This window comes from Adiantum capillus-veneris, chromosome 24 (genome assembly GCF_014529385.1).
Source record: "Adiantum capillus-veneris isolate H3 chromosome 24, ASM1452938v2, whole genome shotgun sequence".
Lineage (NCBI taxonomy): Eukaryota > Viridiplantae > Streptophyta > Polypodiopsida > Polypodiales > Pteridaceae > Adiantum > Adiantum capillus-veneris.
The window spans coordinates 2,511,525-2,583,613 of NC_140954.1; the positions used below are offsets into that span (position 1 = coordinate 2,511,525).

Here is a 72,089-nt window from a genome sequence, read left to right on the forward strand (position 1 = left end):
CATGAATATCATTGAGTTGGAGAGCATCATTGAACAGCGTTTTGCCAAGTTTTCCATTCCATAGTCGATCGCTCATACCAATCCTGGAGCTCATCAATAATCTTGAAGTATGTAAGGCGATCAATTGGTTCTTGATGTTGAGGATAAAGTGCTGGAAAAAATCTTGGTAGCTCTATCTCCCTTGCTGGAAAGGCATACAAGAGAACTGAAGAATAAGGCACGAATTCTAAAAAATTGAGAACAGCCTGGTTCTCTTGCTGCATCATCTTTCTGGTGATTCTCACTAGCTGAAACAATTTGGGGAGAGCAATTGCATGTTCTCCGACTGACATTCTAGTCTGAGGTCCTTTACTAGTGGCTATCTGATCCTCAAGAATGGACCTTACTCTCTGATCCAAGACCCCTCTAGCAATTTGCATCTGCACCAAAACCTCCTTTAACTGTTCCCTAACATCCTTCATACATTTTTAAGTTGGTTTGTTTCCCAACAGAAGTTCTAATTCAAGAGCGAGAGAGCGACAATCTGCAGTAGAGTGTCTTTGCAAATGTGGGTTGGTCACTCTCTCTTCAGCATTAATTATCCATTCAGGAACCCTTTCCAGTAACTGGACTGTGCTGGGATGCGCAAGTAAACGGCAAGTTTCTTGATCATGAAAAGCCACTGATTTGCAATGCTCCACCATTTCCCTGGTCCCAACATACAGCCTTTGAAACCGTTCCAGATCAGACAGGAGATCATCATCCTCCAGATATTGTCTGGTTATGGAAGCCTCCTGATGTCTCAATTGCCTGTTCCAGGTGATAATCTGTAAGGAATGCTGCTGATCAGCCACTGGTCCCTCATCTCTAACTTTGATTTTCCCTTTAACCTCCCTACTGAGCTGGGACTGATTTGTTGGGACTGATTCTCAGTATGACTGGGATGTTGTTCTTCTGACTGCTGATTACCCAACTACTGCCCTCCATTCTGGCCTTCATGCTATCCTGGCTAGTTTGGTTGTGACTAACCTCCTTCAGTTGGCCCAATGCCACCAATACCAAGTCCTGGAGGTGGAGATGGAGGTGGGGCATCATCATCATCATTAGTATGCCCTTCTTCTTGGTCATCCTCCTCCTTATCAGCTCCTTCGTCCTTATCTTCTTCTTCCTTATTTTCTTCTGCTTCATACAGGGAATTTTGCTGCTCAATATAATCCAGTATTTCTTGATTCATCAGTGCATTATTATACTCAGCCACTTTGTCCTGCAAATCACTCTTCATAGTCTCCATCAAAGACTTCAAATTTTCCAAATCAAAGACAACATTGCCTGTTGGATTTAAAATTTCAGCCAAGCTGTTATAAATGTATCAGCAGTGAGGGAAGCCTTCAAAGCTGTATGGAGAATAAACAAGGAGTTGAAGTCAACTCTCTTCATTTGAAGCATTGTCTCAGCCCTATCTGCAGCTCTCTGCGCTTCATTCCTTTCTTCCTTGATGATTAGCATATCAGATTCTGCCTTAGCTAGCTTTTTGTTTAATATCTCAATAACCCTATCTGAATGAGCTTCAAGTAGCCAATGGCGTGTATTCTGCTCATCTCGTGCTGTCTGGAGCTTCTGAATCTGGTCTTCAGCTTCCTTTAAGTCAGCTTTAGCCTTTTTCAGTTCATCTTCTGACCCTGCAACATCCAACATTTGTCCCATACAGTGGACAATAGTATTCCAAGAAGACTGGATGAGGACTGAACATCCGTCCTTTACTGTAGCTGGGTCAGAATCAGTAGGCTCATATACTATCACTAGAGCCATATAGGGTAAGGATGCATAATCAGATTTCTGTAGAAGAAGACGCCCTTTCAGTGGATGGGTCTGCATCTGCTGCAACCTGTCCTTCTTTACCAGATGCAAAGTTTCTTCATTATTTGGAATAGAGACACTCCCCGATAAAGTTGAAGAAGCTGGACCTTTGCCTTTTTCCACTTGTCCTTTGTCTTTGTCCACAGCCGTCTGCTCTGCTACCTTCTCAGAAATTGCTGCTTTTGCCTGATCTTTGCCAGAACCAGTAGCGACTATACTATGTCCTACTGACTGGTTAAGCACAGTATTCTGAGTAGGTTGCTTCTCAGTTTGGCTCACTATATCCTTTTCAGTATTTACAATCTTGACTTGGCTCTCTATCTTCTTCAGAAACGCACTGCTCTTCGTCAGTGTAGTCTTTGGCTTCTTCGAACTGCCAGCCTAGTCTTTGGTGGCTTTCCTTTTCAGACCAGTTGGAGTGGTCTGACTGTCCGTCGCTTCGTCATCTGAGGACAGATCAATATTCTTGGGTTCTGAAACTGGCTTCTCACTCCAAGCCGATTTTACCTATCCATGAACCTTTGGAGCAGTGGCCCAATACAAGAATTGCCAAACATACCAAGCTTTAAAAACATTCTGGGATTTTAACTTGGCAGTTTGCTGAAGCACATTGTGTGACAGGATTTGACAAAGGTTAATAGAGACCTTTGAATCCAATGTCTTGGCCAACAGCATAGCAAAGACTTTCTCAGATACATATGTTGGATTATTTTTAAGGCTTACTACTTCGGCCACAAACCTGTAATAAGCAGTAAAAGCTTCCAGTTCTACTTCTGGAATCCCTTGACCACTGGCCTTGTGCTCGCGCTTAGCCGCTTCATCCTCCTTTAGGACTATACTTATCTGTTGTGGGGTCGCCACAGACGGCTTGGGCTCATTGGGCATTCGGAATGCAAAAGCTATGTCTTCTGGTGTAGCCGACACCTTTTGACCATTCACTATGGCACTGCCATCTTCAGCATCGAAAGAATCAAGAACCTGCTTTATGATGTCTGCGTCGAAAGCGATTCTTGTGGCTTGCAGAACAACTGTAGATCCCATAGTTGTAGCAACGCCATTGCTTGGTCGGTGAATACATAGCGCTGAATCTTACTGTACGGAATGATGGGAAGGCTTGCCTTTGCAGCAGTAACGATGGCTTGGGTTTCCTCAAGAGATTCCTGCATCTTGTCTAAGCGTTTCCTTCTACCCATACACTGTACACTGTGAAGATGACAAAACAGGCGAAGGAGAAGAAGACTTACTTGATGCGTCAAAGCCGTACCCAGGTGTTGCTGGCAAAGCTAGTCGACAGTCAATTGTGTCCTCAGAAGACGAGGTCTGCGACTGTAGCGAAGATACTTCAGAGCTTGGCGATGGCGAATGAATAACGGAAGAAAATCGTCGCGCAAGGGATTTGTGAGGAAAAATGGAGACTCTCCTGACTGTTATACGTGTTCGCGCCATAAAAGCTCCACCACTCGCCACTCCTAGACTTGTGTGTGTCGTTGCTGTTGTGGCAGAAAATATTAAGCTCAAAAGCAGATTCCGAGTTTAAAATTCGAGGGAAAAATTAGAAAAAAGATATAGAAAATTAGGAGAGCTTAGAAAATCCTTAAGGAAGCTTTTAAAAAGACTATCATATCTATGTAGGCAAAAAAGAAATCACTAGGTCAAGAATTTACCAATTAAAACTACAAATTTAACCTTGATTGTTAAGATTGAATACAAAGGTTAAGTCTAGCTTTTTGATAATTTAACTAATGATTAGACGTCCTTTTTTATAAGGATAATAAGTTATGGCACTTGAAAGAACCGGAGCAAATCCTACAGCTGATGATGAGGACGGAGCTCCAAAACGAACTAGAGCGTCGCACCACGACGTAGCCGAGCCTAGTAATAGACTTAATGATGAGAGTGTACAGGCCCCGGTACTACAACAAATGCAAGATCAGTCCTAGGTGGGTCCTCGTTATAATTAAGTTTAGTTGATTCAAGATCTTTAATTATTAACATTGCATACGTAAAGAGGGAGTAAGAAATTAGGAAAAGTAAAACTCGATAAAACGGAAGACATCTCCAAGAAACCAACGTGCATTTGTTTGTAAATATTTAGGAATGAATCGTTTGGATTAAAACTGGTTGAATTAGGAAAGATATGATTGATCACCCTTAAGAAAGCTTGTCTTAAGACACCTCCGACTTCCCATGAACGATGAGGTTCTACTCCGTATCATGTCTTGATGTTTCTACCTAAGTTAAGATACCGTTTTTATCCTAGGGGACCCACCCAGTTGTATGGGCAACTGGTTTGGTGTATAGGCACCCCGAACCTTGGGTGGGGGTTTATCCACCCCGGATTGTGAACAAGGAATGGGTGCCGTTTTTCACCCTTAGGTTGTCTTGAAACAAGAAGAGTACTGGTCATGGTTATTATGGTCAATGTTTTGATTGACAGTTACCCTGTCTTAAGTTTAAAGATGTATGTTTGCTAAAAGAATGCTTTCCAATACTATCTTTAATACTTGATTGAAGGAATGACTGTGACGGAAAGTTAAAAGAAACCATTATTTTAAATGTTAAAACAATGTGATAGTAATTAGAAAACAAAAGAATCATGTGTGAGTGCGGGGTGGTAATTGGGGATTGACTAAGGTTGTCAATCATGGACGGGTGGACCTGATTAGTTAGGTAATTATCCATCCCTGCGCACTAAGAACGTTTAGAAAACTTTCTCACTTGGAAGAGGAGTCCAGCAACGGTTGTGCCTTCATATCTGTTAAGGGGAAAAAAGCGTTGGTTGAGGATACCTTAGCCCAACTTGTGGAAGTTATAGGGCCAGAATAGTTTTGGACTTTTAATATGTTGTTCCCTTTTTGCTGCGAGACAAAACTAGGTCTTCTTCTAGAGCTATAGACCCAAGCCATTGTCAACGGTAAAGGTCTATTCCTTGGATTTTTCTTGTTTAGAGACTCTGATTTTTATTAGGTCTAGAGACCTGTCAAGGACTCCATCCCAATTTTTGGTATTGGTGGGTTGGGGATCTCACAAGTGGTATCAGAGCATGTGTTAATTAAAGTCTTAGACCTAGGGAAAAGTTTAAGTGCTAGGTTGAAATAAGTGATCTTTGACAAATTCAATTAAAGAGATATTTATTTGAAAAGAGGGTGACTCAAAAGAAAGAGAGAGAACTATCCTCATCCTTGCAGGAAGATTTCCATTAGGCCGACTGCAAATTCATGGATTTCAACATTAGGTTTATGAGGGCTTGCCTATCCCGACACTATTCAATACGAAAAAGAGTGATGAAATGGCTAGACATGAGATTTTCTCCTCCCACTTGGAGAATCAGGTGGTCAGGATCTGGTGGAATTTTCTTCATTGATGCGGGAGAGTTAGAAGGTTTAGAACTAAATATGAAGAGACTCAAATGGACCAAATATCTTCAAGTGATTGAAGTATACTTTTTCATTGGGACGGAGAATCCACAGGAAACCCTTGTAATAGATGATGTCCAAGTATCACAAAATCAGTGGGTGTTTGATCAAGTGTCTAAAGTAATCTACCCAGGTAGATTTAGACCCGGTAGGCCCAAGTTTTAGAGGACCAAAAGATGTTGTATATTTTGATCCTTTATCTGATCCACCTAAAGTCCACAAGATTCTAGTATAGGATTGTCGTCACCCTTGTACATAGTAGGATCTTCATGGTTTGTATTAGCTCTTGTACATACTATGGTCCTCATGGGTATGCTATAAGCAATTTTGTTTATGGTTTGGCAATTGTCTTCATCTTGTGTGCAAAATTTTTTAGTATGAGATAAGTTAAAAGTATAAGTAAAAGAGATTTCATCTGATACTAAATTCCACTAATTCAATCTCAGGGAAATACTCATGAAAATAGCTAGGACTCTCTCTAGAAGAGTACTACACGAAATTTGTGTCCTTACGATGCTATGCTCTTCAGATGACAATGGAGCAGTAGATTGCTCGCTTCTGCCAAGCACTCAACAAACCCTTGAGTACACATCTTGAAGCCATGAGGCCTATATCAATTCAAGACGCCCTTCTCAGGGCCAAGCCTCTTGCAGCTGAAGGAACCAACTCTACAAGGAACTATAATGGATTTAATAACTTTAGGGGAAGAGCCAGGGGAACTTTCAACCAAGGATATCAACAACGTGGAGTAGTTGCAGCAGTGAATTTGGAGCAGACCTTCCCAAACGTTAGGTGCTATGGACGCAATCAAATGGGGCACTATAAGAATAACTATTGTGAAGAGAAAAATGCTTGAACTACTGCTAGAGCCATTCCTCAAAATCAAGGAGATAATCTAAGAGGAGGTAGAAATGGAGAACGAGGTAGAGGAAGAGCAAAAGGAGCCAGATTTTATGCAATCATAGGAGAACCAACCTTAATGAATGAGCAAGATGAAAGAGCCACTAGCTTGGCCACAATTAGCAATCCTAGAGGTCAGCAACAATAGGCAGTTTTGTAAACCCTATAAATCGATAATGTAAAACTTTGAGTTACTTATATATTATAATGGTATATATTATTTTCTTTCTCACAATTACTTAAGGAATCTAAAGTTAAATTAGCATTCAATCAAGAAATCAAGGGTTGATCTAGTAAATGGGAAAGAGGTTCTCAGACAAGAATTTGAACCTTGAGAATGAGATAGTTATCAAGAAACCAACTCTTTTGTGCACACGATAGCTCTCCTTGAAAAATGACCTAGATATAGGAGTATTAATGTATGAAACTAATAGGAAGCCAAAAAGAACTCTTGGTATGATACTTCTTAAAACCCTTTACATATTGTTGGTTAACCAGGTTAGAGCACAGAGGGGGTACTTCTGGTGCAATAGTAGAAGCTTGTGTCGAATGCAGATTGCTCAGGATGGCAAGAACATGCCGAGCGCATTCAGATTGGCAAAGCTGAATACATGATACTTCTCAAACGTTGATTGCTCTAAATGGTCAGTTAGACCGATCATGTTCATGTTGACAAGGTGGATATATGGATCTTTTATGGAATGGATTTAACCTGGTTTTTTGAAATGATACAATTGGTTTATAAAGGTTTTTAAGATGGTCTCAACACTCATAGCTTCTTGGGAAAAATTGAATAGCAAGTAATTAGTAAGGAATTATAGAAAACCCAACTAGATTGTATCCTTGAAACTAGAAAGAACTCTTAGAGTAATCTCAGTATCACTTAGTAAAGTGGAAAGATTATCCCCCCCGAAGATGTCACTTGGAAAGATGAAACCTCTCTTTTTAAAAAGACTTTCCCAATTTCTGTTGAGATGAGGCCATCTCAAATTCTTAAGTTGGGGTGATTGTAAGGTCTCCACCTTTCTAGCTGCACAGGAATCTACTTAAAGCTTTAGGGAAAAGCATTGGACATACAAACAGATAAAGCAATATCTCAAAAGCAGTTAAAAATGGTATTTTTGGAATCTTAACCACAGCAAACCCAGTGCTAAAAATTTTCAGGATTGAGTTCGAACCAAAACTGACCCTGCTAGTCCCTCCGAAAGATTCAATGTAAATTAAATTGCCAAGCAAAATTGAATCGTTGTAGTAATCATTTAAGCATAGACTTTTACTAAGGCCTCCCAGATATTTACCAATTAAGCAAAAATAGGTCAAAACTTAGCAGATTTGATTTTTAATGCTAGCAGGTGATGGGAGGTATCATCACTGACCTGCCAAGGACAATAAAAGCAGCAAAGGGCGCTAGGAGAGTTGTAGGGCTGCCTTGGGATACAAGCTACTGCCCTTTCCAACCTGTGAGTGCCCAGAAACCTATAAATATGTCCCCCTTGCTTCACAATTTCGGACACGCTCAAACTCTCGACAGATTTTTCTTGCAAATAAGAGAATACCTCACAAAAATTACTTAGAGAGCAAAGACTCTTTGTAATTCGTTGAGATAATTAGTTTAATTTTAGTTAATTAAGAAAATAGCTTAAATTTTAACTAATTCTTTTAATTAAATTATTAATTATCTCCTATTATTAACTACTCTCTAAATTATCATTAGACTGTTGATCACTAATTTCTTAAGCTTGATCAGTAATCTAATTAATTAATTACTGTATATTAAGCTGAAAATGATTAATTTTGAATTGATTTATGAAAAAATAGTTTTTAAGCCTAAATAATTATAGTATAATTTTTAGAGCTTGGTTATGTTGTTTAGAAGCCAAGAAAATTATAGTATAATTTTTAGAGCTTGGTTATGTTGTTTAGAAGCAAGAAAATTAGATCTTAATTTTTTGAGTAATCTACCTAATTAATTAGGCAGAAATTTATTGTTTTTTAAGCATAAATTAAAGAGGAAAATTAGCAAATCACTTAGATAATTATACAATAAATATTATAGCTAGAAATCATTGTTAGAAAACCAAGATAATTAGGCCATGAATAGAAAATTAGTTTAGCTAATTAATTAGGTTAAAATTATCTTTTTTTAGCATAAATTGAAGGGGAAAATTAGTTAAATCACTTAAATAATTATACAATAATTATCATAGCTAAAATCATTGTTAGAAAGATGAGATAATTAGGTCATGAATAGAAAGTTAGCTTAGCTAATAAATTAGATCAAAACTGTCTGTGTTTAGACATAAATTGAAGGGTGAAATTAACTAAATCACTTAAATAATTATACAATAATTATCATAGCTAAAAATAACTGTTAGAAAGCCAATATAATTAGGCCATGAGAAAAAAATTAGTTTAGCTAATTAATTAAACTAAAGTTACCTATTTTTAAGCATAAATTAAAAGGAGAAATTAATAAATCATGCTAGATAATTAAATTCTATTTATTAGTGTTAGATTACATGATAAAGAAACCGTGATAATTATCTTAAGATTAGAAAATTAATCTAAGTATTTATCTAAGTCAAATTATATTAATTCTAGCTACAATTAAAAGGAAAAACTAATAAATCGTGTTAGATAACTAGATGCTATTTATTAGAGTAGATTGCATGATAAAAAAGATGTGATAACTATTTTAAGGTTAAAAATTAATCAAAATATTTATCTAAGTAAAATTATATTAATTCTAACTAAAAATTAAAGAAAAAAATAGTAAATCATATTAGATAATTAAATGTTATTTATCAGAGTTAAATTGTATGATAAAAAAGCCATGATAATTATCTTAAGGCTAAAAAATCAATATAGAGATTTATCTAAGTCAAATTATACTAATTCTAGCTGAAAAGTAAAGAGAGAAATTAGTAGATCATGTAAGATAACTAAATGCTATTTATTTAGAGTCATCTTACATATTAAACAAGCTATGAGATTTATCTTAAGGTTAGAAAATTAATATAGCTATTTATCTAAGTCAAATTAAACTACTTCTAGCTGAAAATTAAAGAGGAAAACTATTAAATCATGTTAAATAATTATGTGGTATTTATCAGAGTTATTTTATATGATAAAAAAAACCATGATAATTATCTTAAGATGAGAAAATTAATAAAGTTATATATCTAAGTCAAATCAAATTAATTCTAGCTAAAAGTTAAAGAGAAATTAGTAAATCATGTTAGATAATTAGGTGCTATTTATTAGAGTTATTTTACATGATAAAGAAGCGATGATAATTATCTTAAGGTTAGAAAACTAATGTAGCTATTTATCTAAATCAAATTAAACTAATTCTAGTTAAAAAGTAAAGAAAAAAATTAATAAATCATGTTAGATAATTATCTGCTATTTATCACACATATTTTACATGATAAAGAAGCCGTGATAAATATTTTAAGGTTAGAAGATTAATATAGTTATTTATCTAAGTCAAATTAGACTAATTCAAGTTGAAAATTGAAAACAAAACTTGGATAGTTAAGTTGAAAAATTAAAAGATAATTACCAGAGATCAAAAATATCATTATCTACTTGTGATAATTAAACCATAGTGAAATAGTCGGTTTAAAAAATTATAATTGACCAAAAGTCCTATTTTTAGTAAAAGATTAATTAAAATAAATAGACTTTGCGCTCAAAAGTTTCTAAAAAAATTATAGTAAATGTAAATTAGTGATATAAAGTTGAGAAAATGAAATATTTAAGAGAGTATAAATGGAATAAATATTAAGCTCAAAATAAGCACATTCCAAGTTTAAAATACGATGAAAAAATTAACAAAAAGATATAGAAAATTAGAAGAGCTTAGAAAATCCTTAGGGAAGCTTTGGAAAAGGCTATCATAACTATATAGGCAAATAGAAAATTACTAAGTCAAGAATTTATCAGTTAAGACTACAAATTTAACCTTGATTTGGTTAAGATTGAATACAAAGGTTAAGTTTAGCTTTCGGATAATTTATCTAATGATTAGACGTCCTTTTTTATAAGGATAAGAAGTTATGGCACTTAAAAGAACCCGAGTAAATCTTACATCTGATGATAAGAAGGGAGCTCCAAAAAGAGCTAGAACGTCGCACGACGACGAAGCCAAGCCTAGTAATAGGTCTAATGATGAAAGTGTATGGGCCCTGGTACTACAACAAATGCCAGATCACTCCCAGGTGGGTCCTCGTTATAATTAAGTTTAGTTAATTGCATACATAAAGAGGGAGTAAGAATTAGGAAAAGTAAAACTGGATAAAATGGAAAACATCTCCAAGAAACCAACGTGCATTTGTTTGTAAATTAGGAATGAATCGTTTGGATTAAAACTGGTTGAATTAGGAAAGGTATGATTGATCATCCTTAAGACAGTTTGTCTCAAGACACCTCTAACTCCCCTCAAATAAAGTGCCAACAAATAGTCTAAACTCTCGAAAAATCCTGTCCATCATCCGGTTAAATGTCGGAGGAGCATTGGTTAGGTCAAAAGGAATCACCAAAAACTCAAATAACCCAAAAGTCGTCGAAAGGTTGTCTTATAGACTTCTCCCGGCGCGATTCGGATCTGATGATATCCACTTGTCAAGTCGATCCTGCTAAAGCACGAGGATCCTCGAAGTCGTTCAAGTATATCATCGATTCTAGGAATCAAAAATCTGTTCTTGATGGTGATTTTGTTGAGAGCTCTATAATCGATGCACATTCTCCAAGATCCGTCTTTCTTCAAAACCAACAACACTGGAGAGCAGTATGGTGAAGTACTAGGCTGGACAAGACCCTTTTCCAAGAGGTCTTTCACTTGGTTCATAATTTCTTCGTTCTAGGCTCGGCTCACACGGTAAGGTGGCCGGTTCGATGGTGTACTTCCAGGTATCATATCAATAATATGATCTTCAGGACGAGCGGGTGGTAACTCGCCTGGCAGGCCAAAATCTTGGCGTTCTTTATCAAGGCCAAAACATATTCGATCTTCAATCATCATTCAATTATTTCCAGAAAATCGAGTAAAGAAATCGAATTTCATCAAGTACAATCTTTGTGCCCTTCATTTGTCAATGTCACTTTCTCGGCCCGATAGCCAACCACGGCGTTGTTATTGTGGTACCAAGGGATTTCGAGCGGGACGTCACAACCTTCCAAGGGAATTACGTAGAAATCCTCGTGTCCTAAACACCCCTGTTGTTGCAAACGAAGTTTACCAATGATCGGTGTAATAAAAACATTCCATCCGGGTGCCACTAGAACTACCTCCGCCTGTGGCCTCAGCCTATCGGACGTAATTCCAAATCGAGCCGCTAGTTCAAGTGAAAAGAAGTTGGTCTTGTCTCCTTCATCAAAGAAAATAAGGGCTTCCAGATCTTTCACTTTGCCCTAAATGCGGTAAATTTTTGTACTTTCATTCATCTGATTCGGTTCGAGCCCCACACAATGTGGTACCATCATTTGCATTTCCTGCCACGTTCTTCAGCTGCTTTCGAACTCTCTGGCCTTTCTATCCTGTTCTTTTGGTGCCTGCCTTTTTCTTGCCCTTTCCGAAGCTTTGCTTTTTGCTTCGAGTTTTCCCTTTCCTGTCTTCTTCGCTCGAGTCAGAAGAGCTAGAAGAACTGTCAGAAGAAGAAGAAGAAGAAGAACTAGATACTTCTTCAAATCTGACACGCTTCTTCTGTTTTTTTTGCCGAGGCAAAAGCAAATTAATGACCCAGATAACCCGGGAGGTCCGTTCCTTTCTTCTGCTTTTTGTCGTGCTTTTTGGCTTTGTTGGTTGCATCAAAAAGTTGGGTAATCCGCCCGCGTATCAGCCACCTCTTCTAATTCTTGCTCTGTAAGCATCCTCGGAGTAGGAGGTTCTTGAGTGCCGGTTTGAGGGGTGGTTATGTGGCCTTACACCACTGAGAGTGCACTTCATCAAAGGATATCTGTGTCAAAAATTTTGCAAATTTGGTATCCTTCGCAAGATTGATCATCAACTTTGTCGTATCGTCAACCAATCGTCGACGCTCCATCTCTTCAATCTCCACCTGAGTAGGCCGAGGCGAGCCATACTCCTCGTGAGAATCTTCGTCGTTATCTCTTCCCGCATCCCTAGATGCAGAGGAAGTCGACTGATCTTTGTTTGAATCCATAAGTGTCGCGAGAAAAGGATCGAATTTCCCGGTAGAAGAGAAATCGGCCGTACTCTAATACCACTGTAACAAACTTGGACTCTCCAAGTCAAGATTCTACCGCGACACAACAGAGATTCACTTCAAAACAGTTCATAGTTCACAATCGATTCGACACGGCCCGGGCGGAGTTCCGTGCCTAGAGATATTGGCCATAAAGACTGGTGCCCCTTTCAATATTTCTTTTTGTATTAATCTGCAACTCAAAGCACAAGGAGTGGGAAGGGTCTCACTCTCAGACTCTGTGTTCAGATGCTCTGAGAAGTGGGAGCCCTACCCGCTTATTTATTTGTTTACAAGGGATGCCCAAAAGCAAAGCCCCAAAAGCTTCAAAATTAAAAGCTTCATAAAAATAAAGCTTTCCTCTCCCAAGACTTGCTTAATTAAAGCAACTCCAAAAAGCTTCTTAGCGTAGGATTTGTGTAGAAGAAAAAGCTTCCTTTTTCGTACGCTACTGCCACGACAGCATTTCCTACAATGGTGCCCCGAATTCTGGGTCCGTACACTGCTACCACGCCAGCAGTGCACATGCGTTTTTCGGGACTGCCTGCCAGAGAGAGTGTGTGTGTGTTTTCTGCTGCCCAAATGGCCACACCACGTCACCGGTTTGTGACAAGATGCAGTGTCAACATCAGGTTGATGCCTGTGCCCAGCAGATGCTCCGGTATTCAAAAGATCCTTAGTATGCATTTTTTTTTACCAAGCACATGATTGACGAAATGCATTCCCAATGGCGTACGGCCATCCTTTCACCTTTGAAGTCGGCTTTAAAGAAGGCGCCTATGTCGGCAACACCTACTTAGAGGGTGTATTTGGAGAATGAATCTGATAAAGCAGTAGAAAGGCAAGTCAGTCGACTCATGAAGATCAAGAAGCAACCGAGGAGACGGAGTCGTGAGCAGAGTATCCTAGCTACTTGGGTCGGAAATCTACTTTCGAGAATGCATGAAAGACAAAGAAGCGTGTGCGCTTTGAGAGTGTTTCTAGTTCATCCTCATCCTCTTCTGACAGCTCAGACAATTCTTCCTCTTCTGACTCCAGTGAGGAGGATAGGAAGAGCAGGAAGAGGAGAAGACTCAGAGACATAGCAAAGGCAAGAAGAAGGCAAAGAAGAGCAGATCCCACCAGCGATCTCGGAAGTATTTTGACAGATCAAACAAAGACTTTTCTTCCTCTGAGAGTTTGGACTTCGATGAGCAGATGTTTTCTACAAAGAGTAAGTATTTTTAAAGAGCCAATTAGTATGATCTTCTCAAGGATAAGGGTAAGAAACCGAAGGATTTCAAAGAGGGTGGGCAAGCATTAAACTTTGATACTTTTTCTGGTTTTTGAGATACCCACAAGGCCCTCGCTTTCATTCAACGGTTCGACATAGCCTTCTTGGGAGGACGCTACTAAGAGCACTCCAAGTTTAGGAGGGCGGCTTCTTATCTTATGGAAACGTGCAAACTTGGTGGTCTACCCTACTGTTACGGAGGGAAGCACCAACGAAGTGCCTACAGTTCAAGGGAGTTTTTACTTCTTCATGGCTCACTCAGGAGTACGAACATGACTTGATCACAGCTTGGAATTATTTGCGTATGACCAAGGAAGACACATTGGATGTCTATTGTCAGAGATTCTGGGATACTTTTCTACCGGCCTCTTCTTTCAAAAAGATCACCTTTAAGCAACAGATTAAGCGATTCTGTTGTGGTCTACCTAAAGAGATACGGGATTATTGTCTGTTACAAAAGTCCGAGTCCATGCAACGACTAATGGGGCATGCCAAACAAGGGTTTGCAATGCATGCGGGTACTCTTACGTATCCCACTAATCAACTTCTGACAACTTGGACTGGAGAGAACTCGACAACGATAATAGAAGAAGGGGAAAGCTTTAGAAAAAGAAACCTTGCGGCCCTCGATTGTCAGCAGAGCAGCAAGCTGAGTAGTTCAAGGAGGGGAACTGTTTCAATTGTGGAGAAATGGGGCATGTGTTGACCCAGTGTCCCAAAAGGCACCCTGAGGACAACTAGAGAGCTCTATAGCAGCAGAAGAGCATGGAAGGAAAGGGAAGACAAAAGCAGGACTAGTAGCAGACTTTGTGGGGACCGACCCTGATCAGATGGACGAGAGTAGAGAACTTTGCAGAGCATGGGACAAAGTGCAAAACTACAAAGCCCTTATTTTCTTCGATGGAGGAGCAAAGATTAATTTCGTCTCAACCAAAGAGGCAGCTTCACTTGGAATTACGCCAGAGGAAATGGGACCACTGGTAGAGGCCATTCTAGCGGCACACGGATGGGATGTTGCCATTACACTTGTCATTGACAAATTACGGTTGTATTGTCAGGGTATTTAGGGCACAAGAACTTAGGAATCCCTTGGTTCCACAAGAACAACGCAGTGGTTGACTATAGGCGAGAAAAGCTACGTTGAAGAACAAGAAGGATAAAGAGTTTGTCCTTGATTTAAAACTGAAGGGCGAGTCCGTCCCACTTGTATCAGCTTCGGTCATTTCATAGAGACGACCCAGCACCCCCTAGGAGGACGTATATAGAAGGTTAGAGTGTCTGCACTGTCACAAACGGGAGCTCATGACAATATAGAATATACTCATATAAATAGAATTTATACTTAATATTGAAGCCAGTATATATATATTTTTTTTTTTTATTTTTTTTTTGGGACCAGAAGATGGATTGGTCCCCCGTAACAGTATCTTTATTACTGAGGAGAAGTCTATACAAGCACTTGAACCGAACGTATTACCACATTCGTTTTAGAATAAGACTTGATGGTTCCTGAAAGCCTCAGCTTCCTATTTTTAGGACAGAACCCTATTCCAAAGAACTTCCGTTCCTCATTTCGAATCCTCGAGAACCAAGGTTATCGCCTCTGGATTTCACCTTCCAAACTCAGGGCATGGTATCCCTGCAACTCTTTTCCGACTCTGTTCCCAGAGTCCTCTTTCTGCACAATAACTCTGCTTTACCGAACACAAACTCCTTTCGTAAAAAAAACTCAATTTTCGGATCACATCTCAAGGTCTACCTCTCTTGGATCCGTGGATCTACTTCCCAAACTCGGGTACAAAACCCTTGGGCTGATTTGGCTCTAATTTCTCATAGCACTTTTCTCCATTAGAGGCTCATGCCTTCCTCTGTTCCTACTTCCTCGCAAAGAGGAATTACTCCTGTAATCAAACACTCAAAACATGAAAAACACTACCTTCGATGTCTCGATGCTACCTTCGATGTATCCTTGAAAAACACTCTCGAACAGCAACTTCTTGGAAGAGATCTCCACGCGGAAAAACCTTCTCTTCCAATCCTACACAAAGAAAAGGTGTATTCTTGGGTACCTTCTCGTAAATCAGCCTCATCTGTGACGTTTATGGATTGAAAACAAAGAAAAAAGAAAAAGAGCGGCTTGTAGCGACGGAAACTCGCTGCATAGGCACTTCTTCGCGATGGAACTCGCGCACTAGGTCTTGGTATCATCCGGCATCACTAGCGGCTTCATCTTCATAGCTGAAATTTCACAGCAACACCTCCTTTCACCCAGCGTTGGCTGTTTTCTCCTTGCAAACGCTGGCCTTCTCTCTTCCTGCGGCTGTAGCCCTTCAGCACACTCCAAACTTTTCATACTTAGCGTAGAACTTTCAGCTATCATAGAAACCACAACCATAAAACAGGGTTCGTGAATTTACGGGAAAGAAGAACACAAGAGTTCAATAACACATTGATTTGCGTCTTCTTGTACGGCTTCTTCTGCAGTTTTGAGCGTCAGGTATTGTTTCAAGCTTGGCCATCAAAAACTAGAGTGCTTCGTTAGTTGAGTTGGCATTGAATTGAGATCGAACAAAATATTGGAAACGAGAGAGAGAGAGAGAGAGAGAGATATTTCATGAAAGCGTTTTAGTTTTTTCTACCTGAGAGGGTTTGGGATATCAATCGTCGTGGTCCACAGGTGTACCTCCACATAAATTGGATATCGATCATAGTGCTTCTCAGGGGTACCTCGCCAAAAACCATAAGGAGTGTTAGAGTTTTTTCAAGCTCATTGTTCATGATCATACAAGATGTCGATGTTATTAATTATTTGTTGTTCCATTTTTATGTTTCAAAAAGAAAGAAAACATGGAAGTCTCCTTGCATAGGGGAGTTTGCACAGTCCTCTTTTATTTTTATAATACGAGGGAGCGTGCCATTCCCACGACAGCGTGCAATTTTCGGTGTGTTCATTAACTACATTCTCAGTGTCAAAAATCAAAAAATGATAATGCTTACTCACCACGTGATTGAATGTCTATCACCAATGCACTTCCTTGCATCAATGACGTTGGACATCTCCTGCACTTAACCTGCTGCAAAAGACGACATCCCAGGGAGGATGCGCTTCAAGAAGGTTTTGTGCTATTGTGAGGACACCACATTTGGTATACAAATTGATCAAATACTACCAAGCATGACATTGTACCCCCAACAAGCCCTGACTAGACATCTCATTGTAAATTATGAAACCCATGTGAAAGTCTTCAAGGTGCAAGTATAGGTGAAAACAGCCTACAACGTGTGCATCCTGCAATCGATGCATTCCAATGCTTTGCATCCGCTAAAAACAGCCTAGAGCTTTTTGGCCCTGCTCTTGTTGCGCACATCCCGCAATCAGTGCATTAAAAGAAATGGCATTTTAAGCAAGAAGCTCCTCGATCACTTTTTGTACTTTCTCAAGCACACCACATCTAGCATACATATCGACTAAAGCATTGCAAAGCACGACATCTTTTTTTATCAACAGCCCCTGACTAACAATATCAGCCTGAATTTTTGTGCCCATATCAGCATCTTGCGTAGAGCCACATGCCTTTAAAATGCACGCGTACGTGATTGCATCCGGTGGAAACAGACTAGAGTTTTCTCCTATGGCAAATCTTGCAATCAGTGGAATCCAAGACTCCACTCTTTGTGTAGGAACCGAAAAACATTCTCGACCTTTCTGGCCCTGCTCCTATTGTGCATATCCTGCAACCAGTGCATTCCCATACTTTGCATCCCTTGAAAATAGCCTAGAGATTTTTGGAGCTACTGCTCTTGCACACATCTGCAATCTGCATTCCAAAGACAACATTCTGGATAGGAAGCTCCTCAAGAACTTTTTGTGCTTTCTCAAGTGCACCACATTTGGCATACATCTTGACCAACACAGTCCCAAGCATGACATCTTTTCTCAACAGCCTCTGGAGCTGCTCTTCTTGCGCACATCCAGCAATCAGTATTGGCAGATAACAAGCTCAGCAAGCACTTTTTGTGCTTTCTCAAGCGCACCACATTTGGCATACGTCTTGACAAAGACAGTGCCAAGCATGACATCTTTTTTCAATAGCCTCTGACTAACAATATAATTGTGAATTTTGTTCCCGTATCAACATCTTGCGTAGAGCCACATGCCTTCAAGATGCATGTGTAGATGATTGCAGTTGGAGAGAGGCCCTCGCTTTGCATACATATCAACCAAGGCAGTGCCAAGCACAGCATCTCCTTTCAAGAGCCTCTGACTAATAGTATAATTGTGAATTTTTGTGCCAATATCAGCATCTTGTGTAGAGCCACATGCCTTCAAGATGCATGAGTAGGTGATTGCATTTGGAGAGAGGGCCTCGCTTCGCGTACATATCGACCAAGACAGTGCCAAGAACGACATCTCTTTTCAAGAGCCTTTGACTACCAATATAGTTGTGAATTCTTGTGCCCATATCAGCATCTTGCATAGAGCCACATCTTTCAAGATGCATGCTTCGGTGATTCCATTTGCAGAGAGGCCCTTGAGGCCTCGCTTCACATACATACCGACCAAGACAATGCCAAGCACGACAGCTTTTTTCAACACCCTCTAGCGTTGCTCTTGTTGCGCACTTTCTGCAATCAGTGCATTCCAAGAGATGACATCTGCTGAAAACAGACAAGAGCTTTCTGGCCATTGCACTGGGGAAAATCTTACAATCAGCGCATTCCAAGAGTCCATACTCCGTACAAAAAGCTCCTACAGCACTTGCGAGAGCCACATGCCCAAAATGTAAGCATGGCCTTCAAGACGAAAGTATAGGTGATTGAATTTATGGAGATACACTTGCTTTGCATCCGCTAAAAACAATCTCGAGCTTTCTGGCCCTGCTCTTGTTGCGCACGTCCCGCAATCAGTGCATTTCAAGAGCAACATTTAGCATTCATATCGACCAAGACAATGCCAAAGAAGACATCTTTTTTCAACAGGCTCTAACTAACAATATAATTGTGAATTTTTTCCCATATCAGCATCTTGCGTAGAGCCACATGCCTTCAAGATGAATACGTAGGTGATTGCATGTGGTGAAAACAAACTAGAGCTTTCTCCTATGGCGCAAATCCCACAATCAGTACATTCCAAGAGTCACACTCCAGATAGGAAGCTAGAATAGCCTAGAGGTTTCTGGCACTGCTCATGTTGTGTGTATCCTACCACCACAGCATTCTAATGCTTCGCATCCATTGAAAACAGCCTAGAGCTTTTTGGCCCTGCTCCTATTGCACACATCCCGCAATCAGTGATTTCCAAGAGGTGACATTTCGTGACAGTACCACATTTGGCATACATATCAACCAAGCACTACCAAGCATGACATCCCTTACCAACAACGTCAGACCAGGTATCTTCTCGTTAATTATCTCACCCATGTCAACAGCTTGCATAAGGTCAATAGCCTTCAAGGTGCAAGCATAGGTGAATGCATTTGTAGAAACGCCTTCCGTTTGCATCTGCTTCATGTTGTGTGTATTATGGGGACAAGTGCATTCCAATGCTTTGCATCCACTGAAAATATCCTAGAGCTTTCTGGCCCTGCTCTTGTTGCACACATCCCACAATCAGTGCATTCAAAGAGGCGACATTCCTGGCAAGAATCTCCTCAAGGACTTTTTGTGCTTTGTCAAGCGCACCACATCTGGCATACATATCACCCAAGGCATTGCCAAGCACCACGTGACTAACAATATCAGTCTCAATTGTTGTGTTCCAGAAGAGCATCTTGCGTAGAGCTACATGCCTTCAAGATGCACGCATAGGTGATTGCATAGGTGATCAACAGCCCGTGACTAACAATATCGGTCTCAATTTTTGTGTCCATAAGAGCATCTTGCGTAGAGCTACATGCCTTCAAGATGCACGCATACGCAATTGCAATTGGTGTAAACAGACTAGAGTTTTCTCCTGTGGAAAATACTACAATCAGTGCATTCAAAGAGGCAACATTCCTGGCAAGAAGCTCTTCAAGGACTTTTTGTGCTTTCTCAAGCGCACCACATCTGGCATACATATCGCCCAAGGCATTGCCAAGCACCACGTGACTAACAATATCAGTCTCAATTGTTGTGTCCATAAGAGCATCTTGCGTAGAGCTACATGCCTTCAAGATGCACGCAAAGGTGATTGCATAGGTGATCAACAGCCCGTGACTAACAATATCATTCTCAATTTTTGTGTCCATAAGAGCATCTTGCGTAGAGCTATATGCCTTCAAGATGCACGCGTACGCGATTGCAATTGGTGTAAACAGACTAGAGTTTTCTCTTGTGGAAAATACTACAATCAGTGGATTCCAAGAGTCCACACTGTGCGTAGGAAGTGGAAAACATTCTAGAGCTTTCTGGACCTGCAACCAATGCATTTCGATGCTTTGCTTCTATTGAAAAGAGCAGCCTAGAGACTGCTCTTCTTGCGCACATCCCACAATCAGTGCATTCCAAGAGACAACATTCAAGACAGGAAGTTGCTCAAGCACTTTTTGTGCTTTCTCAAGCACATCACATTTGGCATACATCTCGACCAAGACACTGCCAAGCATGACAGCCTCTGGGGCTGCTCTTCTTGCGCACATCCCACAATCAGTGCTGGACAGGAAGCTCATCAAGCACTTTTTGTGCTTTCTCAAGCGCTCCACATTTGGCATACATATTGACCAAGATAGTGCCAAGCACGACATCTTTTGTCAACAGCCTCTGACTAACAATTTGATTGTGAATTTTTGTGCCCATAGCAACATCTTGCGTAGAGCCACATGCCTTCAAGATGCATGCGTAGGTGATTGCATCTGGAGAGAAGGCCTCTCTTTGCATACATATTGAGCAAGACAGTGCTAAGCACGACGCCTTTTATCAAGAGCCTCTGACTAACAACATAGTTGTGAATTCTTGTGCAACTGGAAAGAGGCCCTCGGGTCGCATCAGCTGAAAACAGCCTAGAGCTTTCTGGCCTGCTCTCGTTTGCGTACATACCGCAATCAGTGCATTCCAATTGTTGTCTTTGCCTACTGCTCCAGAGATGCCGCATGCTTTCACAAGAAAGGTGAAGGTGAGTCCATCTAGAGAGAGATTCCCTGCCATTGCATGCCTTCAAAGCCACAATCTTCAAGATGCATGCATAGGTGATTCCATCTGAAGAGAGGTGCAACTGGAAAGAGGCCCTCGCGTCGCATCAGCTGAAAACAGCCTAGAGCTTTAAGGCTTGCTCTCATTTGCGCACATATCGCAATCAGTGCATTCCAATTGTTGTCTTTGCCTACTGCTCCAGAGACGCCGCATGATTTCAAAAGAAAGGTGAAGGTGAGCCCATCTAGAGAGATTCCCTGCCGTTGCATGCCTTCAAAGCCAAAATCTTCAAGATGCATGCATAGGTGATTCCATCTGAAGAGAGGCCCTCACTGGTTGTTTTCAAAACGTGGCACTCAAGCCTCCAAGACAGTCCCAAGCATGACAGCTTTTTTCAATAGCCTCTAGCGGCTGGGCTGCGTTCCTACCTTGGCTTTAGAAAGCTATAGAGAGCCCTGCGTTATAGCTGGTGCGTGCCGTTGAAAAGGCCAAGACACATGGAGCAAGGAGATGCGCTTTCTTGTTACTTCAGGTGACGTAGGCCCAAGAGACTACACAGGGTGGAGGTACCCACAGTCAAATAGGGCCAGAGGATGATGGCGTAGCATTGTCGAAAAGCATACCAGCCATATTTAACGGCATAAATAACAAGCAAACCTGTTGATTGAAAGTCGGACACGTGGGTTAATGAGAGGGCAGAGATTTGAAATTTGCTACTACGCTAACGAAGTAAAAATTTGACAGTCTGTGACGTGTGTTTAGCATTGAAGCTCAAGATCTGAAATACCTATGAAATCTTAGAGGACAGTGAAAGGTGACCTCGGAGGCCTCCATGAAAAATCGCTCAGCCAACTTGTCAAGGGCGACCCCCGGGGCACAAATACGCCAACCAAACCTTTTCAAGTTGGATGGATCTCCATCCCCCACCGTGCTCTCTCTCTCTCTCTCTCTCTCTCTCTCTCTCTCTCTCTTGTAGGTTTCCATTTTAGTTGACTTAGCTTTTGTTGATCACTATTTCATCCTGCAGATATACTGATTTTCATTGGGTCTTTTTCTTGTTTCCTCCTTTTTAAATCCGTGCTATCTGCTTAATTTATTTCAGATAGATGAGGTGCTGGCATCAGTTGTGGAAAGTATAAAGAAAATTTGCAGACATTTATGTGGCGGATATTACAGAAATACCGGACTTTAACAGAGCATAGCAGTTGTACAACACTTGCACTGTCATGTTTTTCTTCCACGATGAGCATATCATGGTTGATTTGGGGACAGGTAACAATAACAAAATCAATTGGGCTTTAAAAGACAAGCAAGAATTTATTGACATTGTTGAGACGGTCTATAGAGTTGCAAGGAAAGGGCCTCGTTTGGTGATTTCACCAAAGGATTACCCCACAAATGCAGATGTTACGCTAGCAACTCGTATCTAGTCCATGATGTGGCAGGGCGTGTTAACACTAGTGTGATTCCATATCTGGACTTTAAAGTGTTTGTTTTAAATTATTTTCTTGATAATACTCGACAAAAGCACAAGAACAATTATCAAGCTCATGGGATGATATGCCCCATGTGTATACCTTCTAAGAAGACTTTTACCAACTGGTTTTCAGAACCACATAATGTATGAAAACCAGTCGGTAAAAGAAGGTATATATGGTTTTTCATCGACTCCAAGCTATTTTATACATTCTTCATTCCCTCCGAGCTAATGCAGTTCTGTCATGACTCTAAGAAAGAAACCTATTTTTACCCCACCACCATCCAAAAAACACAAGCCACCCATGAATACTCTTGTTGGCTTTTTCTTAAGCAGACATGTGTCAACAACCTCTTCCTTCTTATCGATGTCAAAAGGTAAAACAAATTACAAAGAGCAGATGGAATAACCATACATGGGAGAATATAAAAAATTCTGGATCCAATATGATCAAATATTTCCTACAATTTCAACCTTTTGATGCCTAGCATCGAGAGTGTGGAGTTAGAGATTTAGGTCAAACCAAGCCCTCGTGAAGAATACTTTCACGTATTCATCAAACCCCCAAAATACTACTACTTCCGGTTTCCGAAACCCAATTCTCAACCAAATTCTATGTATTTAAAATCCCAAAAAGAGATTCAAAAAAAAAATTATCAATATAATATAACCAAATTAGTGTGCAACATCGTGCTTCTCAACTTGAATTATGGACCACTGCAACAAGAAAATCCTGCTCACTTAGAGCATTTTCTTTGACAAAGTTCAAGTTTATAGTCACATTTAGCAAATTGAGGGCTCCTCTTTTTGAGAAAAGGTTGGAGTTGCCATCTGTTCAAATCATTTAACTCTTCCTTAATTTCACAGCTTTTTTCCAATACCCTTTTTGCCTTCAGAGAGAGTGGTCTTTTGTGGGTCCGAGTCGCAGGGCAATTAAAAGAGTACTCAGAGGAGCACATAGAATAGCTGCCGTGAATTACTGAGTGCACAAGATCATATACTTCCCAGAATTAGTGAAAATGAAACAAAACCTATTTCTTAACAGGTCCCAATGGCAACATCATAAACTATTTTTACCTCAATAATAGCCTGCCCTCTACAATCAAAGATTAAAGCAGCCTTGAAAATAATCACGAAATTTGTATGACATAGAATGAGACCCACCTAATGCAGATCAAGCGTTATGATAAGCTTTCTCATGTTGCTGTGCCTGTGCAAGTACAATTTTGGTTTGTATACATGGGATAGAACATAGCAATGAGTCACTAAAATTATCAAAAATGGAGGATTGTAGCACAAAGTCTGAAGAAGCTCAAGAGGAAGTTACTGCTGATGACATGATAACTCTGAAACTGTCGTCCACCTGAACTCAAGTGGCTCTTCTCTCCTCTTGCTCCCCATTGTTTGCCTCATCCGCAAGACCGCAAGAGATGAGCACCTGAAAGTTAAAGAGTCCCCAAACAGAACTATTCTCTTTTATCCTCCTCCGTGTCATCATCCAGACTGAATACATCAGTATTCACAGACTTTCTTTCCTTTCTCTCTGGCTTCAAGCTAGGCTTCTCAGTTTCAAAACCTGTGCTTGACTTCAGAGGAAGGGCATCCTCATCATCGAAGTTCTCTCCACCATCATCAGAGTAGGCATACCTATTGCAACATCAGACATTCTTATTGTATTCAATCCATTGGTATCAAAGTCGTATCCACTTTAGGAAGTTTTGATAAATATAGGGTACTCACCTCGTAGAGTTTTGAGATGGAGCCCAGAGGGCACAAATTACGCTAAGTACCGCAAAGGTAAGGATGTTCCAAAAAGCCAAAATAATCCATGCCCTCTGCCATTGTTCACTGAAAGGATCGGTAGCTTTGAAATATATCTGCAAAAGAGCAATAAAAATTAATTACATAATTTATAATAGCTACATTTCAAATATACACCATGTCAGAGCCTAACTTCAATGCTCTAGTTAGGACTACTCCCTCCATTTCACAATAACGGAAGCAGTCCATGGCAACACAAAGAGTACAATGATTTAAGGCTGAACAGAAGTAAGAATGAAAACAGAAGGACGTGGATGACTTTGTGCGTACTTGTATGGTATAATAGAAAGTTAGTAAGTTCTTAAGTTCAAGAAGGCCTGATTGCGAAAGATGGAAGGGTAAGGAGAGGCAGTATCCAAAGCTAAGTATGAGATATTATGGGCCCTTCATGATCTCAGAGAGGATCACCAATGAATCCTTCAAACAGTTCACAGATCATTGGAGGACCTTTTGCCCACCCTGTACTGGGCAGTGTCATTTTGTGTGCCTCTTGGTGGCCCCAACACTACGTCATTTTTCCCCGAATGCCCTTGTGCCAGCTACCAGCCCCATTCATATGTTTTCCCAGTTTTGCCCCCCTTTTGCTAGGTCATGGGGTTTTAAGGGAAGGTCGGGCAACCCAGTTGACTCCCAATATGGGGCGGGGGGGGGGGGGGGGGGGGGGGGGGGGGCTTCGGGGGTCACTTGTATTATCATTTTGTGCATTAGCAGTGTACGCCAGCATTTGGGGGGGGGAGAGAGAGAGAGAGAGACTCTTAGCAGTGTTTTCTGTCTCCTCCTTACTAGTGTTTTTTCTAGATCTGCCTCTCTATGTCTCAGCGTTTTTGCAAGTCCTCTCCTGTTTGCCTTCTCCTACCCTAGGTGACCCCTCCTACAGCGCCTTTGCAGATCTAGGAGATCACCACAAGAGGGTTGCTCTCGGAGGTTCCACATTCGGAGGTTGTTCCTGTCCACCATCGAATACGAGAAGTTGTGCACCCATTGCCACTGTCTTCAGCCATATCCGTCCATCTTCCGTTGCCACATCCAACATAGTATTACAGCTCCCGTGTTACATCAGATCTTGAAGCATTTTTGCGGTGTATTCCAATGGTTTTCTTAAGGCTTCAAAGAGGAGATAGCTTGCTGTTTTTGATAAACATCTGGTATTACTGCATCCAGTGCAAGTTTTCGAGCATCTGGCGCGAGTTTTCCAAGATCGGAGAGGTTGTTTATCGGCTGCAGTAAATTTCAGATTCAGAGCCGTCATTTTAATCGCGTGTAGACCCAGATTTAGAGGTGTAAAAGTAGTCTGGAGGAGAGAGAGTTGGCTGGTCATCTATTTGTGTCTCAGATTTGGCGCTGATTTGGACTTGTACAGGCTGATTTGAAGTGGTTTCGTCCAAGTCCCCGAGCTTATCCTCTTCACACAACCACGCTCGTATTGTCAACATGTCACAAGTTTGTGACGTGGCACATGGTCCTAGTGGACTGTACATGGCCCACTTTAGAGGCCAGACCAAATTGAAGACAAACTCACGCTAAGGCCAATGAACAGCTCAGCAAAAATTCCACCATGTTTTGCCGGCTACCACGTACGGCCAACAGCAGCACAGCTTTTGCGTGGGAATTTAGCAGAGCGTTTCACCTGGAACTTGCAGCTTTTGGGGGCACCCTGTTTTTGGGCCCCCTTGTAAACGTTTATAAGCAGAGCTAGGGCCTCTCTTCTAGCAGATTAGCTTGGGAGCATTGCAGAGAGAGGACCCTTGGACATTGTACCTTGGGAAGCATCAATAAGAAAGAAATATCGAAAGGGGCACCAGTCTTTGAGGCTAGTGTATCTAAGAACAGAACTCCACCGTTCTCTCTCTCTCTCTCTCTCTCTCTCTCTCTCTCTCTCTCTCTCTCTCTCTCTCTCTCTCTCTCTCTCTCTCAGGGGAAGGTCCACTGGCGTAGAGCAGAGGTCTGTTGTACCCTGCAGGTCGCAAGGTACCATACAATGCAGGGGCAGCAAGTGCAGGTCGTGCACAAACCACATAGGGCGCAGGGAAGAGGAGATGCACGTAAGGCAGAGGAACTCACATGGGGCAGGGAGCCAGGAGGAGCGTAGGCACTACATGCAAGACAGAGAGCCACGCGCAGGCACAGATTCCAGCCTCTCTCTCTCTCTACAGCTCGCGCAGAAAGTCCTGTCCTACACGCGCCCCAGCACCCCCTTTTTTTGTATTTATCTACGCGTAGAAAGTCCTCATACCTCCTACGTTAAAGTTTAAAGACTTTTAAGTTTTAAGTTAAACTTTTAAGTTTTAAGTTAAACTTTTAAGTTTTAAGTTAAACTTTTAAGTTTTGCCCTATTCTCAGTCCCTCACCCTAGTACCCTAGTACCCTACCCTCATCACTATATCACACGGGCATGGTCAAATGGGATCAATGGTGAAGGAGGAAAACGCGGGGCGCACCAATCGTGGACAATTAGATTTGACAATCGCCCCAAATTTACTAGTCTGCCCGAATTTACTAATCGCCCCACATTTACAATATGAGATACTCGAATCCCCTATATTTCAACGAACGCATGTGGGCGTAGTGGTTAGTGCACATGGCTCGCCGTGGGGAGGTCGCGGGTTCAAGACATTGGGTGCGGATTGCCCCGAATTTACAAGCCTACCCGAATTTACCAAATGTGCATCTTACGGTCCGAATCACCTCAACCGTAGATCCCATTTGAAGCTGCCCGTGCGAGATAGTGTGGAAGGTACCCTACCCCACATTTGTGGCTCGGGTTCGATCGATCCACCTACCGAAAGGGAAGGGCCGGGTGTAGATAGCTACACCACCCCAAAAAAAAACAACAGCTACATTTAAACGGAGAAACAGAGATATTGTACTATCACCAGGATCCTTACGAGTTGGGAAAACCTCCAAGATACATGATGAGCTAATGATGGAGGAGGTCCAGGTGATGCTCAAATCAGAGCTAAACTATATGAGGGATGACATCAGGAAGGAAATGCACGCGAGCGCTGAGAGCTACAGGAACTCCATGTATGGAGACATGATGAGAGAACTAAGGAGAGAGATCCGGGGGACACAGAATGAGGAAATTCAGATCTTGAAAACGGAATTACGAAACCTAATCAAGGCCGAAGTAAATGTAACAGAATGCGTTATGCAAAAGAAACTCGATGAGGCAGTAGCAAGTTTTGAAGCATGGAGAACAAATATGGAAAAGCACATGGGGGAAAAAGATGCAATAATCGAGGAGCTAAAAGGAGAACTTGCGGCTTGCAAATCTACAACTAAGGAGAAGGCAGACGACCAACCTTCGGTGTTGAAGGAGCTCGAGGACATGAAGGATCATATGAAAGCTCTACGGGAAGGAGATGAACAGAAATCGAAAACGGCATCTTCATGGGCGGAACGTCTTTTTAAGACACAAGAAAAGGTTGATGAAGCAGGAAGAGCAGAAAAGGAAGAATCGGGCTCTACATGTGCGGGTCACAGGAGTCAAAGACAAAGAGAATGTAGATGAAGAAGTGAAGGAACTGCTACAACGCATGGGCATCACAGAGCCTACTCACACAAGTGCATGGAGAGTGGGCAAGAAAGGAATTGATGAGAAGGGAAACGTAAAGGATAGGGCACTTATTCTCCGCTTCCCGAATATAGAAATAAGGAAAGAATTTCTAAAGAAGAGGCCAACTCTTAAGAAAACCGGTATTTTCCTGGGAGATGACCTTACATTGGCACAAGTGGCACACATGCAAGAGTTGATGCCAGAGATCAGGGCAACAAGAGAAAAGGGAAAAATCGCCTTTTATAGAGGAGGGAAAGTAGTGGTTCTGGAAAAGCGCTCATCATGACGGTGCGAGACCTATGGGGCGACGCTCCGGATAGCGGCGTGGAATTGTAATGGATCATATAGGCTAGATGTAGGTGCCTTTGAAGACAGCTTTAGGGACAGAGACATAGTTTTCTACTCAGAGACACACCAGATACCGGGACAGCTTATGCCACATGTGAAGGGTTATTTATGGGAAACAGCTCGTCGACCAGACAAGAGATCTCTACGGGGTAGCCGGGGTTCAGGAGGAGTAGCAGTCTTATTTAAAGAGGAGCTGAAACCACTACTACAGATTATCAGGAAAGATGAGCAAGCAAGGCATATGTGGGTGAGAATGAGAGCCGAGACAGGTAGATTTCTATATATCGCTATATGCTACTTCCCTCCAAGTACATCAGTCTACTCCTCACCTAAAGGACAGTCCCCTTTCTCCATATTGAATAATGACATATGGGAGTTCTCTAGAGATGGAGACATCGTTCTCTTAGGAGACTTTAATGCCAGAACGGCCAACTCTCAAGTAGTATTCTATGATACTTCTGAGGAAATGCTCAAAGAAGTGGATTTATCACAGAGGGGGCTTACTAGAAACTCACAGGATAAAGAACACACTAAATATGGGAGACATCTCATGGAGATGGCAACTATACATGGTTTGGCCATACTTAATGGTCTAGAGAATTTCCCTTTATCTGGGGGATTCACATGCTTCCCGCACAGGCATGGGGCTAGTACAGTGGATTATGTCATGACTTCACCAAGCTTTATTTCTAGTATCAAGGACTTTAAGGTGGGACCCAGACCGGGTGGGATTGCAGTGGTGGATCATGCTCTCTTGACCTTATCAATCTCCTTCCAATACAATGCCTCTCAAGTACAAAGGAAGAAGACACACACAAGATATACTTTCACGCCAGAGACTGATTCAGTCTATGTGGAAAAGATCTATAATAGGATGTGGGCAGCCAAGCCAGTATATACTGTAGAGGAGATTACTTCTCAGTTAACAGAGATACTACATGGAGCAGCACAAGAGGCATACCCACATACTCAACCTGATCAGAAGAGAGGATCTGGGGACATGCCTCAAAACAGTTGGTATGACGAGGAATGCAGAGAGACGAGAACCCAGGTCCAGAAAGAGCAGTCTCGGATTGCTCTTCGGCGTATAGTGCATCGCATAAAAGGGCATTTTTAGCCAAACTGGAGAAGGATTTATATCAGCTCTTCTTGAGTCAGGACTCACATGAGGCCTGGCGTTTATTTCACGAGCACTCACCGCCTCCGACAATTACTTCTCCTGAGATTTGGGGTCAATATGTAACATCGTTATATATGGTATTTGGACAGCCTCCATTACCAGATCCGCTAGAGCCATGCCCTGCTACTAGTACTTTCTTTACTACGGAAATGGTGAAAAAAGCCATTGATAAGATGAAGACAAGAAGAGCATATGATCATGATGGTTTAGTAGCAGAACATCTGATCCATGCCAGGGATCTACTTTCAGAAGTCCTTGCTCGTCTGTTTAATCGGGTCATGTGTGAAGGATTACCTGAATCTTGGAAATTATCTACTATCGTACCTATTTTCAAGTCAGGGGATCCTATGATACCCGGGAACTACCGTACCATTATGGTAGGACACACATTGACCCGACTGTACGCATCCATTCTTGAACAAAAATTGAGTAGATGGGCAAAGAATGAGGGCATAAGGGCAATAGGACAAGCTGAATTCAGGAGGGGTTATTCCACTTTAGATCATATTCTGACGCTCAGAGCCATTATTGAGGAAGGAAGAGCAAGCGGGAGAAGGATGTATTGTTGCTTTGTGGATTTTCAGAAAGCTTTTGATACAGTACCAAGGGCCAGATTGATGCCACGATGCAAGAGTTAGGGGTCCCCAAAGAGATTATTTGGGGGATCATGGCCTTATACGGGTCAGTAACTAGTTATGTACGTACTCCAGAAGGGGATTCCGACATTGTTCATTCCACCGTTGGAGTAAAGCAGGGATGCCCACTGTCCCTGTCACAAAAATACGGAAGCGTAAACTGACTTTTAATTGTACTTCAAATACTCAAGAGAATTGGAGAGAGAGAGGAAAAGCTTGACACTTCATTGGGGACCAGAAGATGGGTTGGTCCCCCCCCATAAAGAGAATATCTTTATTACTAAGGGAGAATCTTTACAAGCACAAGAACGGGGCAATAGCCCGTCCTCTATTCTTTCTTTCTGCTTCTGACTGAGAGAGTGCGAACGCTACTCTCTGAATACTGAGAGGATCTTCCCTCTGCTATGAGATTTTTGGGAAGCTCTCAAAAACGAGAGTCTATCTTCCACAAAACTCAACGAAAGCTCTCGAAAATGAGAGTCTACCTTCCGCTAACTGAGTCCCTTAATGCATAATTATTCCTGCAACAAAAACAAGGGAGAAACATGCAAAATGCACGCACACATGCTTGCTGTAATTTTCTGCACATAACCTGAAAATGTTACCTGAGCACCTTCCAGAGCCGAAAAAGAGACCTTTTCCACAATCGAATTTCACGAAACTTGGTGTACGCGTAGTGTAGGTAGAGAAGAACTAGATTTTATATGTATTTTGCTGAAATTCAACCTAAAGGAGGTGATTAAGGGCTGAAAACTGAGAATTTACAGCCACCACACTCTACGAAGAGAGTGCCTACTGCAACTTCTCGCGATGAAACCTCACCAAAAGCTGGCTATGGCTATGAGAGCCCTTGTTCTAGACAATGGGAGCACGAGGCCACCACATATGTCACAAGGGGCTGCTCTCAAGCTTCCATGGAGGGCTCCAATGCGTAGGGCATACTCACAATAGGGGGGGTAGGAGCACTGCCAACACTGAAAATGGGGAAGTAGGGCCTCCTAAATAGCCATCAGGGAGAGGGGGCGCTAAGAAGAGAGAGAGGGTGAGAGTGAGAGTGAGAGAGAGTTAGTTTGCATTGGTAAGTGTGCCACTTGGCACACTTACTTAATAACTTTAAAAACCCTTCAACTTTCACTTTTAAAAAGTGGCACACTTACTTAATAACTTTAAAAACCCTTCAACTTTCACTTTTAAAAATCCCTAGGCTATTAATGAAATGTGCAAATTAACTCACAACTGCACACACAATTGTTAGCTACTCCCCAGCGCAATGCCGTACCGACACTGCTCTGGCATTACCTGTTCGCACTTGTCCGGTCATGTGGTCCGGCATAGAAAATTTAAAAATACCTTAACTGACTTATCGTAAGGCCGTAAAATGATTCAGGCCTTAGGGTTATTATTCTAAGGACCCCATCTCATTCCTGTGCTTGCACTAGCGCGCGTAATTTTTTGAGCCTGAAATCTGAGGCTACTATCTACCCCTTCATTGAAGACCCGATTTCCCAATCGCTAAGGCTTCAGGGTATTTTCTGCTAGGGTCTCCCTGAGGTGCACTGGCCCAAACTTGGGCGCACCTGAGGCCCCAAAACTGCTAAATCTATTCTGATGTGCACACAACTAATTAGATAATTCTTTTATCGTAAATAAATTAATTATTTACAAAGTCTGACTTAGTTACATCCCTCTTGGTTCTAAACAGTTGACCTCAACTGTAGAGCGTCAACATAATTGAGCAAGATGTCTGGGTAGTCCTTAAGATCAGACTCAGTCATCCACTTTGCATCTAAAGGAGTGTAATTCTTGAACTTGACTAAATACTTTCGATGTAAACTCCCCGACTTGAGTTGTCTCTCCGAGTGGTGTATTATCTGTTCAGGTTGAAGGATTTCCTCAGTCTCTTCGACTTCTGGAGGATCTTCTTGTATTGGCGCCACTGGAGGAGGTCCAACATATGGTCGGAGGAGACTGACATGAAAAGCATTATGGATGTGCCAATGAGAAGGCAAATCCAATCTGAAAGTCACGTCATTGACTTTATCTGTAATTTTGAAAGGGCCGTAAAATCTATGGGAAAGTTTGACAACTTTCCCTTTGCCGACCCGCTTTTTCAATCTAGCTTTCTCAAACCGAAGCAAGACATATTGTCCTTTTTCTAGATTGAGATTCCTTCTGTGCTTGTCTGCTTTTCTCTTCTGTTGCTCTTGAGTACGAAGAATCGCCTGCTTTACTTGTTGATGGGCAATATCAATATTGCGCACAAATTCATCTGCGGCGAAGATGTTTTCTTTGGTAACCATAATAGGAAGTAAGAGTGGCTTCCCATAAATAATTTCGAAGGGAGCTTTACCAGTTGAGGAATGTATGGTATTATTATACGCAAACTCAACGATTGGTAAGTATTGTTCCCATTCGGATTGTCGTTCCGAAACATAGCACTTGAGGAGATCTAAAACAGTGGCATTAGCGATTTCGCTTTGACCATCTGTTTGAGGATGATAAGCTGATGAAAAGTCAAGCTTAGTTCCCAAGTTTTCAAACAATGCCTGCCAAAATAGACTAGTCATGCGGGGATCTCTATCGCTGACAATAGTCTTTGGCAATCCATGGTGTTTAAAAATCTAAGCTAGAAATATTCTAGCCATGTGATCAGCTTTGATCGTCTTCTTTACTGGAAGAAAATGTGCTTGCTTATTGAATCTGTCTACTATAGTCCAGATTGCATCATTTCCATTCTTGGATCGAGGAAGATTCGTAATAAAATCCGTGGCAATACTTTCCCATGGTGTGTTAGGCACAGGGAGAGGCTGAAGCTTGCCATAAACTTTATGTCTGTCATATTTTACTTTTTAGCAGACTAAACACTCACGTACATGTTTTTCAATGTCCGTACGGAGTGTTGGCCAAAAGAAATACCTTTCGAGGGCACTAGTGGTGGAAGCAATTCCCCGATGCCCACCATAAGGAGAATTATGTGCTTCATCCATCACCTTCTGTCGTAAGGGCTGAGCTATGCATATTGCTTGTTGACGATAAAGTGTATTGTCCCTGATGGAATAAGGTGGCTTTGAGTGACCAGCTGGAAGATCTGCCCAAATTGTGGCAAAGTCTGGATCTTGAGGATACATCTCGCTGATAGATTCTAGTTCCTCATGATAAATTGTTGTTAGTGCATTGATCTTTGGACGCCTGGAGAGAGCATCTGCAACTGCATTCTTTGTTCCAGAAGTATGTAAAATCTGAAAATGGAACATTGAAAGAAAGTTGGCCCATCTCATTTGCTTTTCTGACAACTTTCTCTGTGTGAGAAAGTAGCGAAGACTTTGATGATCTGTCTTGATAATAAAATCAGCTCCTAAGAGATAGTGTTTCCAAATGGAAAGAGCATGGATTACTGCCATTAGCTCTTTCTCGTATATGGAGACATGCAACTCTGCATCTTTAAGGCGCCGACTTTCATAGAGTATCGCGTGACCCTCTTGGTTCAAAACTGCTCCTACACAATCTCCAGATGCATCGCAGTATACCTCAAAAGGTTTGCGAAGATCAGGGACGGTGAGAACAGGTCCGTGACTGAGTAGATACTTAAGCTTTTCGAAAGCTTGTTTTTGTCCAAACCCCCAATGGAATGGAATCCGCTTCTTTGTCAAGTCATGGAGGGGACCTGCTATCGCGGCAAAAGCTCGAATGAAACACCGATAATAGGAACAGAGGCCAAGGAAACTTCGTACATCATGTACTGTAGTTGGCGTAGGCCATTCTACAACTGCTTGAATCTTATCAAGGTCCATTCTCACCTGATTGTAAGATACTATATGGCCCAAATAGTGGATTTCTTTTAGAAAGAACTCACTCTTCTTAGCATTCACAAATAATTTGTGTTTGCGTAATTCTTCAAACACTAAGGCGAGATGCTTATAGTGTTCGTCTTCCGTCTCTGAGAAGATTAAGACGTCATCAAAGAAAACGCCTATGAAGCTTCTATATGAGTGGAAGATTCTATCCATCATTCTGTTGAATGTGGCTGGTACATTAGTGAGTCCAAAAAGCATCACTAAGAATTCATACAACCCGAAGGTTGTTCTAAATGAAGTCTTATGCACATCTTGAGGAGCTATGCGGATTTGATGATAACCGCTCTTCAAGTCTATACGACTAAAAACACTTGCTCCTTGTAACTTGTCAAGAATGTCCTCAATCCGAGGGATTGGAAATCGATTCTTGATTGTGATCTTGTTTAGAGATCTATAATCTATGCACATGCGGAATGTGCCATCCTTTTTTCTGTACTAGCAAGACAGGGGAACAATATGAAGAAGTACTAGGCCTTATTAAGCCCTTCTCCAAAAGTTCGTTAACCTGCTTGAGAATTTTCTCTTGCTGCATTAGACTAACTCGATAAGGGGGCTGATTTGGAGGAGGACTTCCTGGGATCAAATCAATTGTATGATCCTCAGGTCGCGAAGGTGGGAGTTCATTTGGAAGTTCATCTACAAAGCAATCTTTATAACTTTCTAATAACTTAAGTCTTTTTTGCTCTAAAGAGGAAGAAAGTTGTGAAACAGACACATCTCTATCTCTTGCAAAAATCAAGTACGCTGAAACACACTTTTTCATTTCTTTCTTGATGGCAATGTGATTGGCGATAGGAATACGCCAATCACCTGCATCTGCAAGTACAAGATACTCCTTTCCTTTATGAGCAAAGGATAAGGTTTTCTGAACATAGTCCGGAATGGGATGCATCTTGTAGTGCCAAGGCATTCCCAAGATAACATCGCATCCTTCAAGTGAAGCTAGTAAGAAAGACTCTTGATCCTTGTAGTCGTCGACCTTTAGATTCAACTTCCCTATGATTGGAGTAGAGTTTGAGTTATGCCCTTTGAAAGCAGATTGTGCTTGAATAGAAACTCCAAAACGATTGGGCTGTAAGTTCAGGTCATCAGCTAGCTTGGTAGAGATGAAGTTGTCTGTACTGCCAGGGTCAAACAAAATAAGAGCCCGTTGGTTGTTGATGCTACCCCATGCTTTAAGAAGAGCTCTTTCTTTTTCATCCTTGGTTGTATTTCCCTGTACATCTGGGACTGCATTGGAAGAGGGTGGTTGTGGAGGTTTGGTAGGACAATCACCCTTCATATGACCAACTTGTCCACACTTGAAGCATCTTCCTTCACTAATGTAGGTTCGTAACTCAGCAGGAGAGAGATAGCTCCCTTTCTTGGGCTGATTTTGCTTTGCTTCTGCTTCGGAGCCGGTTCTTTTCTTCTTTTGAGAAGAAGTAGAAGAGGTAGACTGCTCATGGAGAGCCTTCTGCTTGGCATGGTAAGTGCTTTGCTCCATCTTCCTGGGAGTACCCTTGTCATGTATTCCATCAGCTATGCGGGCTGATTCCATAAGTATCTGCAAGTTACCTCGAGGGTAAAGCTTCATAGCCTTTTGCAAGGCTTCATGCAGTCCTGCTTCAAACTTGCGCATCTTTTCCGAATCGTCAATCTTCTTGAATGGAGTGACTTTCAAGAGAACGTCCCAAAACCTATCCACATAGCGTGGAACAGTTTCGTTCTCCGACTGCGAAAGTCGATCCCATTCTTTCTTTACCTCTTCCTCATAGTCTGGAGGAAGGAACTGTGCGTAGAACTCCTTCTCGAAGGCAGTCCAATCTTGGGGTTTGCGATCTTCCAGGATAAGGGTTAACCACCAATTGTTGGCGGCGCCTTTCAGGTACAAACTGACATAGCGAAGCTTGGATCTTTCCTTAAAATTCCCTTCTGCAAATGCAACTTCAAATTGGCGGATGAAAGCCAAAGCTTTGTCATTATCACGCCATCCATTGTAGGTGTCGAATTTCACATCTTTATCTCCCGACTTGAATGTTTTCTGCCTGTGGTGCTCCTTCTTTCTATGCTTAGACTCCTTGTGGACAGGAGTCCTTTCCCTTGAATGCACTTCTTGCTGCGACGGATCGTCCAGAAACATGTCTTCCGGAGCAACTATGTCATCCAGATCCTGAGGGAAATCAAGGGGATTCTGCTCTTGAACTTTTGGATTAAACCGCACATGACGTTCTGAAGGTTTCATGTGCCTCTTGTGCATGCGGGAGGTTCCAATCAAAGGATCTTTCCTTGGTTCTAGCGCCTTTGGGTTCTGCGGGATTTCTCCCGACCCCATTGGCATTTTCTCCTTCCCTTTCTCAAGCGTATGGAGAATCTTTTGGACTTTTGGATGGGAGAGAGCTTTTTGCAACTCTTCCACCTGCTGTTGAAGGAGAGAGAACTCTATCTCGCGTCCTCCCATTTCTGCAATCTGCCAAGAGTCGTCAATCCCTTAAGGAAGAGAGAGATGACCTTGCTCTGATACCACTGTCACAAAAATACGGAAGCGTAAACTGACTTTTAATTGTACTTCAAATACTCAAGAGAATTGGAGAGAGAGAGGAAAAGCTTGACACTTCATTGGGGACCAGAAGATGGGTTGGTCCCCCCCCATAAAGAGAATATCTTTATTACTAAGGGAGAATCTTTACAAGCACAAGAACGGGGCAATAGCCCGTCCTCTATTCTTTCTTTCTGCTTCTGACTGAGAGAGTGCGAACGCTACTCTCTGAATATTGAGAGGATCTTCCCTCTGCTATGAGATTTTTGGGAAGCTCTAAAAAACGAGAGTCTATCTTCCACAAAACTCAACGGAAGCTCTCGAAAATGAGAGTCTACCTTCCGCTAACTGAGTCCCTTTATGCATAATTATTCCTGCAACAAAAACAAAGGAGAAACACGCAAAATGCACGCACACATGCTTGCTGTAATTTTCTGCACATAACCTGAAAATGTTACCTGAGCACCTTCCAAAGCCGAAAAAGAGACCTTTTCCACGATGGAATTTCACGAAACTTGGTGTTCGCGTAGTGTAGGTAGAGAAGAACTAGATTCTATATGTATTTTGCTGAAATTCAACCTAAAGGAGGTGATTAAGGGCTGAAAACTGAGAATTTACAGCCACCACACTCTACGAAGAGAGTGCCTGCACTTCTCGCGATGAAACCATAGTTACTAGGAACGGGAAACCGGAACGGGAACGCGGAACGGGAACGCTGAACAAAATGCCATTCCTTGTTACGGGTACTCACGTTTGAAACACGGAACAGGGATTCGGAACGGGAACTTGGAATGGGAACGGGGAATGGAGACCTGAAAACGGCCATTCCCTGTTACTATGGATGAAACCTCACCAAAAGCTGGCTATGGCTATGAGAGCCCTTGTTCTAGACAATGGGAGCACGAGGCCACCACATATGTCACAAGGGGCTGCTCTCAAGCTTCCATGGAGGGCTCCAATGCGTAGAGCATACTCACAATAGGGGGGGTAGGAGCACTGCCAACACTGAAAATGGGAGAGTAGGGCCTCCTAAATAGCCATCAGGGAGAGGGGACGCTAGGAAGAGAGAGAGGGTGAGAGTGAGAGTGAGAGAGAGTTAGTTTGCATTGGTAAGTGTGCCACTTGGCACACTTACTTAATAACTTTAAAAACCCTTTAACTTTCACTTTTAAAAATCCCTAGGCTATTAATGAAATGTGCAAATTAACTCACAACTGCGCACACAATTGTTAGCTGCTCCCCAATGCAATGCCGTACAGACACTGCTCTGGCGTTACCTGTTCGCACTTGTCCGGTCATTTGGTCCGGCATAGACAATTTAAAAATACCTTAACTGACTTATCCTAAGGCCGTAAAATGATTCAGGCCTTAGGGTTATTATTCTAAGGACCCCATCTCATTCCTGTGCTTGCACTAGCGCGCGTAATTTTCTGAGCTTGAAATCTGAGGCTACTATCTACCCCTTCATTGAAGACCCGATTTCCCAATCGCTAGGGCTTCAGGGTATTTTCTGCTAGGGTCTCCCTGAGGTGCACTGGCCCAAACTTGGGCGCACCTGAGGCCCCAGAACTGCTAAATCTATTCTGATGTGCACACAACTAATTAGATAATTCTTTTCTCGTAAATAAATTAATTATTTACAAAGTCTGACTTAGTTACAGTCCCCTACTTTATTTGGTATGTACATAGATGAGGTATCAGATTACATTGATAGAGAGGGTGATAGAGGTGCTCAACTTGCAGGGTCATGGATCCCTTTGTTGTTGTACTCAGATGATATTGTATTGATAGCCGAATCACCAGATGGAATGCAGAGGCAGCTAGATGCATTACATAAATTCGCGGAGGATAGTGGACAGTCGGTAAACTTGGGTAAAACCAAAGTTATGGTGTTTAACACCACACCGCAGTGGGTTAGGAGATCGGCACCTACATTTGCATATGGCCAGGATACAGTAGAGTACACAGAAGCATACACATACCTTGGTGTGGTATTTGCAGGACCGAAGTTTACTTTAAGAAAGCAGCGGATGCTAGATTGTCCAGAGCCTCTGCGGCCTTGGGAGGGTTGGAGAGGATGTGTTCACAAGTGCAGTTTCAGGAACCACGAACAAAACTTTGGTCTTTGATACTGTGGTGGCTTCGACTATGCTTTATGGGGTCCAAATTTGGGGACCATCTGTGGATAAGGATAATTGGAAGTCAATGGAGAGACCTTTGGTATCTGTGATTTCCCGAATGATTAGAGCCAAGGCCTCCGTACCACACGCGATTACCCAAGCGGAACTAGCTGCCCCTCCGATAGAAATTGAAGCTCTTACCAGATCAGTGTCCTTTATACATGGTTTGTGGGATACAAATAATTGCCGATATACTAGATTGGCCCTTGAATCCTCTCGACAATTAGCAATAAAAGGGGATACATCATGCTTGTATGCGCAACTGTCCTCGTGGTTTCAGAGACACGGGTTCAGTATGGAAAGATTACCCCCCTTCCAATACTCTCTTGAGGCTCCATCACTGGCAATTACACGAACGGAGATTAATAAAATCATCCGTCAGGATCTTATACAGTTGGATACTAAGAGGACATGGGTAGATCCTACACAAGAATTGGGCACGAAGATGGCCGACTACAAAGAAAACTTCCTACAGCTATCTGAAGATGGATTTGTGATTCACCCGAGCTACATGGATACCCACCTGTCTCATGGTTTGAGATGTGCTATTGGTCAGATTCGTACATCCTCACACCAGCTGGAAATTGAATTTGGCAGATTTAGGGGAATCCCACCTGAGAGCAGAATTTGCAAGTTATGCGAAATGGAGCCGGAGACAGAATTACACTACATATGCCATTGCACCGTATACTATGAGATACATGGGCGTTTCCATTGCCTATTTAAAGAAGGCTTTGGACCTCTAGATAGAGTCATGCAATACCAAGATCAAAGATGCTTAGGCTTGTACCTACTGGAACTACATCGGCACAGGGATAATCTAATGAGAAGACAAAGAGCACTACAGCCTCAGAGGCAGATCACAGATTTCTTCGGATCGAGAGAAGCAGGAGTGGAAGGAGAAGCAAGAGGCCAGCAGCCAGCACAAAGGAGTACCCACATTCATACCAAAGGCACCCTCATTGACAAGGCGATTGAGCTTAGGAAATCGAGATGACCACGACCAAGATGCAGAAGCACACTTCACCGTAGAAGACTACAACAAAGGATTAGAAGCATTCTAGCCAGATACCCAGAATGCTCCTAAGAAGTTTATTTAATACTTTGTATTTAGTTTTTCACATTTATCTTCACACCTTTCACACTTAGTACTTTAGTACTAAGGTACCCAGACATTGTAACAGATTCACCACTTTTGTATCAGTTTGGTCTCATAGATCATTCTCGCCTTTTGAAGACATTAATATAACATTTCATTTCATTTCTCTCTCTCTCTCTCTCTCTCTCTCTCTCTCTCTCTCTCTCTCTCTCTCTCTCTCTCTCTCTCTCTCTCTCTCTCTCCCCCCCAACAAGTTCAGTTGTTGCAGTTTTCTCATGTGTTGTTGTAGATTTCTCGCTTGAAAGTCCAAGCCTGTCACAGTGGTATCAGAGCCCAGATGATTCTTCTCCTATGGAAAATCTGATCCCTTTTCCAGCAAGACACATGGGTTTTAGCAGTGAACCAGACAAAGAGGAAAGTGTTTCACCGACAACCCAACTTCAGAGAGATGAATTCAGAGGCTTCTGGCACACGCCAAGGAGGACTTTGGTATGCATTCCAGCTCTTTGACCTATCCCTCAGACAAGCCAGTGTCTGCATCAACGTCCTTATATTCTTCGATGGAGGAGCCAAGGCCAACTTCATCTCACCGGCTATCATCAAATCAGGATCGCTCCTGGAGATGTATACAAGACCGCGTTCAGAACGTCCTTTGGTTTGTACGAGTATTTGGTGATGCCTTTTGGTCTCACAAATGCTCCTGCAACGTTCAACAGGATGACAAATAGGATTTTTGGAGAGTACAGGCCATTTGTGCGCACTTTTCTTTTTGACAATATCATTGTCTTCTTCAAGAGTGAAGCAGATCATTGTCTTCTGGCCTCCTGTCCTTGGCACCTCAATCTAATCTCTCGAATTCTTTGATTACTAGCTGATTCCCTTTCCTTTCTTTCCTTGTGGCATGGGACCTGTGGGTACCCTCGCTAGCCTCCCCTATCCTCTAGCATGTCAATCTCAATCGTCGGAACCCTGAGACGCACTATCATTTGATCCCTGTTCTTCTCCGGAATCCTCTGATGAGCTTCCATCTGGTTCTCTTACTTCGTCGAGACCCTCGGATACGGCTACCATCTGATTCTCTTACTGCTCTGGAATCCTATGATGAGCTGTCATCCAGTTCCCTTGATTCATTCTCTTTACTGGAAGACTCTTGCCCTTGTGAGGTGGATATTATCATGTCCGTAGGATAAGTCAATGAGCCGGCATGCATTCCAAATCCTTACTTAGCATGTCCCATAAGTCTCTGAATATCAAAGTAATCTTCCAAAACGAAGACATTGCCAAATAAGTATCCCAAAACCTCTAACAGTAGTCATCCAATGTGTCTGTCTTAGTCATTCCCAAATGATGCCAAGCCGTGATGACATCTCTTTCATATTCGTCTGATATTCGAGTTGACATGAAAATTTTCTTGAATTTTACCTACGTCGCAGGTGCTTTTCAACGTAACAACAGAGTAGACCACCATGTCTGTGTAGTTCCTTTCAAGTAACATGTCACGAGACTGTGAAAACCAGTATATATATACTGGTTTCTTTCCCTTGATTTTTATTTGATTTTTGGGACCCTCTTGTTAAAATCACAAATGCCCGCGGACATTGCATGACCAGTGTGAAACGGCCGTTGGCCGAGAGCTTCACCCACAGTCAGGAAGGGCAGGTCGCCACAAGATGGTTGGGCCAGTCGGCACTGAAATCCGAAACGTAAAAGGTTGGCTAGGCTCAGTTCAAAGTCATTTAGGTTTAGGTCCCTCCACATGACTTTTAAGTTGGTGGGTACTAGGCGATCAAACCAAAGGGAGTCAAATGGACACTTGGCATTAGGCCAACACACACTTTCCAGAAGCCTCATCCAAGAGAGGGCGCCCATTTTTTAGTGGGGGCAAATTTTGGACTTCATAAGTGTGCTACACAGTGTGGGTGAGTAGTGGGTGCAGGTGCTCACAGATTTAATGGAAAGCTTGCCTTCTCCCTTGCTCTATGTAGCGCGATGATTTGCTCTCACATCTCTCTCTCCCCTTTGCACATATAATAATGCCCCTCTAGTTGGGCTTCTCAGATGACCATGTACAGTTCTGGGGGTTTTATGCGTGTTTGCCAAGGCAAGAGCCTTCTGTACAGGAACCGGATTAGCTAATTGCTAATTCCCTTCAGGTATGCTCAGTTCCATTGCGAAGGAATGCGAAAATGGAGAGTTTTCTCGCGTGAAAACTCGTCCAATTTACAAGGGGATTGTCCCATTGCATGCGGGAGCTTCTGAGACACGCGTAGACGTGTTTGCTCCGCTCAAAATGATACTAAACAGGGAATTACAGCCTGCTGTGTTTTTTTTGCAGGTTTAGGGTTTCGCACCAAACTACAAGGTAGTGCCAGGGGAGCCTTGGGTGCTTGTACAGAACAATTTAGACAGATTTCCCACGAGGAATCTCGTCTAATTCAAGGGCAAGTGACCCTACAGGTGCGGGAGCTCGAGGGCTACCCACAGAAGTGATTGGCATGCAAATCGGAGCGCAAAGCAGAGAATTACAGCTTGCTGTAAGTTTTTGCAGGTTTAGGGTTTTGGCCAGTTTTGATGCCTACACGTCCCAGGAGCTTCGGGGAAGCTAGCTAATCACCGAACAGGAGTTTTGGTGCAAATTGGAGGCCAAAAACAGAGATTTCAGCGTGCTGTAATTTCTTGCCAGGTTTTGTAAAGTGCTCTAAAGTGAGTGGAAAGTCACTGTTTACTTGGGATTTTGTCCGTGGAGACTTCTACCGTGGTTATGCTGCCAAAATCGGGTTAGAGTAGGGGAATTTCAGCCCGATAAAAGTGTAATAAGAATAAAGAACTACCGAAAGGAGTGGCAGTCTTTGGGGCCAACAAGGTGTCGTCTGCTTGGAAGCGCTCTAGCTGCCAAGCCATGGTTCGTTTGAAGTGTAATTCCAATCACAGGCTTATACGTAAAGTTCCTCTATGTCATAAAGTTTAAAAGTGTAAAGATCGGGTGAAAGCTAAAATCTACTGCCCCACGGGCCGATTTCATGGTTCCGTTGTCGGGATGGAATCACTTTTTCCTCAAGAAGTGAGCCTTGGTTGGTTTTCGGCGAAGACACGAAGCACAGGAACTTGGAATTACACTATGGCTGACAAGACAAATGACACCAGGGAAGAGGGTTCCTCTTCGCAATACAGACAGGTTGTACTTCCAATGTTCGAGGTTGGCGAGAGTTTACGGCCACCACTGTCTGTACCTTTTGTTGATGTGAATGCTCCACAAGTTCAAGGGTTTATGACTAGGCAACTTGAAGACGATGCGTTCAAGACACGATTGCTCCTACGAATGCGTTTTCTCGATTGGTGCAGAATCCTAGGTTTATGGAATTTCTACAAGCACCACCAGTGCCACAGTAGACAAGGCAACTTTTTCATGCAAGAGAGCCCGTTCAGGACCAAGCCCAGCTCCCTTATGCGTCCCAACAGGGCAAGGAGCACTTGCATGTTGCGGAGTCAGTTGAGCTCCAAGGCGGCTCCAAGGCAAATTCCTTTTGTCTACAAACAGGTGGTTAGAACGCAGTTCCACAATCTTTACCAATTCAGCCAGCCACCTTTTGGAGTCCAAATGTTTGGTTTAAATGGACTAGAAACTAATTTCCAGACTATGCGTCAGATTTTTCCACCACCCACGGTACATCTTGGGTATTTTGGGGGTGGATCAATGTTTCACAGCATGGCTAGTTTTGTGCCTCGAAACCAGCAATATATGCCAAAAACAATCTTTGGGGGTATGCACGGCATGATGCCAAACCCCATGTATAGTAACATTGGCATCCAGCAAGGGTTTCAATGCAATAGAAGTATACATTGTTTGACCAAAAGTATGAAGGTCTCATTAAGTCATTTGTACATGCTCGATAGTTTTTCTTGCGGATGTGTGCGGTGATAAAAGGGTGTTTACCACACTTAATCATCTATGGCATGTACAGTCACCAAATGTATTGCAATGTTACCTTGAAACTTTTGGTTTACAACCCATGTATTTCCCAAGGTCGGGTCACTTCAGTAGAGCGAAGGTCAAAGGGCTTGGCATGTGCTCAAAAGAGGGGTGATGATAGAGCTAGCACTTCACATGTACGAAAGGATTCATTGCAATAGAAGTGTACATTGCTTGACAAAAGTATGAAGGTCTCATTAAGTCATTTGTACACATGTTTGACAATCTTTCTTGCCGATACATACGATGATAAAAGGGTGCTTACCACACTAGATCATCTATGGCATGCAATCAAGGACGTTTGCGATTTTAAGAGGGGGGTATGTCACAAGACTGTGACAACCACTATATATATTTGCTGGTTTCTTTCCCTTGATTTTTATTTAATTTTTAAGACCCTCTTGTTAAAATCACAAATGCCCGGACATTGCATGGCCAGTGTGAAACGGCCGTTGGGCCAAGAGCTTCACTCGCAGTCAGGAAGGGCAGGTCGCCACAAGATGGTCGGGCCAGTCGGCACTGAAATCCTAAACGCAAAAGGTTGGCTAGGCTCAGTTCAAAGTCATTTAGGTCCCTCAACATGACTTTTACGTTGGTGGGTGCTAGGCGATTAAACCAAAGGGAGTTAAATGGACACTTGGCATTTAGGGGAGCTGCATGCAGGCCAACACACACTTTCCAAAAGCCTCATCCAAGAGAGGGCGCCCATTTTTTAGTGGGGGCAGAATTTGGACTTCATAAGTGTGCTACACAGTGTGGGTGAGTAGTGGGTGCAGGTGTTCACAGATTTAATGGAAAGCTTGCCTTCTCCCTTGCTCTATGTAGCGCGATGATTTCCTCTCGCGCGTCTCTCTCTTCCCTTTGCACATATGATAATGCCCCTCTAGTAAGAAATACCGAAAGGGACACCAGTCCACCAATCTTTGGGGCCAATACCTCTTGGCACGAAACTACGCCGAGCAATGTCGTCTTTTGTGAACTGTTTTAAAGTAAATCTCTATTGTGTCGCAGTAGAATCTCGACTTGGGGTGTCCAAGTTTGTTACACTAGTATCAGAGCACAGAAAGATTCTTCTTCTACGGAGGATCCGATCCTTTTTGCAGCGCACACAGTTTTTGGGAAAGAATTTGCGTGCCGCATCCCCGAACTTAATAGGCACTCCCACCCTTCATACATCGCGCATCGAGCATGCTCCCGTCTTCGTCGCTCTGTCTTATAGAGCATAAAGTCATAACGAATCCCAAATAACACATGGGTTCTCGTGAAGAATCTAATAGAGATCACACCTCTCATCCGGCACGGGAACCGAGGAAAAGAATGAAGATTTAAGCAATTTTTATTTTTTTCGGGACAAGTTTGCCAAAATGGAGTACAAACGTCAACTGCAGATTGGCATATGTGTGAACAGATTGATTAAGTACTCCAGGGACCCAAGATTGGCAAGACACTTGAAGAATTACCCGATTGATAAGATTTACTTGAGATGGCATGTAGCCAATGCTTCTCCTCTCAAGCAGGGAGGAAAGCCGAAAGGACGGACGAGTGTAGAAAAGCGGAACCTGTACACACAAAAAGAGATGGACCAGAACTCAAAGGACCACCAGAAGATAAACTTGAGAGTTATAGAGCAGCAGCCAAGTGCGGATGAACAGGAAAGATGAAAGCAGAACTGGTACCACATTAAGTGGGGCCCGAACCGAATCAAATGAACGGAAGTACAAAACTGTGCCGCCCTTGGGGCAAAGTGAAAGATCAGGAAGCCCTCATTTTTCTTTGATGGAGGAGCCAAGGCCAACTTCTTGAATTGGTAGCTTGACTTGGAATTACGCCCAACAGGCCGAGGCCAGAGGTGAGGCAATTCTAGCGGCACCCGGACGGGATGTTGCCATTACACTGATCATTGGCAAACTTCTTTTGGAATGTCAGGGGTATTTAGGGCACGAGGACTTCTACGTAATGCCCTTAGGAAGGTTGTGACGTCCTCCTCAAAATCCCTTGATACCACAAGAACAACGTCGTGCTTGACTATCGGGCTGAGAAAGCGACTTTGACAAATAAATGGCAAAGAGATTGTACTCAATGAAATTCAGTTTCTTTACTCGATTTTTCTTGAGAGAACTGAATGATGATTGAAGGTCGAATATGTTTGACCCTCGATAAGAAATGAGAAGATTTTTTTGCAATAGAGGCTGACTGTTTCTCTAAAGGCGTACAAAGCGAGTTACCTCATTTACGTCATGAAGATCACATGATTGATTCGTGGTAGTACACCACCGAACCGGCCACCTTACAGAGTTGAACGAGGCCAAGATAAAGAAACAATGAACCAGACCACAGATTTCCACATTATGAGGATCGATGATATACTCGACATACTTCAGAATTCTACTTATCGAATTGATATGAAGAATGATCACCATCAGATCTGCATTGCTCCTAGAGACATCTACAAGACAGCTTTTAGAACGATTTTTTGGATTTTCACAAAATACTAATTATTTGTGGGTTTTCCAGACACTGAGGAAGCATAAATTGCTTATGAACGTGAAAAAACAAAGCGAGTTTTTCTTGCCTAAATACATTTCTTGAGACACATCGTCTCAATAGAAAGAATACAAATAGACCCAGCCATATACAGTTTGACGTCGCCTTCTCTGGAGAGTGGCTCTCAGAACATTCCATGGAGCGACAGGCGGCATATTACTTCAAAGGAACGGTGCGGATGAATGTCATCACGACTTGGCATCACTTGAAAATGACTCAGAAAGATACATTGGATGACTACTGCCAAAGATTTTAGAATAATTGTTTTGCCAGCGTCTTCGTTTCGGAAGATTACTTTGAAAGACCAGATTGAGCGATTTCGCTATGGTTTGCTAAAGAGATTCAAGACTATGCTTTAAGCCAAAAGTCCGACTCCATTCAGAGACTTATGGGACATGCCTAAGCAACGATTTGAAATGCATGCCGGCTCGTTGACTTATGCAAAGGGCAGGATAGTATCCACCTCAAAAAGGCACGAGTCTACCAGTGAAGAGAATGAATCAAGGGAACCAGATGATAGCTCATCACATGATTCTAGAGAATCAGAGGGTTCCGACGAACTAAGGGAACCACATGCAAGTTCATCAAAGGATCCCAGAAAAAGCAAAATCAGATGATAGTGCGTCTTAGGGTTCCAATGATTGACTCTAACGTGCCAATGGACAGGGGAAGCGAAAGACGCTACCCACAGGTCCCATGGCACAAGGAAAGAAAGGATAAAGGGAATCAACTGGTAGATCATAACATTCCCCAAACACAAGATAAGATTGAGACTATTCCTGATTGGCCAGATTTGAAGAAAGTTGATGAAGTTGGAAGCTTCTTCGGCTTGTGTTCTTACTATCGGCGGTTCATTCGAAAGTTTGAAGAGGTAGCTTCCCCTTTGCACATTCTGACACACACAGGAGTCCCTTTCTCGTGGGGACCCACAAAGGTGACTGCCTTTCAGAAACTGAAAGAGAAATTGACTACTGCAGTAGTGTTGGCTTTGCCGGACTTGCAAAAGCCATTCGAAGTATATTGTGATCCTTGTGGTCGTAGTCTGGGAATGCCTTAATGTAAGAAGGCCATGTGATTGCCTATGAAAGCCGATTGTTTTCAAGGCCCGAATTGACAGCACAGATTTATGAGAAAGAGCTACTAGCAGTGATCCATGCTCTTACTTAGTGGCGACATTATACTCGGAGCTGATTTCAAGGTCTTTATTGACCATCACAGTTTACGCTACTTCTTGTCACAGAAGCAGCTTTCAGAAAAGCAGATACGGTGGGCTAACATCTTGTCACAGTTTCACTTCCAGATTGTCCATCTTCAGGGACAGAAGAACTTTGTGGCAGATGCTTTGTCTCGGAAGCCGCTAGTCTTGGCTATTTCCGCGATTCATCATAGAAGCTTCAAGGACATGGTAGATCAGTACGCCACAAATGATAGGTTAAGGTGGGTGGATTAGTGTGCCATTCATGCTAATGGCATGCTTTGGAGAGGTTAGTGTAGCGCTTGAGAGAGAGACTATTGCACAATACAATAGGGTATAATTGCAAATGATAAAACTTACATTTTTTTCAACAGAATGTGCATCTATATAGGCTTATACAAAAGAGACAACTTTTGACACATAAGCACAAGATGTGGTTGCCTATGCACAAAAGTGGCTTTTCTTTACATATTCTTTACACGGGTTATTGACACGTGACACTTGAAGAGATTGTTCACACAAGAGATGCAACAAAACCTCGCATCCCAACAATCCTCCCCTATGTGGGTTTTGGTTGCATATCACTCACACAATCCTCCCTTCAAAACACACTAGGGTGAGGCACACAAAACACAAGCTTCTCCTTAAACACAAATCTGCCTTCCCTAGACACGAAGGGTGTCGGCGCACAAAATATCAGGGTGTAGGCACACACAAGCCTCCCCTGGCACAAATAGAGGGTAAGGTACAATTGAGAGAATGATCACAGTATATCATCATATACCAAGCCAATATTGTTGTCGTTATCTTCGTCAGAATCTTCAGAGGCAGCAAGGTTGATTTTTGCTTTTGGTTTATCTTTGAAATGCTCTTTGTAATTGGTAACCTGTGAAGATTTATCTTTGAGTCTACAATATTTTATAGCATGGTTATTCTTGCCACAAATGCGACAAGTGTAACAAACTTGGTCACCCCAAGTCTAGAATCTGTCGCAACACGAGAGAGAATCACTTAAAATACTTCCCAACTTTAAAATTACAGTTCAATTTGGTCGACACGGCCCGGTGTAGTTCCGTGCCCACAGAGATTGGCCCCAAATATTGGCGCCCATTTCTGTATTTCTTTTAGTTTATTCTTTGAGCAAAGTACAACTCTCGCAGGGTCCTTTGCTCTCAGACTCTGCGTCCAAATGCTCTGATAAATGAGGCCCTTAAAGCTCTTTTACAAGGGATGCCAAAAGGAGAGCGCCAAAATCAGTTAAACTCAAAAGCAAAAGTTCCAAAAGCTTTAGGCTCAAAAGCATTCAACTCCTAAAAAACATGTGGCCTAAAAACTGCCCCAAAAAGCAACCAACGCAAAATATGGAATTCCGTACAATTTCAACGCAAAAAGAAGGCATGTCCGTACAGCTTGCCACGTCAGCATGTCAGCGGAAATTCCGGGGATCCGTACTGCTACCACATCAGCGTCCGTACCGTCAACACGCGTGTGTCCGGGCAGAATTGCCACGTCATCAATTTGTGACATATCCCCCTCTTGAAACAATGGTAATCGCCCTCGATTACGCCTGCAAAGCAGACAGAAGCCATAAATTGTCTTAGTAGACATTAACTGTTAGTACCTACGCACTAGACACAACATATCTAGCACATATACAAAGACGACAGTCACCTCACTGCACATGACATCACATCACATGACAATCAATTACATAAATATTCATTCCAAATCTCAGACAATGACTGCCAGCAACGTATTTAGTAACCACAACTAGATCCATTCTGGACCTCACTGATGTCGGGTTAACTAATCCCATATTGCGATCATGTCTATAGAGATTTTTCGACTCAAGCACTGTCGTGTGCAAGTAGTCATTCGCTTCAAGCAATGTCGTGTGCGAGGACCTGTCGCCTCAAGCACTGTCGTGTGCGAGAATCGTTTCCGGGGATCCCAATTTATCACTAAGTTCATACTCAACAGAGTGGTCCAATCATTCATTCCATTGAATCAGTCGTGATTCATGATTCGTTATCAGGTTCATTCGGGAGCTTTCACTGCTCCATCTCATTCTTAATTTTGCTCTTTTTCCAGAACTAACAGATTCTTTCATAAAACATTAGTTTTATTCAAAATTTAAAATCATCTTCCAAAATAAATTCATAAAGTAAAATAATGCTAATTCAAAAATCTGTTCTAGAAAGAGTATCGCCTCGTCTTACTGTTCTTTCAATGTGCAAGTCATCCTGATTCTTGTGCCCTTTTGGTGCATCGTGTAGCGATATGTCCTTGTTCTCCACATTCAAAACACTTTCCTGCTTTGAAATATTCATCTCTTTGGTCTTCTGTGAGAAAAGGTCGTCTATCTCTTCGTCGATTGTTTCTACTATGACTTGTTGAAGGTTCATCTGATGGGTAAGTCAGTTTACTTGAATGTATAGCAAATCCCCACTTCGCGTCTCCCATCAATTGTTGTATAGACTATGACTTCTTTCAAGACAGTAGTCTCGAATTTCTTTGGGAAGCCCACAACAGAATCGTTCAATCTGCTCCTTAAAATTGATCTTCTTAAAGGATGAAACAGGTAGAAAGATCTTCCAGAATCTTTCACAGTAAGAATCCAAAGATTCTGTCTTGACTGTCCGAACATGGTTCCAGTCTGTAATCACGTCTCATTCGTATTCTTGTGTGAGCCATGAAGAAATAAAGAGTTTCTTAAATTTCAACCACTTTGTCGGTGCTTGTTTCCTTAACAACAGAGTGGACCACCATGTCCGTGCATTGCCTTTCAGAAAGCATGCCGCCCATCTAATCTTGGAGTGCTCTGTATAGCGGCCTCCAGAAAATGCTATGTCAAACTGTTTGACAAAGGCTAAAGCCTTGGGAGCATCTCGAAACCCTGAAAAGTGCTCAAACTTTATTGCATGTCTCCCTCTTTAAATTCTTTGGGCTTTTTTCCCTTGTCATCGAGGAAATCATATTGATTGGCTCTGTAAAAATGCTTTCTTTTTTCATAAAACTTGTGATCTTTCCGTCGTTTCTTGCCCTTCCTGTCCTCATCACTCGAGTCTGAAGAAGATGGAGGTGTCCGAACTCTCAAAAGATGAGGTCGAAATGGGCAATCCTTCAAAGCGTACACGCTTCTTTTGCTTTCTAGGTTTTCAAAAGTGGATTTTTGACCCAAGTAACCGGGGAAATTAGTTCCATTGTTACGTTGCTTTTCCGACGGCTTCTTCGTGTCCAGAAGCTGATTGATTTAGGCTTGGACCGCATCATGGAATTCTTCTTCAGTTAACATTCTCCGAGTAGGAGGAGGCTTCTTGATCGCCAGTTTGATTGGTGGCTCGGTGGTTTTCTGCCACTCAGTATGTACTTTTGCGATGGATTGCTGAGACAAAAATTTTGCAAATTTTTGGTCCTTCGCAATTTTAATCATTTGCTTCGTTGCCTCGTCAACCAATTGTTGACGTTCCATCTCTTCAATCTCAAACTGAGTAGGCCGAGGTGGGCCGTACTTTTCCTCTGTTTGATCATGAGAATCTTCTTCGTGATCTCCTTCCACATTCGCAGATGCAGAAGTTGATTGTTTCTTGTTGGAATCCAGAAGTGCCGTGAGAAAAGGGTCGAATTTCTCGGTAGAAGAGAAATCGATCGTGCTCTGATACCACTGTAACCCCAAGTCTAGAATCTGTCGCGACACGAGAGAGAATCACTTATAATACTTCCCAACTTCAAAATCACAGTTCAATTTGGTCAACATGGCCCGGCGTAGTTCCGTGCCCGGAGAGATTGGCCCCAAAGATTGGCGCCCCTTTGGGTATTTCTTTTATATTAATCTTTGAGCAAAGTACAACTCCCGCAAGGTCATCCTCTCTCCGACTCTACGTTCAGATGCTCTGATAAGTGAGGCCCTTAAGGCTCTTTTATTCTTACAAGGGATGCCAAAAGCAGAGCCCCAAAATCAATTAAACTCAAAAGCAAAAGTTCCAAAAGCTTTAGGCTCAAAAGCATTCAACTCCTAAAAGTATGTGGCCTAAAAGCTGCCCCAAAAAGCAACCAAGCAAAATACGAAATTCCCTACAGCTGTCAGCGCAAAAAGCGGACCTATCCGTACAGCCTACCACGTCAGCATGTCAACGAAAATTTTGGGGATCCGTACTGCTGCCATGTCAACGTCCATATAGTCAGCACGCGTGTGTGTGTCCAAGCAGAACTGCCACATCATCAATTTGTGACAAGGGTTGACTTTATAGGAATCCTTTGCAAGATGATTTGTTCTGCCACAGTGTGTGCACTTTTAAGTTCTTTTTGTGATTGCGGTTGTAACCATTGGACGAGACCACAAAAGCGCCATTTGATTGTTGTTGACTAGTTTCTTTTCGTGCTCTTGAAGAGAGTTTATTATATCTTGAGAGATGACACATCTTCTCCAGGCTCCATGAGCAATCCGTAAAGTTGCATTTTTTATGCAATTTTAGAATGTTTGGCAATAGCACCAAAATGTTGCTCTAAGGTTATCAATGCGTCATGTGCACTGGAGCAATCATCTAAATAATGCACAAAGTTGTCGTCAAGGAATGTGAGCAGAATTCCAGGTGCTCATCTTTAGCTGCAAATTGCGCTAAGCTTTGTCGCATTCCTACTCTATCATCCTCAGCTAGCGATTTGATGACAGACCATAATTGCTTTCGCATTAAATAGCCCTGGTTTTTGCTTGCCACGTGTAAAAGCCATGGCCGTTGAATTTGTCGATCCCCTTTTCTCCCATGATGGTGCACTCCCGTGTGCGGTGAGAGGAAGGTCTTACTCGGGTGATTGGGCAGTGTCTAATCCTCGTGAGCAGTTAATTTCAATGGTTTTACAATTTGATTGTGAAGTCGCTCTCCAGTATCATGGAGTACCTCTTCACAAATTTTCAATATGGCTCAAGGTTCGGGAGATTCAGAATTGAAGATTTCACTTTTGAAGGTTATGGTGAACACAAAAGAGCTCCGTTGATAGTGGCAAGGGGGCTTTAAGAGGCTCACTGTGTTCAAGGGTTCCTTTTGCTCTAACGGAAGGGAGAGCCTTCCGTTCCTTTAGAGAGAGAGTGCAAATGATCACAAACAAAGTGAATGACACTGTGAATGAAAGTGCTGAGACTAAGAGAAATGAAATGAAATGAAATGTTATATTAACGTCTTCAGAAGGCCAGAATAACCTATGAGACCAGAAAGTTACAATGTGGTGGATCTGATACAAAATCAGCGTAACAAAAATGACAGAATAAAATGCTATGGAATCAGAAACAGCTAGTGTGATCTAAGCAAATAGGTGGGATAGCACAGAGAGAGAGAGAGAGAGAGAGAGAGAGAGAGAGAGAGAAGTACAACACCAGACGGTTGTCAAACTCTCCTCCAAGGGTCCCCCCTCTCTATGGTGAGAGAGGTCTATGCTATTGATTGCACAAATTTGGTACAACGGTCTAGATGCAATGGACTTGCCGACGATGTCGACAACAATGATGACGACGATGAGACGGGCTAAAATCTGAAAACGCTAGGGACTGAAATCTGCAAATCTACTAACTATTGAATTCTGACACTGTGTGGGCGAGGACGGCGATGGCGACGACGCGACGACGATGCCCTGAAAATGCAGATACTGAAATCTCCGTACAACGGGCTGAAACTGAAAATGCTGGCTGATCTGACTGTGCGGCGAGAATTTGCTTCGGGTAGGTGAGATCTGCAAGGTTTGGTGCTGATCTTGCGGTGTCTAAGTGCTGGAACTGAAAACGCTAATGACCGGGGCTGATCTGTCTCGCAGGGAATCTGCAAAACGCTGATGCTATCTGCAAAAACGCTAGGCCTGATCTGTGATCTGCAAAAAGCCACGGCTGATCTGCTACTACTGCTGAAAACGCTAGGCTGAAACTGCTGGTGAAAAACGCCAAAGGGTCTGTTGGCTAAAAACGCTAGGGAATTCTGCCAGTCTTGCTGAGAAGGTGCATTGCAAGTTGTAGGAACTTCTGCTGCCTCTTCTACCAGAAAGTGCTAGCGCTAGGTTTCTTTCAAAGTAACTTAGCAAAATTGCCCTACCCAGTTTCCCAACAAAGTCACTTACCAATAATAATTGAAAAATGGATAAAATAGGGAAAATAGGTTTTGTGCACTGTAAAATGCTCATGATGGGTATTGAGTGTCATACTGATGATCATGATGTGTGCAACCAGAGGATATGCAACTACTCTAAGTGCCTGGACATGCACGGCCTGCTCACAGGCTCACAAAGGTGCCAGAACACTTCCTAAGCTGACCTGAACCCTGGACCTGAAGTAGCTTGTCCACATGCACATAGGGTTAGATGTGCACGTGACATCGGGCCTTGCCAGCAAATTGGTAAAACCTTACAGCAAGTAAAAGGTGACCTGCCTTGAGTCAATGGCAATGAAATATCTTGCTGGCCCTTGAGGTGACGCTTTACCATTTTGCAATAGAGGCTAAAGAGATGTAACAAGAGGTGCTCTAGAGGTGAAGCCTCTTGCCTAACCTTGAAGTTAGTTAAAAGTCAGAAGCGATAGCTATGATGGCACTCATGATTTGCCTAATAACTTTCAAATTTTTTCCTGGCTTGCAAGTTATATCATGTTGTATAAGATGATGTTTAGAACTCATTGCCCCTTGTACCCTACATGCAGCCAAAATAAAACTACCTCTCTGTTTCTTTAGGGAACGTAAAGCCCAAAACATCATTTCAAGACGCATCCCAGTTTCCCTTCCCTGAAATGCCTAAATTGTATGGGATAAACCTCATCCAGTCATTACAGAGAAAATCACATGCAGGAATCTACTGTTCCAGAAAAAATGGGTAGCCCATAACAATTGAGCACATGGCAGTGCCAAAGGAAGTCATAAAATGATAACAAGCTAAAGATATACAAGATTTTTCTTTGAAAGCCTGAGATAAAGAGACAAGTTGAACACCTCATAACCGATCCAAGCCACTGAGATTATGACAGATAATGCCAAAGCATTTGTAAACTTCCTGTAAAGTTCCAGCTTTGCAATCATGCGCCTAGCCTGGAAGGAGATAACATTGTTAGCCCTGTGGATGTGACTCCTTAACACTCAGAAGAAATTTCAGAAGAGACCAATTCACCCAAATTCCTGTGGAGATAACTCCTCTAAAAAATAAAATGATATTCCATGTAACATAGCCTTTTATAAATTGCTCAGACAAAAAGAAGCACAAAACCCATAAATAGTGAGAACTTCCAGAAAATCCGTTTGCATACACATATTTGACAAGCTCACCCAATGCAGAGAAGCAATGCCACACGCTTTAGGAGAAATAATATGGCAAAAATATTATAGCAAATAACGCACTCACACCACACACACACACACACCCCTCTAAATCCTTCATTCTTCACATGGGAACAGGTACAGAAATTTTGAAGACATTCAACTATAGTTAACGAATGCTGGCACAAGGGAGCGCCATAGATGTAAAATTTCTAACTTTGTTAAGTGTATACAAAACGTAACTTTTATCTAAGTATCTAGCTGTCTAGAATCAATACCTGGAGTTTTTCAAGGGTCTTCGACAAAGATGTAAAGATCCAGAGTATAAAGAACGCATCCAGAATTGCTACCGGAAGGACGAGAAAAAGCCTTGCCTTCCCTGAAAGGTCACTAATGGTTCCCACATGCTCAAAAACATCCAATACTTCAGCTGCCAAGAAGTAGGTTGCACCAAGAACAATAACTTTGGATGTAAGTCCACCTAAAGTAGGCCGCACAACGCCATACCCCATAGAGACCACCAATATAAGAATACGTGACAATGTCTTCTTGAATGTTCCAAAAGTTACTGCCCAGAATGTGATACCCATAGGCCGCTTGCCTGTGACATTGAAGTTCACATACTCAAAATACCAAAAAGTGACCTCAAACATGCCAAGAGCAATAATAATAGTGAGATAGTTTTGCAATGCCAATATGTCCTTCCAATATCTGATGTATTGCAAGATCCAGGAAACACCAAGAACAAGGTAAGCCAAGGACATAAGTCCATAGAATGTCATCAATGGAGCCATCCTGCCTGGCAGATAACCAGATGGATTCTTCCAATGTGTCGTTCCCTCGATGAACAGTCCCTTTAGTTGAGGGTCACAGAAGATGAAATAAAGGTTGTACATGCCCGTCTTTGAAATATTCACTTTTTCTGCTGGCATAATGGTCTCAAGTGAATCGCCATAAAAGTGCACCGGAATCTGAAATGGCCAGTCTGGATTATCAGAGGGCCTGATGATCACTTCCCCCTGCCGGCACCCCTCTACATCTGCCAAATCCGCAGTGCAACAAATTGCAATTCGGCCTCCATATGCAGATCCCCCAATCTTATCTCTGTCAGCTGCCTCAAAAATGATGGCCTGCACCAGACTGTTACTTGACTCATATTCTGTGTGCCGCGATGCTGATTTTTGGGTGCGGCGGAATTTGATAGAGTCAAACCTATAAACAGATCAGAAAATTTTGAGCTTCTTGAGATTTTGATGTCAGGTTCAATGTGCAAGCATGTGACAAGCAACAATGCACTTAATCTAGTCTCACGATCCTTGCAATTGTTTTAGATGCACGGAAGATTACCCAATGTAAGATCTGCCATTTGCAATGCCAGAAGGGTTTTCCTTAAGCACAGAGGCATGCATTCCCTCACTGCCACCATAGAACAAATAAGCGTTCCCATTCTCAACAAACGTGCCCTTGTGGTACTCATGTACAGAGCCCTGAGCTCCCCAGATACGTGCCAAGACAAAGCACCACATGAGGAAGAGGGGGTGCGGGTGCTTCATGATGCATTTCATCTTCTTCACTGGCAGCTCGACTCTTATCAACCGTGGAAACAAATGGGCTCTCTACAAAAAATTCATTGAGATGACTTCCAACTCAAGTGTTGGTTGAGATTGATTCATCAGATCTGCTCTGTGCGCGTGCGCGCACACACACAGAGATAGCTCGAGCACAACAGAATATTCGTCGGCCAGAGCTCCTTTTCCGATCGGCCAGCCTTATGATGGCCGTGCGACACGCCAAAACAAGTAGCTTTTCATGGCATCAAAGGCAAAACATACCATTATACCATTAATGGTAAACACAAATAGGCAAAAGTAAATGGCTAACAAGAGTATTCTCGAAGAGCATCTAATGTTGCACTCTAATTTTGAATTCCGTGCCCTAGTTGCCCGCCGTCAATCCCACCGCTCGGTCTTCATTCAAGACCCTGTGTGATATAGTGTTGAGGGTGGCTGATTGGCCATCGAAGGTCAGAATTCGTTTTTACTTTGGTAAGCCTAATGAGCTTTCTTGAGCCCAGAGGTGGTTGCTTGGCATGATCTTGGCCATTGCCCTTTGCACAAATAGCACAGCCAGGAACCATAGGCTTGCTTTAAATTAATGTCCTTAAACACATTCTTTTATCATTATCATCGAAAGCAGGTCATGCATGCTATTCAGCACGTAGAAGGGCGATGGATTGAAAGCTTTAACGTACTTCTCCCTTGTTTCAAAGGTCTACACAGAGTTGGTAGACAACATCGATTGTTCTTTAGCTGATTTCATACTCGACCTCGCCCTGAAGAGTGAGAAGCAGGAAACATTTGCCGAAAGCCTCAAAAAAAGAAAATGGTGTTGAGCTTTCTGAGTACGTTACTTCATCAAAAGTTTGCTACAAGGAGAAACACAAAAGTGAGCACTCAAACCTTTCCTAGTCTTTTTGTCCTTGATGGTAGAGACAAAATCAAAGATCTTTAAAAGGAGCTTGAGCATGAGGCTTTAAGTTGAAAGAAGAGGAACAACACAAAAGCAGTGGTGGTGGAGCTAGCCTCTTCCTCTCGCTTTGTTGACTCTGCTTAGGCCAGAGTGCATCTCTCTCTCTCTCTCTCTCTCTCTCTCTCTCTCTCTCTCTCTCTCTCTCTCTCTCTCTCTCTCTCTCTCTCTCTCTCTCTCTCTCAAAAACACAGCCGTTTTTTGACCTAGTAGACAACAGTCCACTCTTTTGATCATAACTTCTTCATCCGAACTCCGATTTGAGTGATCTATAGCCTCAATCGAAGAGCATGAAGTCCTCTACGCATTGATGTAAAGACAGAAATTTTCAGAGTTATGGAAGGCGTTTCTGTAGCAGCATTTCCGAAGTGAACAGGTTCAACAAAATTGATTCTCATCAACTATTTTACATACGATGTCTTCCGGCACTCGCAAGGGTTCTTCTTCTTCAACAAGGTCCGCAACCATTGTGGAAAATGATCCAAAATCTCCTAAGTGTGGAGATAGCAACACAACCACCCAACCAACGACATCGAAAACCATGATCATGGCGTACTTGGTATCATTGCAAGAGACCGTAAACAAACAAGGCGAAGACTTACGAGCACTTGCAATGGAGAATGGCACACTAAAGGTACTTGTGGTTGAGAATGAGAATCTCATGAGGACACTTGAGATGCAAACAACACGTTTGATGCAACTTGAAGAGGAAGTCAAGGAATGTAAACGCTCTCTTGTGGACTTGAATGCTTTGAAGGAGCGGATGAGCAAAGTAGAGCATGACCATGTATTGAAAGAGGAGAAATTTGACACTATGAGCCGGGATGTATGCGACATGAAAAATGTATGCACAAACAAGTCTTGGATTGATGCATGTGGTAGCAATGTGGTTTCTAATTCCTCACTCATGCAAGCTATGGTTCAAACAAAGAATGTTGAGAATGTGGATGTGGAGGAGTTGAAGGAACGGGAGCGACGTTCCAAGAACATTGTTATTCGTGGAATTCCCGAAGAGAAGTTAGAGACACATCCTTCTCTTGCCATTGTTATTGAAGATTTCTTCAAAACCCACTTTGGCATGTCCGGAGTTATGGTCTATGGAGCACATAGAGTAGGGAAGCAAGGAGCTCCTCGCTTGGGAGAACGGCCAATTGTATGCACCATACCGGATGAGACCAAGCGAAAGATTATCCTTGATAATAGTTGGATCTATTTGAGGGATACAAAATGTTTTGTATGTGAAGATCGCACTATTAAGCAACAAAATATGCGTCGTAAGGCATATGAGGAAAAGAATAATAAAAACAAGGAGATCTCTCATGAAGAAAATGTGCCCAAGGAGGAGGCAAGTCTCTCAAGCAAATAGGGATGCGTGACCTATGAGACCGAGTTACAATTGAAAATATGCTTTTGGAATTGTAATGGATACCCATGGAATGCGGGGGTTGGCATTGATGAACTAACAAGCAAAGCCGATGTTGTACTTCTTGTTGAAACTTGGGAGCATGATACACAAAGGATTAACGGCTTGGAGGATTACAATGTACATTCATTGATGTGGTCAAAGAATCTCAAGCAACGAAGAGGACAAGGAGGGTTAGCATGTATGGTTAAGAAAGGATTGGAAGATTTTGTATCAACTGTGAAAGATGACAAGTACAAACGTTATGTATGGCTGAAAATTATGACACCAAAAAGAGCACCCATTTTTGTAGCCGGTTGCTACATTCCTCATCATGATTCTCCCTTTTATGCTTGCATGGATAGAGATCAACCATTTTCTGATTTGGAAGAGGACATTGCTTATTTCAAAGGTGAAGGTGATGTTATTGTATTTGGGGATATGAATGCTCACACAAAAACATTGCAACATGATACTCAACAATTTGATATGCCATACATTTCAAGGGAGTTGGAGGAAGTTCACTTATATGATCGTACTTCAATGGATGAGAAAGAGCCGGATCACTATGGAAAGTTACTTTTACACATGTGTAATAGCACGGGTATGCTCATTGCCAATGGTGTATCTTTGTGGAGTGGAACTAATGGATTTACATGTAGGAGACATAATGGGGATAGTGTGATTGACTATATGCTACTCTCTGAAGCCATCATGTATCGCATAAAGAGTTTTATGTTTGGTCAATGGACCCCGGAATCCGACCATCGCACCTTATGTATTGACCTTTCATGTGGAGAAGCAACTAAGCATGATAATCTCAGCCAAAGGAAAGAGAAGTTATCACTATGCATGGATTTCAAACGGGCACCAATGTACATTGAAATGGTTGAGCAAAAATTATGGATGACAAAGCTTCAATGTGATGCACCATTGGAAACTAAATGGGAAGCTTTCAAGAAAGCTATTTGTTCTTGTGCGGAAGAATGCTTTGCCATAAAGCATCTCCATGGTATCAACAAAGATAGATCACGCAAAAGGTGGTTTGATAAAGAATGTCAAGATGCTCGAAAGTCCTTGATAAAGCTTGATGCAACTATGGACAAAGACAACTATCAAAGTCATTTGCATACATACAAGGCATTGATTCAAAAGAAGAGAAGAAGATGGGAAGTAAAGCAACAAGAATTTCAAGTCCAAGAAAAGGCACATGCATGTGGAAGATTTTGGAGAAACTTGAGAGGCAAGCGGGTTGAGAATTTTGGTAACTTGAGTCTAGTGGATATGTACACACATTGTAGGCAATTATATGAGCAAGCAAATACTGAAAAAATGTCATTTTATGGTTCACTCCCATGTATGCCGTCTTTTTTTACTATTGAGGATGTATGCGGTGGGCTTGAAAAGTTGGCCACTCGCAAAGCGGGAGATCTTCAAGGTATCAAGCCGGAGATGATCAAATGGACGGGAGATCCTACCCATGAGTGGATGTGTGATATGTTCAACCTTGCACTTCAACATGGTATGCCTTATGATTGGAGTACTAATTGGGTTAAGCCTTTGCATAAAGGAGGGGATGTAAATAATGTAAGCAACTACCGGACTATAATGATTGGGTCTCTTATGGCAAAGTTGTTTGGGTGCATAATGGAGATGAAATTGAGTGATTGGGCTGAAGAGAATGACAAGCGTGCAAAGGGACAAGCGGGTTTTCGTCGATGCCATAGCACCATCGATCATCTTGTCACTCTTCGTGTTCTCATGGAGGAAAGTCGGTTGAAAGGCAAGCGATTGTATTGTTGTTTTGTGGACTTTAAGAAAGCCTTTGATATGATTCCACGTAACAATTTGTGGAGAAGGATGGAAGAACTCCAAGTGCCAAGTGAGTTTATGCTTGCGGTTTCTCGAATCTATGAGAAGGTGATTTGTCAATTGCGCATGGGAAGAGAAATTTCAAAATTTTTTGTAAGCACTATTGGGGTTAAACAAGGATGTCCATTGTCACTAACTCTCTTTGGTCTATGCATCGATCAATTGGAACAAATGGTACTTGACTTTATGCAAGAAGAAGGCATTGAAGAGGTCACTATTTGCAATGCGGTAATCATGCTTTTGTTGTATGCGGATGATGTAGTGCTTCTAGCACACACTTTAGAAGATGCACAAAAGCTTATGGTTGTCCTTGAGAACTTTTGCTTGCATAGTGGGCTGATTGTAAATGAATCCAGAACAAAGGTTATGCTTGTGAAAACCAACCATAAGGAGAAGCCATGCATTGTGTACAACAACGAGACACTTGAAGTTGTTGAGAGCTTTAAGTACCTTGGCCTTGAGGTTCCATCCAATCACAAGTGGCATGAATGTGCTATGCGTCGTTTGGAAGCGGGAAAGAGAGCATATTATGCATTTGAGAACATGTGTAATGCGGGAAACATCAAGTGTTGGGTTCTCAAGAAGTATCTTTTTGATGCATTGGTGACACCGGTTCTTCTTTATGGAGTTGAAGTGTGGGGCGGGAGCATCTCAAAGTCTACTTGGAAGGAGTTTGAGAATGTCCAAAAGCGTTTTCTTACAAACTTTCTCCAAGTTAAGACACAAACACCATATATGCTCCTACTTCTTGAGTCGGGATCTCTTCCAATTGAGGTTATGGGCATGGAAAGGGTTGTGGAGTACATGATAAAGATGCGTCAAAACCCCTCACATCGACTTCCTACAATTGCATGGGAAGCAAGCAAAAAAGTTCAAAAGACGCATAAAAGCAAGATCTTGAGCACTGGATGGATGCAAGACATAAAGAAGTGGTTTGGGAGATGGGATGCATTACACTTGCTACATGATGCTTCAATTGACTCTCAAGTGAATGAAGCTTTTCTACAATGCCAATGTATTACGGCTTGGGAGAAATCCGGTGGGTCACGCTTCATACATTACACCACCTATATTGCCCCCAACTACAAAACCATGTTCTTCGCTGAGAGAGGAAACCGTACTCACACTTACATGCTTGAGCCTATTCCCTTGTCCGCGATACGCACTATCGCAGCAATTCGGCTTAGCTCCCATTTCCTTCGATGCGAGATAGGGCGTTGGGGCAATGGAGAAGAGTCAAATCGATTGTGCACATTATGCTCATTGCAAGTTCGAGAGTCTGAGTACCACACACTACTAGAGTGCTCAGCTTTTGATCACATCCGAACTTGCTTCTCTCACATTTTCAGCCATAACTTAGACCTACACACTTTCCTCTCCCAGCCAAAGTGTGGGCTCTCCATTGCGACTCTCATCACTACAATTTTGGAGCATCGAGAGTCACTCATTAGCCATACACATACTACATCACATGTAACTTTGGTCCCATAGGTCATATTTGGCCTCCAAGGACGATAATAAAATCTATCTCTCTCTCTCTCTCTCTCTCTCTCTCTCTCTCTCTCTCTCTCTCTCTCTCTCTCTCTCTCTCTCTCTCTCTCTCTCCATTGAGGGTGCTTGCCAGTATTCTTTTGTGCGATACATGCAACACTTTCTCACATAGATTGTGCAGCATTGCTAAGTATAAACCAAAACTTGTGAATAAATTGATTAGATAAAGGGTCGTTTACTTGGTTGTCAAGCAATTGAGACAAGCTTTTGTGTGCATGTGATGTGTGTGTGTGTGTGTGAGTGAGAGAGAGAGAGAGAGAGAGAGGGATGTTTTTTAGAGGCATCATTTAGGGCAATAGATGTATATCTCCTCCAGGGTCTCTGCCACGAATCTGCAAGCCAACAAGAGGAAACAAGGCTCAACAACCGCAAAATTGACGAGCAATTTTGCACATAAAAGATCCTGGTGCTTTGTTTGTTAACAACCTACAAAATTCAAGCAGCATTTCTTTCCAAACCCTTTGTTTTTACCTTCACAATGAGGCATGGCAAAGTTAGGCTCTCAAGCAAAAACAATCCTAAATTTCATCGACTAGACGATAAAATTTTATGTGCTCGATAAAGGCCAAGTTGATCATGTTCTTCATAGTTTCTTGAGTGACGTCTAGGTTGAAGAAGAAAAGTTTATCAGCTTTAAGGTCAAAATCTGAAGGATTGTCAGGTTTTACACTAAAAAATGGGTATTGGGTTCAAGACACCTTTGATGTTTGGTATTCCTCTTTAGGGTCTTACCACAAGGCTTTCAAAGCAAGAAGAGTTTCAACTGCATGAGGCAAAGAGTGGGCATTGTACTTGGAATGAGCGATCGAGATTGAAATTGGATTATGGCCAATTGAGCTTCATGGGCTAGCAAGTGCAACACACACACACGCGTGCACACACACACACACGCACACACACACAAGTACTCCAACTCTACTACTTAATTGTAGGGCAAAGCTGGAGACTAAGATGAGAGAGAGAGAGAGAGACGTACAACCCTATGCAAATAAAATCTCCAGATTTTTTAACACCGGTTACTTTTGGATGTATGGGACACCTGCTAAGCTTTTGTTGGGCCCTCTATAGGGAATAGGCTTGGCACTCATGTGGAAATCTAGCAAGCCTATGATTGGAGCCCCTTGTGCTTTACAAGCTCTCTGAGATAAGGACGGAGATGAGTTTTTTGAGCCCAGAATTGAGCACGAGTGGTAAGCTCGGTCTCCAACCCAGAATCACCCTCTACACAGACGGAATAGACCAGATTTGAGCAAGAGTAGTAAGCTCAGTATCCAACCCAGAATCACCCAATAGAAGCATACTTGTTGCGGTAATTTATAAAAATCAACCAAATTTACCAGGTCATGGTTTATTACCTACCAGTAGGTTAACTTTATAGGTCCTATCACCAAGCAATAGGCAAGACTTCAATCATCTTATTTTAATCAAAACAAAGGTTCAAGCTAACAATCAACCAGTATTGTACGAGGAAAGCTTTATTCAATAATTTTTATTAAAAACGAAGGGGAAAGAGGAAGGTAATGCGCAGTATTGCAGACTTGCAGTAGGTCACGGAAGAAGGCAAGAAATGACAGAGTGAGCCCACCCGCCTTCCTTCATAGCACTTTAATTAGCTAGTGATGGTTAGGTGTTTATTAAAGGCACCTCTAAAAATTTTATCCCTACTGATTTTACTCCAATAATTTACCCAAGGCTCCTTAGGTTAAATAGTCCCCAGTTAAAAGACACCACAAGGATATTAACACACTATCCCTAGTAATGTGTGTGTGTGTGTGTGGTTGTTTTTAATTTAACTAATAAGACATAAATGAACTTTAGACTAGTACAAAAAAACTTAGTCTTAGAATGATCTTCGTACATGGTATATAAGAATGAGACCTCATTCCAGTAAGTCACATACTATAATAGCCATGGGAAGGTAACCAGACATTAGTCTATGCAAGACCACCTAACTCCTGCCAACCAAAAAAGGATTTATAAGCAGTGGGTCCAACCTAGAACTAAGATTCAGACTAGTTTCCAAAGCAAGCGTCCTGGTTTTTTCAAGAAGAATGAAAAAAACGTATGTATAGGACGAGTGTGTAGCTGTTTTTAATTTAAATAATAAGACATAAATGAACTTTATTATTCAAAAGATAGTTGGCTTTAGAGAAGGGTAAACATTAGTACAAAAACAACTCAGTCTTAGAATTATCTTTGTACATGGTATATAAGAATGAGGCCTCATTCCAGTATACAATGATAGTAACTCATTAAAGAAGTACTTCCCAAGTGGTATGAGCCAGTGTAATCATGGACAGACACTTGCTTCAAGCTAAAAATTTCCAATAAAGGATAGAGTCCTCACCTGCATCCAGTCAATCAAGGCAGTAGATATGTTAGTCTTGAATGCATTTTACGGGTGTCAATGGACTATATCAATTGTTATCCATGTCCATCTTACAACTTTTTAACTTTAAGCAAAAGTCCAAAGTGTAAATGTTCTTCATTTTTGTCCAACCTTCAATAAAACTTGTAAAAAAGAAACCATAAACCCAATGAATTATGTGTAAGATTTCTATATAACCCAGTTTTTGCTATTAAAAGTTTATTTTACCTATGTGTTATTTTGATCGGAAGTCCACCTTCCTTTCTGAACAAGTGACTTAGTACCATCTTTACTTCAAAGTTTTGTTTTTTCTTTAGGATTTTACATAGCTTTTTATTTAGCCAGATACCTATCCTAAAACTAAATAGGTAAATGGTATATCCATCTTTAGAACCATTAGTCAAAAATATAGTAAATTTAAAACACATCTTTCTAAGCTTTTAAACAATCAGTTGCTTGGTTTAGACAAAAAAGCATTCAGCCAAACTGATATTTTTTTTTTCAAAATTTGATCCAGCCAGTATAGGTAAACAATGCCTTAAGCCATGAGATCCATGCCATGAGATCCATATTTTTTTGTCATGTCATCTCCATTCTGGACTGCAATCCAACTCATCACATTTTACCATCAATGTGACACCAAGATCATACTAGTAGCTCATCTCTTTTCTTTCTTTTAAAAAAACCCATTTTTAGAAGCAATCTCAAGTTCGTCAGGCTCAACCCCTTAACCAGATGTTACATCATTTTTAGAAAAATATATAGTTTTAAACGTACATTGCCTTAGTGGCATGACCCTGCAACAAAAAAAATTCTAATCGTTTTGAGTCAGTACGTGGGAAACCGAGCACATAACCAAATTCATGTGTATAATGCCAGGCATGTATATGATGTAATCATGTACTATCTAATGCCAGTCACCCAAACCAAAAAAGATGGTAAACGATTTCAAAACTGCTAGTGTATGCATTGGTGTATGGCAACCCATACCATTCCAATAATTCAATATGCATGGTATGTGAAAACTACCCTTCATAACTTCATACAAACCCCTGTTTAAAATTAAATAAATAAATATATTTATGCTTAACAAAGTTTAGTTTATTGTGAACCTACGTAAAAAAACCAGAGTATAGAACGGACAAGTTTTTTAAACTACTAGTATGGTTGATAAGCCAAACCATTTATATGATATGAAAAACCAGAGCGCCTGGTAAAAAGACCAGTAAAATATACAGAGTGCGGACCTAAGAAGCGCCTTCTTTGTTGACAAGCTCCATGGTTAGGCAGTAGGCAAACTTCCAAAAACTCTCAATCTCTCTTTATACCAACACAATCACAACGCAAAAAAGACTAAGTGAGGGGCTCATGGCCAAACCTCACCTTTTATAGAGGTTTGATATTGATGCAGACCAGCAGTCGGTTCTTTCTCCAAGGTGTAAGGCATTAAACAGCAGCCACCTCGGCCCCATAGGGGGATTGAGAGGAGATGAAGACCATCATTATGTAGTAAGCGGGTACACATGGCACTTGTGTGTGAACTATACTGTATGCGATAGGTGTGATCAGCATCGTAAGGGTATCAACGACCGCCTACGCTCAATAGTGAGACTGAGTGGGAGAGAGGAGGTGAAGAGCATCATGCAGTATTTGTGTTGCATAGAGCTCCAAGTGTAGAATACACTAAGCGACATGCGTGAATGCCTTGATCGACTCAAGAATATTTATTGCGCTGCTCAGTGCTATCCACCATTGCATTTAAGGGTAGTATTTTAACTTTTAATGCACCTTTCTAAAAGGTACTTGTCACAGTTTATGCTTTAAGGGGCCACTCCCATAAGGCAAGAAGAAGGGGGGGGGGGGGGGGGGTGTTTTTATATATATATAAAAATCATCTTTTTGTGGTAAAAAAGAAGTCCTATATTTGTAAAAAAAGGTTCAAGGGGTGTTTTTATAAAATAATAAGGTAAATTCTAGCTATAAGATTACTTAAGTGTGTGTGTGTGTGTACCCGCTCTGTCCCAGGCACCATACACAATGGGTCGATAGTAGGCCCATTGTGAATGGGCCTACTACCTAATTAGAGAAATGAGGTTAGTATGGTTGAAAAGTAAGCTAGGCTAGTCGTTTTTAGAAAGAGATTTTATGATTTGTTAATTATGTCGCTTCTCTTTAATCCATTAAGGCAAAACTTGTGTATAAGTAACTTGATATCTCCCCATGCCAAGAAGCAATTAGAGGAGGAGTACATGATTAGGTATAGGAGGCCGATAAAGGTACGAAGAGCAGCTTTACATGGTCGATTACTATTCCTTTTAACGGATTCAATGGGTGGGATATCTAAAATGTCCCTTTTCCAAGTAAACTGTTGGTCATAACCACCCACACAAGGGTTAAGGAGAGTAATTGTAAAGTTAAGGAATTGTACAAAGTAGAAAAGAAGTCGGTAGATGTTTAAGCCCTTGTCCGTATGTTGGTTCTATTTTTAGGTAGTTAGGGTAGATATGACAGGTTTCATCCGAGAAAGTTTTGTTGTTGAGGCTTAATATGTCATCCATATATCTAGAAGTGTGTTTAAATAGTGAAAGTTTATTATAGTTGTCTTTATCACCCATGGTTTTGAGAAACCAATTGTATTCAAAGAAGGCTAGATATAAATTACACATAAGAGGTGAGTAAGAAAAGCCCTTGGGGATGCCTAGGCTTTGGTTAAAGCATTGTCCTCCGAAAATCAGAGTGCAATTATCAAGGACCCAAGATATATTTTTATATAGTTTATCCTCATCAAAGTGTAAGGGATGAGAAGACCGTTTTTTCTGATCCATCTAAGGTTTTTGGAGAGAGACATGTAGAAGAAACCATTCAATCTAGCATGTTTAAAGGCAAGCCTAATCATTTGTAATAGAACATCTTTCAGTCCTAATACTCTATCCACGGGTATGTTCTCATAACATTGAGTGATATCAACTGTAAAGAGATGAAAAATCTATTTAGGGAGGTTAACAGTAACTTATGTGGAGTTTTTTACTAGCCAAAAAGGATTATAGTGTATTTGGAGAAAGTTAGAGCATATATTTTGTTTAGAGGCACAAACAGATTCAAATTTTTGAAAGTACTAAGTCAAGGTAAAGGGTGATATCCTTGGTAATGTTAATAAAAATACCATTTGAGGCATGAGATATCCATCTGAATTTATGTTTGTGTAATTTATAGGTGGAAAAAAGTACTGGAAGTTTGGTATCTTGAAAGGAATAGCCTAATATATCTAGTTTTCTTGAAATAGTGTTAGTAACCTCATACAACGAGGTGTTAAGTGGTGTGAATTCCTTTTTAGAAACTCGAGAGTGGGCTATATTCCAAGCTAAGTTTTTGCATACAAGAGTGGGACAGTTTGCACTTTTATCCAGCCCTACTACAAACCAGTTATGTGAAAGCTTCTAGTTGTGGTGTGATCCAAGTGCTTTCAATAGATAACCATTTAAGGTAAGAGCGAGATTTTTGAAAAATGCATTTTTTAATCAAATTTACTAACTCTAGTAGGACTGTCTTCTCTAGTCAGAGAGTTCTAACAAGGTCAGTTAGATAGCTAAGTAATGTTGATAGAGCAAGATAAGGGTTTTTAGGAAAAGTGGGTATATGTTAAGTCCTTTAGCTAGGATTTTTGGGAATGTGGTATTCTTAACCAGTTCAAGATTACAAGTGCAGACATACTTGCCATAAGTATCAAAATCTTTACAAAAAGGGATATACTTATCACAAGTACACTCAGGAACGATGTTGCGTCTTAAAAAATCATTACAGTAAACGAGATTCTTAATATGTTGTTGATACTTCCAACCAATTAGATGATCAAGTATTTCATGATTTCCAAAAAGTAAGTCAAAACACTCACAAAAAAGTGTCTTTGGGTGTATCCAATCCAAAAGTTCATTTTGAAAAAAACAATGATCGTAAATATAATCTTTGCAAGAAGTCTTTTTGATAAGATGCTACCTTCCACAAGGGCCAATAGCAACCTGCACATCATAAGTGATCATTAGTCAAGAAGGTGCTTGATAGGGGTGTTTCTTCCTCTTCCCCTAGTAAAGCTTCACCATTTTCCCTCTACTAAAATTAGAGGATGAGCTAGGTGTTAAAAAAGACGTGAAAGGTGGCAAGAGAGTTAGGTCTTTTTAGTGAGGGAGAATCATCGTCCTCAATACATGGCTTGAGTAAATTGGTGATAATCTTCACACCTTTGTAGTTTGCATATGTAGTCAAATAAGTCCTAGGTTCATGTGATTTCAGTTCCTTAAGAATATCTAGCATAAGCCCACAAAAAATATTGACAGCAATCTGAGAAATCACTAATTGTGTAGCTTGGCCACCTAACCAAGAACATATAAGGGATATATGAAAGTCCATTGGCTTTTCAGGGAAGAGCTGGTCCAGACGGTTGAGGATACACCAGATAGCATGGTCAAACCACATAATGCTGGATTCACAAGATGCTTTAGGATCCAAAATTTGTATATGGTCGAAAAACATTCCAAATCGATTCTGTGTAGACGTCACGATTATTTTTGGCAAACTCGATGTTCCCTTTTGTCCTAATGTATAAACATGTATTGGAAGAACATTTGGAATGGTCAATAAGGTTAAGGCTAAAGGGGGCTTTAACGGGTTCTCCTTTGTCTAAGAACTGCCCGCCTTTCAGAATTTTGAGTCTACAATCTCAACTGTGGAGGCGGGAAGATTAGCCAAATAGACCCAAGTTTCACTAAGAATTGGTGCCAGAAAGGCTTTGTTAGGAAAAACCAAGAGCTGATGGTCTACACCAAAGGATACTATTTCTATTTGTCTCACTGGTAGAAAAGGAAAGACCTTGGACACTTTGGGTACCATTTCCAAGAGATTAGAGTCACTAAGGGAGCAAAGATTGTTTTGGAATTCCTTACAGCTTCAAGTGCTACACTATCTCTGCAAAAGATACCATCGGTTTGAGGGATAGTTGGAGCAATAGGGGTACTGATAAAAGAAGGATTAAGGCCACATAGTTTTTCCAGAAAGTTAGATAATTCGGCCCTAAGAAAAGAAATTAAGGCCAGCTCTTGCTAATATTGTACAAAAAGTATAGGTAACTAGTTGGGCTATGTAGTGGAAAATCATATTAACACCATCTTTGGAGTCCTTGTCCAAGGTGGCAAGAATCTTGACCCAATCATTGAAAGACAGCATGTGTAAGATAGATAGCTTTTTATCTGATGCAAGAGCCGAATCATATATTAATTGAGAAGCATCCAGACTGCCAATACATCTTAGAACAAGAGAGGTAGCCACAGAGAGGGGCTCAGAAGATAGTTCCACGCCATGTGAGAGGGCAAGGGTCTGCAATAGATAAAATTATAGGTAAGTCGGGGATTATTTTAGGTAATATGTAACACGACATTTGGCCCATCGAGCCAGAAAAGGCCTAGTTCTAATAGCTAAAGCTTTTGTTGGAGAGTGGTCCTTTAGGTAAAACCTAATTTGTTCTAAAATTCTGGTATGCTTCTTCGGGTCATGGTTTACTCTCATGCGAGCTGTCAATTTAAAGTGTTTGTGATCTTGAAAGAAAATATACAATTAGTCCTGTAGGTTGGGCCTGCAATCCTTAAACCGACAAAGTCATAGACTATAATAGCCATGAGCAGGTAACCAGAACATTAGTCTATGCAGGACCACCTAACACCTGCCAACCAAAAAAGGATTTATAGGTAGTGGGTCTAACCTAGAACTAAGATACAGACTAGTTTTCAAAGCCAGTGTCCTGGTTTTTTCAAGAAGAATGAAAAAACCGTATGTATAGGACGAGCGTGTAGCTGTTTTTAATTTAAATAATAAGACATAAATGAATTTTATCATTCAAAAGACAGTTGGCTTTAGAGAAAGGGTAAAGATTAGCACAAAAGCAACTAAGCCTTAGAATTATCTTTGTACATGGTATATAAGAATGAGGCCTCATTCCAGTATACAATGATAGTAACCCATTAAAGAAGTACTTCCCAAGTGGTATGAGCCAGTGTAATCATGGACAGACACTTGCTTCAAGCTAAAAAAATCCAAGAAAGGATAGAATCCTCACCTGCATCCATTCAATCAAGATGACGTATATGTTAGTCTTGAATGCGTTTTATAGGTGTGAATGGACTATCAGTTGTTATCCACGTCCATCTTACAACTTTTTAACTTTAAGCAAAAGTCCAAAGTGTAAATGTTCTTCATTTTTGTCCAACCTTCAATAAAACTTGTAAAAAAGAAACCATAAACCCAATGAATTATGTGTAAGGTTTTAATATAACCCAGTTTTTGCTATTAAATAGTTTATTTTACCTATGTGTTATTTTGATTGGAAGTCCACCTTCCTTTTTTAACAAGTGACTTAGTACCATCTTTAGTTCAAAGTTTTGTTTTTTCTTCAGGATTTTACATGGCTTTTTATTTAGCCAGATACCTATCCTAAAACTAATCAGGTAAATGGTATATCCATCATTAGAACCATTAGTCAAAAATATAGTAACTTTTAGTATAGGTTAACAATGCCCTAAGCCATGAGATCCATACTTTTTTGTCATGTCATCTCCATCCTGGATTGCAATGTAACTCATCACATTTTACCATCAGTGTGACACCAAGATCATACTAGTAGCTCATCTCTTTTATAAAAAAAAACCAAAACCCATTTTTAGAAGCAATCTCAAGATCGTTAGGCTCGGCCCCTTAACGAGATGTTACATCATTTTTAGAAAAATATATAGCTTTAAATGTACATTTCCATAGCAGCGTGCTGACCCTGCATAAAAAAAACTTCTAATCATTTTGAGTCGGTACGTGGGAAATTGAGCACAGAACCACAGTCATGTGTAATGCCAGGCATGTATATGATGTAATCATGTACTATCTAATGCTAGTCACCCCAAACCAACAACGATTTCAAAACTGGTAGTGTATGCCTTGGTGTACGGCAACCCATACCATTCCAATAATTCAATGTGCTTGGTATGTGAAAATTGCCCTTCATAACTTCATACAAACCCCCTTTAAAAATGAGAATAAAAATCTTTATGCTTAACACAGTTTAGTTTACTGTGAACCAGTACAGAATGGACAAGTTTGTTAAACTAATAGTATGGTTGCTAAGCCAAACCATTTAGATGATATGAAAAACCAAAGCGCCTAGTAAAAAGACCAGTAAAATATATAGAGTGCATACCTGAGAAGCGCCTTCTTCGTTCACAAGCTCCATGTTTAGGCAGTAGGCAAACTTCCAAAAACTCTTATTCTCTCTTTATACCAACACAATCACAACGCAAAAAAGACTAAGTGAGGGGTTCATGGCCAAACCTCACCTTTTATAGAGGTTTGATATTAATGCAGACCAGTAGTCGGTTCTTTCTACAAGGTGCAAGGCATTAAGCAACAGCCGCCTCGTCCCATAGGGGGATTGAGAGGAGATGAAGACAATCATTATGTAGTAAGCGGGTACACAGGGCACTTGTGTGTGAACTATACTGTATGCGACAGGCGTGATCAACACCGTAAGGCGATCAGCGGCCGCCTATGCTCCATAGTGAGACTAAGTGGGAGAGAGGAGGTGAAGAGAGTCATGCAGTATGTGTGTTGTATAGAGCTCCAAGTGTAGAATACACTATAAGCCACATGCGTGAATGCCTTGATCGACTCAAGAATATTTCTGCTCTGCTTAGTGTTGTCTGCCAGTGCATTTAAGGGTAGTATTTTAACTTTTAATTAAAAGGTATTTGTCACAATTTATGCTTTAAGGGGCCACTCCCATAAGGCAAGAAGAAGGGAAGTGGGAAGGGGGAAGGGGGGGGGGGGGGGGGGGGGGGGGGGGGGTAAAATTCATCTTTTTGTGGTAAAAAAGAAGTCCTATATTTGTAAAAAAATGTTCAGGGGGTGTTTTTATAAAATAATAGAAGTGATACTA

The 72,089-nt window shown here is 41.6% G+C and overlaps 1 protein-coding gene and 1 pseudogene across 1 annotated transcript; one reads left to right on the forward strand and one right to left on the reverse strand.

Annotated features, from left to right (window-relative positions):
- The first annotated feature begins 20,697 nt into the window (after positions 1 to 20,697).
- LOC147425835 (thioredoxin-like protein YLS8 pseudogene) lies at positions 20,698 to 22,174 on the forward strand (annotated as a pseudogene).
- A 1,103-nt stretch (positions 22,175 to 23,277) lies between these two features.
- On the reverse strand, positions 23,278 to 56,189 carry LOC147425836 (uncharacterized). The gene is made up of 5 exons (XM_086498049.1): positions 55,752 to 56,189; positions 54,683 to 55,616; positions 54,084 to 54,179; positions 23,962 to 24,098; positions 23,278 to 23,868 (listed from the first exon to the last, which is right to left on the reverse strand). The coding sequence occupies exons 1-5, from the start codon at positions 55,967 to 55,969 to the stop codon at positions 23,688 to 23,690; spliced, it is 1,566 nt and encodes a 521-aa protein (XP_086354175.1). The 5' UTR covers positions 55,970 to 56,189; the 3' UTR covers positions 23,278 to 23,687.
- Between the last annotated feature and the right edge of the window lie 15,900 nt (positions 56,190 to 72,089).

Coding starts and splice junctions, on each gene's coding strand:
- LOC147425836 (XM_086498049.1), bottom strand. CDS start 55,969: ATGAAATGCATCATGAAGCACCCGCACCCCCTCTTCCTCATGTGGTGC. Junction 54,180..54,682: donor AGACCCTTGAAAAACTCCAG/GTATTGATTCTA, acceptor ATCTCCTTCCAG/GCTAGGCGCATGATTGCAAA. Junction 24,099..54,083: donor TGGCTTGGATCGGTTATGAG/GTGTTCAACTTG, acceptor GCTCTTTTGCAG/ATATATTTCAAAGCTACCGA.